Here is a 51,842-nt window from a genome sequence, read left to right on the forward strand (position 1 = left end):
GAACGCCTGAAATCGATGGGAAGAATGAAAACAACTTGAAATACATATTTCCAGATATCATGCATGAGAATTTTTCCAGCCTAGATAGAGAGGTCAACATTCAAATGAAGGAAATGTGGATAACCCCAGTAAGATACCCTACAAGAAGGTCATTGTCAAGACACAAAATCATGGGATTCTCCAAGGTCAAAATGAAAGCAAAAAATGTGTTAAAGGCAGTTGGAGTGAAAGGCCTGGCCACCTCTAAAAGATGACCATCAGACAAACAACAAACCTTTCAGCTGAAATCCTACAACTCAAAGAGACTAGGGGCCAATATTCAACATTCTTTAAAAAAAGAATTCCAAACAAGAATTATCAGGGGAACCAGCCCCCAATATTTCAACATAGGTTCTTTTCTATTTTCCATAAGTGTCGACTGGTCTGAGAAATAGAGAGGAAGAGTAAAAAAATAAAGGGATGTTTTACAGCTGGGCCTCTCGGAGTGACATCACATGTCAGCAGGTTCTGTGATGACCACCTGAGCCACAAAACCAGCAAGTTTTTATTAGGGATCTCAAAAAGGGAGGGGTGTATGAATAGGGAGTGGGTCAGAGAGTTCACATGCTTCATAGGGCAATAAAAGATCACAAGGCAAGGGGGCAGAGCAAGATCACAAGGTGAAGGTGAAATTAGAATTACTGATGAAGGTCCATGTCCCACTGGGCATGCACTGTCATTGATAAACATCTTAACAGGAAACAGGGCTTGAGAACAGACAATGGATCTGACTAGAATTTGCCAGGCTGGAATTTCTGAATCCCAGCAAGCCTGAGGGCACTGCAGGAGACCAGGCTGTATTTCATCCCTTATCTTCAACCGCATAAGACAGACACTCCTAGAGAGGCCATGCTAGAGACCTCCCCCTGGGAATGCCGTTTTTCCCAGGGCTACTCTTGCTGAGAAAAGAATTCAGAGACATTTCTCCTATTCACTTCCTGCGAGAAGAGAAATATGACTCTGTTCTGCCTGGCCCCGTAGGCAGTCAGACGTCATGGTTATCTCCCTTGTTCCCTGAACATCGCTGTTATCCTGTTCTTTTTCTGGGTGCCCAGATGTCATATTGTTCAAACATACATACTTTACAAACAATTTGTGCAGATAACGCAATCATCACAGGGTCCTGAGGTGACATACATCCTCAGCTTATGAAGATGAAAGATTAAGAGGTTAAAGTAAAGACAGCCATAGGAAATTATCAGAGTATTGATTGAGGAAGTGATAAATGTCCATGAAATCTTCCCAATTTATGTTCAGAGATTGCAATAAAGACAGGCATAGGAAATTATAAAAGTATTCATTTGGAGAACTGACAAATGCCCATGAAATCTTCACAATTTATGTTCTTCTGCCATGGCTCCAGCAGGTCCCTTCATTCAGAGTCCCTGACTTCTCACAACAAGAATTCTATATCTTACCAATGTAAGCTATGGAAGTAAAAATAAATATGATCCTATTCAGATAAGCCAACACTGAGGAACTTGATTACCACAAGACCGGCCTTACAAGAACTTCTGAAGAAAGCATTAAATAAGAGACTATTACAAGTCACTACAAAAACAACAGCAACAACAGCAACAAATCCACAAAAGTATATAAACAGCTGGCACTATAAAGCAACTACATAAATGTGCAAAAGTGCCAGCTAAGATCACAGGGACAGAATCAAATCCACACATAAAAATGCTAACTTTAAATGTAAATGGGCTAAATATCCCAATTAAAAAACAGAGTGGAAAAATGAATGCAGAGTTAATATCTAATGGTATGCTGTAATTGAGACACCAATCTAAAATAAGATAAAAATAAATGGAAAAAGAAAAATCTACCAAGCAAATAGAAAACAGAAAAAAAGCAGCCGTTGCAATTATAGTTTCTAGCAAAACAGATTTTAATTCAACATAGATTTTTTAAAAAGACAAAAAAGAACATTATGTAAGAGTAAAGTGCTATATATGCACCCAAAACAGAAACATCGAGATTGTAAACCAAGTTCTTAGAGACCTTCCAAGATGTCAAATAAATGGTCTTCATCAGTCATTACCCTTATATTGCATTTGTTCAGTATTAAATGTCTGATGTTGAACACAATATGAGGACTTGTTAAAGGCTTTTCCACAATTTTAACACTTGTGGACTTTCTCTCTAGTATGAATTTTCTTATGTCTAATGAGGTGTGAGAATGAGCTCAATGCTTGGCCACATTTTTCACATTTGTAGGGTTTCTCTCCAGTTTGAATTCTCTTATGATTAGTAAGGTCTGAGAAGCACTTAAAGGCATTGCCACATTCCATGCATTTTTAGGATGTGTCTCCAGCATGATTTCTGTTGTGTTTAATAAAGGTTTAGGAGCAGGTGAAGGTTTGCCACATTCTTTATATTTGTAAGATTTCTCTCCAGTATAAACTTTCTCATGTTCAGTAAGGCTTGATAACTTTTTAAAGGCTTTGCCACATTCTTCACCTTTGTGGCATCTCTCTGCAATATGAATTCCCTTTTTTATAGTAAAATCTGCGAACAATGTACAGTCTTTGCCACATTCTTCACATTTGTAGCATTTCTCCCACTAACTTTTTTTTTTTATGTTCACTGAAGTTTGAGCACAACTCAAAAGCTTTGTCACATTTGTTTTACTATGTGTAGAGGACAAACATTGAGGAAAGCCATTAAAACTGCTTTTCTGCCCTTGCAATAACCTGCACTTTGGTAGCGTTTCTTTAAAAGTAAGTTATTAAAGTCACAGCTTTCATATTTTATCAGAGTCACTTTTTGGAATGAATCATTTATGTTGTGCTCCATCAATATCTCTGTAGTAAAATGAAAACAACCAGCTGAAATAAATGAACAAAAAAAGACAAAATTTCTCCCTCATTAGACTCAGGTGAATACACTTTACAAATGTGTAATTATACAAGGCACATTAACAAGGTGACAATAAAATACCACAGGGCCTAATTCTTTTATAAACATATAAATTTAACATAATGTACTTACCAAAATGCCTTTGTGAGAAGTCCAAGAATCAGTTAAGCATTTGCAGCACCAAGTGAACCAAATGCCAAGAACCACATAGAAGTGTAACAGAAGTATTTCATATTTACCCACTACACACATTTTTTATCCTATGAAAAGTGTAGAGACTGACAACTCCTGTCTTACCCCTTCAAAAATAAATAAAACAGTGACATGTCCATGCTTCTGGCTTTTTGAGTTTTTACCAAAGGCAAATTCCTATATTCCTAGACAGTGTTGAAAGGAAAGATGGTATACGTTGACTGAGACTAAAGACAAATGACTGTTACAAAAAAAGAAAGACTTCAGTATCATAGGCAGACTACAGGTATCCAGCTGACTGCAGGATCTCAATGAGAAATATGTGGAATGGCTCGGAGTATTGGAGAACACATGTAATTCTAGCTATTTGGGAGGCTGAGATGGGTGGATCACCTGAGGTAAGAAGTTCAAGACCAGCCAGGTCAACATGGTGAAACCCTGTCTCTACTGAAAATACAAAAGTTAGCCATGCTCTTAGGTAAGCAGAGGCAGGAGGATTGTTTGAACCCAGGAGTTGGAGGTTGCAGTCAGCCAAGATCATGCCATTGCACTCCAGCCTGGGCAATAAGAGTGAAACTCCAACTCAAATAAATAAATAAATAAATAAATAAATGAATAATAAAAAGGAAAAAAAAAAAACATGGGGAATCTTTTTTAACTAAAAAACACACAAGATCAGAAAAAACATCCAAAGAACAGGCTTGAGAGACTCCAAGAATCTCTAGCCTAAGAAATTGGTATCATATTCCCCCAAAGCCACTGAATAGAGATTTTGAAATGTTGCTTTTTATTATGCAAATTGCAACCTAATATTACAACATATACAAAACATCAAGATGATATGGCTCAATCAAGATAAAAATGAATATCCAGAAATCAGTTATAAAAGAATGGAGATATAAAAATTACCAGAGGCAATTTGGGTTAGTTTAGATCTATTTTAAAAAAATGCTAAAAAATTAAAATCACCATCTCAATGATGCTTAATCAGTAAAATGGAAATAAGGAAAAAAAGTAAATAAGTGAAACCAACAAAAAGATAAAAATCACAAAAGGGAATGAAAATTGTGCAGTAGAAGTCCAAAAAAAGACTAATATGTACTTCAACATTAGTAAAAAATTTTAAGAAAATCAAGACGCTCAGACAGTTTCAACTAAGGTTAACACAAAGAGATTTCTAACAAGACAAAACATACACAATGTTTTGAAAGTCACAGAAAAGAAGAAAATCTGTAATTCAGAAAGAAAAATAGATGTGTTATTCATATGTATGCTTCTGCAAGATTACCAGTAAATTTATGAATGTCAATCTTTTGGGCATGAAGGGAATAAGATGACATAGTTAAAACACTGAAATAAAAAGCCTAAGAAAGAATGCTACAGCCTGCAAAATTATCCTTCCAAATGAAAAAAAAAATGTGGCTATATTGTAGTCTATATCAGGATGTAACTATGCCATGTCTTTAAGAGACTCATTTCAGATCTACTAAAAATTAGACTGAAAATGGCAGTATAAAAATAGATTCCATGCAAGTGTTAATCAAATGAGAGAAGAGGTAACAATGCATTAAGTTGAAAACTGTTATATTTATATAATTTATTTTACGTCAGAATTCACAAAGGACAATGTAGGACATTAAAATATAGTAAGAGGGTTCATTCACTGAGAACCTACAAGTGCAGGAGAGTTATTCCAAACATATAAATCAAACATTGACAGAATTGAATCAAAAATAGGCAGCAATCAGATAATGGAAGTATACATCAATACCCCACTTTCAGTAATAAATAAAGCAAGACAGAATATCAATAAGGAAACAAAAACTTGAATGTACTGTACAATAATTACACCTAAGAAATATATAGAGACAACAGAATAGACATCCTTTTCAATAGCACATAAAATATTTTCCTAGATGGACCACATGTGACACCACAAAAGAAGTCTTAATTATTTTTTAGTTGAAATTTTACGGAAAATTGTTTATAGCCCAGGTGGAATGGAACTAGAATTTAGTAACAAAAGAAAAACAGAAAAACTCCAAAAATATAAAAATTAAGCAACACAGATTTCTTTTTTTCTTTTGAGATGGACTATCACTCTGGAGCTAGGTTGGAGTCCAGTGATGGAATCTCAGCTCCACTGCAATCACCACCTCCTTTGTTCAAGTGATTCCACCGACTTGGACTCCACAGTAGCTGTGAATACATTCATGCACCACCAAACCCAGCTATTTTTTTGTATCTTAGTAGAGACGGGCTTTCATTATGTTGGCCAGGAGTGTCTGTATCTCTTGACTTCTCTGTGCACCCTACTCAGCCTCCAAAAGTGCTGGGATTAGAGGTATGTGTCACCATGCCCAGACAAGAACGTACTTTTAAGCATGCTGTTTTTCAAGGGTTGGGAGATAAAATATTATGAAGATGTCCATAATGCTTAAAGTGACCCACACCTGCAACACAGTCCTTTTCAATTTTTAATTTTACTTTTCCAAAAACAGAAAAAACTCCACAAAATTACTTAAGATTCCAATAAACCATGAAAAGCCTGACAATCTTAAATATATATATGGTATATGTAATGCTTCCTATACATATAGGATTACACATAACAATTTCCAAACACAAAGCAAACCTACATTAATCAAAGGATTTGCTACCGGTATGATAGTAGAACACCAAAGTCATGAAACAAAATTCAGCATAGGTATAAACTCTTGAATAGACAGGAGAGACATCACCTAGGTTTTGCATTCAGCCATATGTCACAATTCCTTCAATAAGCAAGACCCAGGCAAGAGAGCAGAGTTACATTTCAATAAGCAAGACCCAGGAAGGAGAGCAGAGTGATATTTCAAAATGTCCTCTGGGTGGGGGACACAGGCTGGAGAGACACATCACCTAGCTGAAAAGACCAGAAATATGTAATAATATCCCCTATTGACAGGGCCCAGACAGAAGAGTCACGTTATTATGATTCTGTCCCATTGATAAGTAACAATAAAACCATGGAAAGGAATATGAGCCAAAAAGTCACAACACCTGGATACTATGCCCAGTCATATGACACAATCTCCTCATCTTTGAGAGTGACAGGTTTAACTTTTACCTGAATGTGTATATTAGCGTCACAATCTCACATGTGTGTTACACCAATACATAACACTCTCTACAAGAGCTGAGGGTTTTTTAAACCTGCATAAGAATTGCAAAGCTCTCTGAGGCCTACTTGCTCCTATGGACTCACAAACTTACATACAGCCCTAAACTCAGGTTTGATAGTCATCACCTCCCCTATAGGCAGGGTTGAGAAGGAAGACCCATTATTATGCCCGTGGGCTGGGTCCAGAAACGAGTCACCATCCCAACTTTTGTCAGATTAACATAAAAAAGTCAAAACTCCATCTTTGAGCTGTATTCAATTGTTAGACTCAGGACCTCAAACTTAGGCATTGTAAATGTTGGATGATGACAACTTTTGATTTCACCTGGGTGTGTAACCATGAGTCTCAATCTGAACTTTTTGTTGGGCCCTGTTATGAAACATTCTACTACCAAAGAGTTTGAAAAAATATAACTCAGTGTTGTAAGTTTCTGTGACCTTGGTAGAAATATGTAACCCAGGAACTTACCTATTGCCCTAAGCCTAATGATGAGAGGTAAAATGTCTCCCATTGGCTAAATCCCAAAATAAGTTTGATCATCATGCCTGTGAACTAAAGGAAGATATATGTCATAATCCCATATGTGGCCGAATAAGTATGCAGGCGGAAACATCACTTATATGGTGTGCCAGGCAATATGTTAAAATTCCTTCTCTAGGCAGGGTATAGGATATTAGGTCATAATAACTGGGTGCTGGAGCCAGCAAGACGACAACATCTCACATGTGGAAAATACCCAGCCAAGTTAGGAGAGCCAAAACATCTACATTATGGGCTGAAGATACGTCAAAATACCTTCAGTGGCTCCAACATCATAAGGATGTTGGGCCGGAGAGTCACATCATAAGGATGCTGGGCTTATCAATATGCAATATGCCATAATTTCTTCTTTCTGCAAAACCCAGGCAGATGAGTAACATCATTGGGATGCTGGGCCCTGCAATAGGTCCAAATTCTTTTTTTGTGGGCATGGTTCGGGAAGAAGAGGAGAGTCACATATTCTGAGTGCTGGGATCAACAATGTGCCAAAATCCTCTTAATGTGAAGCCCCAGGCAGAAAAATAGAGTCACATTTTTAGATCATGGGCTCAGAAATATGTCCAAATGTTTCCAGCAGGCAGGGCTCATTGAGATGAGGAAAGTCTTATCACCTTGTGGCTTTCCTTCAAATATGCAGAATGTAACATGTAAGCAGAAACAAGGTAGAGGAGCCACATCTGTTTGGTGCTGGGTCCTGAGATATGTCACAAGGCTGTCTTAGGATATCATCCAGCAAAGGGAGTTACATAAACGAGGTGCAAATTCTCTGCTTATTCCACAATGCTCCATGTGAGTAGATCCCAGAGAGGGAGTCAATTCAACCAGGTGATAGCTGAAGAGACATGCCACAATGTCCTCTACAAAGCATAGCCCTGGCAAAAGAGTACCCTCACCTGTGTGCCTGGCCTAGAAATAAGTCACTCTCCAGGTTGGCAGGGCCCAAACCAGAGAGCCACATAACTTAGGTGACAGGCCTAGAGGTATGTGACAATGCCCTACTTTCAGCATGGCTCTGGCAAAAGTATACCCTCACCTGTGTGATTGGCATTGCGATATGTCACTATCCTTCCTTTGGGCAGGGCCCATTCCAAAGATGAGAGTTACATCACCTATGAGGTGGACACCGGATTATTTCACAGTAATTTTTGTGGACATGGCACAGGCAAGAATGTAAGATCACCTGGCTGCTAGATCCAGTGATCTGTCACAACACTTACTGAGAGAAGAGCCTAGGCATGAGAGTCACATCCCCTCGAGGTTGACCCAGGCAGAAGTCACAATTTCATATGTAAACTGGGACCATTATGGAAAGTCAAACCACACAAGTGCTTGGCAAATACTTATATCACAATCACACTTTCAGAAAATGTCAAAGGTGAGATTTATGATATCACATATATCCTATTTTTATGTGTGACAGTTGGCCAAAACCATGTAAGATGATGACAGTTATTTCTGTCAGCTGGGTTTGCATACAAGACTCACAATTTCACCTGTGTGATGAGTGCTACATTGGTTCTACTTGTATAACCCAAGCACATCATAACTATGTGTGAATGTTGTAATCTTTTGTGACCTTTGTACAAGAATGTGATCCATAATATCACACGTGTCCCTACACCTAATTATAAGAGCCTAAATATTGTCTATTTGCTGAGTTCACACCTAAGAGTCATCATCTTTCCTGTGAGTCTTGTCTAGGTATATGTTACAATTCCATGAGTGGTTATGAAGCAGGCAGAACAGCCTCATCACCTAAATTCTGGGCCTGAAATATTTCAATATTATCTTTGTAGACAGAGTCCTGTCAGAAATGCCACATGACTTGTGTGCTGGGTCCAGCTCTGTGGCACAATGTTCCTTGTGGGCAGTGTCCAGGAAGAAGTGGAGGGTAATATCACCTAAATAATAGGTCCCAAAATATGTCAAAATGCCTCCTGTTGACAGGACCCAGTAAAGAGAGTTGTATCATTTAGATGCAGTGTTTAGAAATGCTACAATTACCAAATTAAGCAGGGTACAGGCAGGAGAGGAGAATCATGTAACCTAGATGATGTGTTCAGAAATATGATACAATCCCTCCTGAGGCCACTGTTAAAATAGCACAGTAAAATCATCAAGTTACTTGGCCAGGTATTTGTCAAAATTTCATTTGTGGGCTATACCTAGGGAGAATTATTAAATCTCCCTGGAGCTGGGCAAAGGTATGTTTCACAATTTCACTTGTGGAAAGATTTAAGAATTAGAGTCACCATCCTGCACATGTCCTGGCTCCAAACATATGGGTTGCTGTTAGGCTTTTGTTTTGGTCTCATGTATATGACACAATATCACCTGTGGCCAGAAAGAAGGCAAGAAACTCACATCACCTACATGGGTGCAGGTCCAGTGAGATGTTGCAGTCCACCTGGTGGACAAAACCCTTGCAGAAGTGTCAGATCACTTGGATGCTGGTTTCAGTGATATATTAAAAAAACCCTCTGTGGGAAGGACTTTGGCATGAGAGAAGACTCATTTCATGTAGGAAATTGGCCTAGATTATGTCACAATGACCATTAACTGCAGTAACAAGGCTAAAGAGTAAGCTCACCTTGGTGCTGTGCCCAGGAACATGTCCCAAGCTCCCTGTGGTCAGGACACAATGAAAAGTGAAGAAACAACACCTTGGTGCTGAGCCAAGTGATATGTTACTATGTTGGCAGAACCTCCCAAAAAATCTCATCTCCTGGGTGCAGTAGCCTGTGATGTGTCACAATGCTCTGTAACTGCAGGGCCAAGACAGTAGAAGGGAGTCACATCACTTACGTGATGGACCTAAATATAAGACACAATTCTCTTTTTAGGCAGTTTTCAGGCAGGTAAATCACATCACCTGGGTGATGGTCCCAGTGATATATAAAAGTGCCCTTTGTAAGCAGAGACAAAGATGGTGTTATATATTGATTAGGGGCTTGTTGCGCATATGGCAAAATTTCATCTGTGGTCTGGGCCTAGAAATGTGCATCAAATTACCCACGTGCTGGGCAGAGTTACATGACCTAATCACACTTTCAAGAAGGTTCAGAAATAATTTTCAGTCCGCTCAGGTCCTAGCTTTGGGTATGAGAATCAACACATTCTATGAGTTGGGTCATAGTACAGGAGTCACAATCTCAGCAACGGGAAGATCCATATGTAAGAGCCGCAATCCCACTTGAAGACTGTGTTCTAATAAGAGAGATACAGCACCACGCTTCTGCTTAATCTTGGTTCAAACATCATGAAACACCTGTGGATCAGATTCATGTATAAGTGTAATCGTTTCAAGAGTCAATGGCTTATGTGTGTGAGATTTAGCACTGCATTGGTAGGCTCTGTTCATGGGTGGGAATAACAATTGTGTTAGCTTGGTGTGCATCCAAGAGTCACAATACCACCTGCTTTCGGGTGCCTGTTATGAAACACTTTGTACCACTCAGGCTTTATATGACACACCTGAGTGGGATACTTTTCTGTGTATTCTTACAGGTGGGTGATATAGAACTTTACCCATGGCCATAGAGTTATTATTGTGCATATGAGCTGAATCCAGGCATATGTCCCAATTTCACCTTTGGACAGAGACAAGACAGAAGAAGAGTCTCATCATCTGGATTCTGATCCAGGGATACATATTAATCTGCAGTGTATGCAGGACCCAGTCAGAAGAGTCATATCACCTGGGTACAGTCTCAAGTAATTTGTCATCATGCCTACTGAATACAGGGTTTAAAAAAAGTGGATAGTCAAATCTCTTGGGACTGGGCTCAGCACATCTTCTGGGACTCTCTTGGCAGAGTCCAGGACAAAGAGGAGAGTCACATCACCTAGGTTTTTCACTCAGTGGTGTGTCACAATTTCTTCAGTGGGCAGGATTCTGCAGGAGAGTAGATTAGTATTACCTAGATGCTTTATCTAGTGATACATCACAGTGTCCTTTGCGGGCAGGGCACTGGCAGGAGAGACACACCACTTAGCTGATAGGCCTAAAGACATGTGATAATATCCCCTGTTGTCAGGGTCCAAGCAGAGTGTTAAAGTATTATGATTCTATCCCAGGGATGTTTTACAATGCAACCATGGAAAAGAATTTAAGCCTAAAATTCTCAACACCTAGAGGTACTAGGCCTAGTGATATGGCACAATCTCTTCATCTATTAGGGTGACAACTTTGACTGTTTGTTTGGTGAGTATATAAGAGTCACAATCTCATGTGTATTCTGGTTGATCCCATGACACACTCTACAACATACAAAGGCTTTAAGCAACATGCATGAGAGTTGCAATCCATTCTGAGGCCTACATGCTCCTATTGACTCACAACCTTACATACTGCTTTAAACTCAGTTATGATAGGCAACATCCCTCTTTATAGGCTAGGTTCAGACAGAAGACACATTATTACGCCCCTGATATGGGTCTAGAAGTGAGTTATGATTTCACCTGTAGCAAGATCCATATATGAAAGTCACAATTCCATCTTTGTACTTTATTTACTTGTTAGACTCAGGACTTCAACAGTGGGCTTTGTAAATGTGGGATGTTGACAACTTTTTCTCTTACCTGCATGTGTAATCAAGAGTCAAAACCTTAACTTTTGCTGAGCCCTGTTATAAAACTCTGTGTACCAACCAAGGAGCTTATAGATTATGTGTTACTGTTGTAAGCTTCTGTGAACTTTGTACAAATTTGCAACTCATAACCTTACCTATTTTTCTAAGTGTAGCCATGAAAGGCAAAACATCTAATATTGGTGAAATTTCAATTTCAGTTCGATCATAACGCATCTGAAATGAAGCAATGGAAATTTCATACCATTTGTAGAAAAAAAAATTTGCAGAAAGGTAGCATATTTAGGTGCTGTGCCAAGCAATATGTCACAATGCCCTCTCAATGCAGGGTCTAGAAATTGGGGTTATGATAACTGGGTGCTGGACTCAGCAATAAGACACAAACCCAAATATAGAAAATATAGGAAAAAGAAATGCATACTAATGATGAGAACAAAATTACCTACAGAATAGGCCCATGGTATGTGAAAAATGCTTTGTTATTCTGGAACAGGCAAAAGAGTTACATCATCAGGGTGGGGGTCCCAGCGGTATGCCACAATTGTCTCTTTATGCTGGACCTAGTAAGAAGAGAAACGTCATCTTCATGCTGGGACCAGCGATACATCAAAGCTCGTTTTCATGGGCATAGTTCAGGAAAAAACGAGTCATCTTACCTAAGAATTGGGCTGAACAATATGTCACATCACCCCATTCTAAAGGCTCTTGCAGAAAAAAAGATTCACATCACTTAAGACACAGGCTCAGATATACGGCCCAATGTCCCAAGTAGGCAGGACTCATGCAGAAGAGAAGAGTCAGATCACCTAGGTGTTTCCTAGGTATGTGATGCAATCTAACATGTGAGGTGAAGCCAGCGAGAAGAGTCACATCGCCTTGATGCTGGGTCCTAAGATATGTCACAAGACTTCCTTAAGACAGGACACAGGCAACAGAGTAACAAAAAATAAGTACAAAAAATATCACAATGCCCAATGTGGGCAGGGCACAAGCAGGGAGTCACATCACCTAGGGGATTGGCACAGAGATACATCACACTGTCCTCCTTGAGTCATGGCCCTGGTGAAAGAATACCATCACCCATGTGCGTAGCCTAGCAATATGTCCACTATACAGGTAAGCAGGACCCAAGCAGGAGAGCAGCATCATCTAGCTGATAGGCCCACAGATTTGTTACAATGCCTTCTTTAGGACATGGCCTTAGCAAGAAAGTACCATCACCTCTGTGCATTATGTTGTTATCCAAGTAAGCAGTACCCAAGCAGGAGCACAACATCACCTAGGTGATAGGCCAAGAGATTTGTCACAATGCCCTCTTTAGGACATTGTCCTAGCAAAAAAGTCCTGTCACCTCTGTGCCTGGCTAAGCCCTATGTCACTATCACCCACTCAGGCAAATATGTAACATGACCTGGGTGCGGGTTCTAGTGATATGTCACGATTCTTAATGACAGCAGGGCCGAGGCAGGAGCTTCACATCACCTAAAGGTTGGCCCAGGTTGATATCGCAATAACATATGTGGACTGGAACAAGTCTGGAGAATAAAATCACACAGGGGCTTGGTGAAGATTTATATCACTCACACTCGCAGAAAATTCTGAGAATGAGATTTATAATACCACACATGTCTTGTTTTCATGACTGGCAGTTGGCGTCATATATGTGAGATGGTGACAGTACTTGCTGTCAGCTGAGTGCACACAAAAGACTCACAGTTTAACCTTTCTCTTGGGTTCCATTATAAAACTCTCTGTATGGGCCAAGGCCTTTATAAAACATCTGAGGCTGTTATAATCTTCCTTGTCTTCTTTTTTAGCAGAAAGTGATTTAATCACTCATGTTTCTGAAGCAAGTTATGAGACTCAGAAGTAACCCTATTTATCAGGTCCACATATGAGAGTCATTATCATGCCTGTAAGTTGTGCCTAGGTATATATAACAATTTATTTGTGGATTATGAAATAGGCATGACAGCCAAGTACACTAAATGCTGAGCCAGAAATGTTCCAATATTCTCCTTGTAGGCATATTCCTGGCAGTAGAGTTGCATAAACTGGGGGTTAAAACCAGATATAGGGCACAATGCCCCTTGTGGGCAGTGTCCAGACAGAAGAAGAGATTCATATCACCTAAATGCTAGGCCCAGAGATATGTCACAATGTCTCATGTTGAAGGGACCAGGAAATAGATTCGTACAATTTGGATGGCATGATTAGAAATGCTATAATCCTCAGTGGAAGGAGGGTTCAGACAGCAGAGGAGAGTAAGAAAACTAGATGATGGGTCCAAAACCATGCGACAATCCTTCCTGAGGATATTCTTAAGAGAGGAGAGTCAAATTGCCAAGGTGCTCAGCTGAGCAATGTGTCCAAATCTCATTTTTGGGCAACATTTAGGCAAGACGATTAAGTCACTCAAGAGATGGGAAATAGAATATGTCACAATAACACTGGTGGAAAGTTTCAGGAATGGGAGTCACCATCTTGGATGTGACCTGGCTTCAGGTTTAAAAGTCATGATTAGTTCTCTCATTTGCTCTCAAGTATATGGCATGATATCATCTATAGACAGAGGGCAAGCCGAAATGTCACATCACTTCTGAGGGTGCTGGTCCAGTGAGATGTCACAATCTTTCTTGTGGCCAGGACCCTGGAAGAAGAGGCACAACCCCTGGAAGCTGGTTTTAGTGATATATCAAAATTTCTTCTGTCGGGCCGGGCTTAAGAAGGTGAGGAGAATCACTTTACCTGTATCTAGGCAGTTGGCCTAGATATATGTCACAATGGCCACTAGGTGCAAAACCAAAGTATGAAAATGACCTCACCTTGGAGGAGGTGGGTTTATCAATATGTCACAGTCCCCCCTGTGGTGAGGGTGAGGTAGGAGAGTAGAAACATCACCTAGGTGCTAAGCCAAGTGATACATTACAAAGCTTTCTGTTTTTAGAACCCAGAATGGAGTGTCATGATTTCTGGTTATAGTATCCAGTTATGTGTCACAACGCACCATAATTACAGGGAAAAGGCAGTAGAAGTGAGTCACATCACTTTCATGATGGACCTAGATAAAAGCCACAATGCTTTATATAGGCCGGAATCAAGCAAATAATACACATCTCCTGGGTGCTCATCCCAGTGATACATAAAAGTGCCATTTGAAGGCAGGCCCAGTCACCTTTGCTTAGGTTTTTGGTCCACGTATGTCAAAATTTCATCTCGGGTTATGGCCTGAAAAGGAGAGTCAAATTACTCAGGAGCTGGGCTAACTTTTAAGTCCTAATCACACACCAGAAGTAAGTTTCACAGTCCCACACAAGTCCTGGATTTATTTACATAAGTAAACACCTCCTGAGTGTTGGGTCGAAGCAGAGGAGACACAATCTAAACAATGGGCATAATCCATGTAGAAAATGGCCATCCCACTTGATTACTGTGTTCCAGGGGGAGAGTCCCAGCCTCACAGGTGTGCTGAACCATGCATCCCCAAACCACCTGTGAGTCAGACCCACATATGAGACGAACAATTTCAATCTTTTACTGCTCTTTTGGCGAGATTTAGTACTTTATTTGCAGGTTCTGTTCTTGTGAGAGAATGACAGTCGTGTCAGCTGGGTGTGGATCCAATAATCACAATAGCATTGGGTTGCTGTTCCCTGTTGTAACACTCATCATACTACTCACATTTTATATGATATGCTGGAGTGTCATAATACTGTGTGAACTTTATACCACTATGAGAACCATTATTTTGCTTATGTCCATAAGAATGGCTCTGAGAATCAAAATATCTCTCCGTTTTGGGTCCGGGTATGATAGTTATATTATTGCATGATATCTGAAGCTGGGTATATGACAAAATTTTACCTGTGGGCAGAAAGACAGCAGGAGAGTCTCATCACCTGGATGGTGAGCTCAGGATACATTATAATCTTAGAGAAACAGAGAAGACTCACATCAGCTAGGTGTTGGGCTCAGCAATATGTAATAATCCCCTGTTTTGGTAGACTCCAGAATAAAGAGGAGAGTTGCATTATCCAGTTTTTGCAGTCAGCGTTATGTCACAATTCTTTTAGTGGGCAGGACCTAGGAAGGAGAGAAGAGTCACATTTCCTAGATGTTATCCCCAATGATGTCACAATGTTCTTTGGTGAAAGAGCACAAGCGAAATAGATAAGTCACCCAAGAAATAGGCTCAGATACATGTGATAATATCCCTACTTGGCAGGATCAAGTAGTAAAGAGTCACATTATTGTGATTCTGACCCAACGATACATCACAACGCACACATGGGAAACAATTAAAGCAGTTTTTACCGCTGGGTAGTAGGCCCAGTGATATGACAATATCTCCTCATCTTTTAGGGTGACACCTTTAACTGCTAACTCCTATGTATGTAAGTCACATTGTCACATGTGTGCTGGGCCATTGTGTGACATCCTCTAGAACCGCTGAGAATTTTATACAACATGCATGAGACTCACAAACTACTCTGACGTGCACATGCTCATTTTGACGCTGAATATTATATGTTGCCTTAAACTCAGTTATGACAGTCAACATCTCCCATTTATGTTTAGTTCAGGAATGAGACTTATTTTTATGCCTGTGAGCTGGGTCTAAAAATGAGTGATGGTTGCACCTGTGGCAAAATCCACAAAAGAGAGTCACAATTCCATCTCTGTACTGTTTTACTTGTTAGACTCAGTATCTCAGCCATGGGCTTTCTAAATGAGGTGTGGTGACAAGCTTTACTTTCAATTGTGTGTGTAATTGAGGATCACAATCTTAACTTTTTGCTGGGCCTCTTTAGGAAACTCTCCTTACCACCCAAGGAGTTTATACAATATTAATTATTGTTCTGCGAACTTTGTACAAATATGCACCCCAGGATTTTACCTATTGCCCTAAGCCTTGGAATGAGAGGCAAAATATCTTCTATTTGCTGAATCACAATGTAAGTTTGACCATCATACCTGTAAACTGAAACAAGGTATATTTTGTAATCCCATTCGTGGGCAAAAAATTACAAAAAAGAGTAACATCACTTAGGTGCTGTAGCATGCAGCATGTCACAGTGCCATCTCTAGGTAGAATACAGAAAGTGGGGTCACATTATCTGGATGTTGGACCTAGCAATATGACACAATTTTACTTGTAAAAAAAATAATAAACTCAACCAACGGATGAAAGCCAAAACACTTACAGATTTGGCTGAAGATATGTCAAAATACTCTCTGTGGCTCTGGCGCCAGCAGGACTGAAGCATCATTAGAGTGCTGGACCTACCATTATGCAATCACTCCCTTATTATTCAGGACTGTAGCAGAAGAGTAACATCCTTTCTGAGTGCAATAGGTGAAACTTTCCCTTTGTGGGCATGATTCAGAGAAAAGGAAATAGTCACATAACCTAAATCCTGGTCTCAGAAATACATCACAATTTCAGCATTTTAAAGGCTGAGGCAGGGGAAGAGAGTCATGTCACTTAGGTCATGGGCTTAGAAACGTGTCCCAATGTCCCCAGTAGGCAGAACTCAGGCAGAAGAGGAGAGCAGTGTCTCATTGGTGCTTCTTTAGGTATATGTCTCAATCTAACACATGGGCAGAAACCAGGCAGAAGAGCCATATAACCTGGGTGCTGGGTCCTAAGGTATGCTGCAAGTCCCCATTTGTTCAGAACCAAGGTGAAAGGGTTACATCACCTTGGGGCAGGTTTCACTTTCATGTCACAATGCTCTATGTGTGTGAGGCCAAAGCATTCAGTCCCATCAACTAGTTTATTAGCCCAAGAGATAGGTCACAAAGTCCTCTGTGAAGCATAGTCTTGGCAAAGGAGTATCATCACCTGTGTGTCTGGCCTAGAAATATGTCATTTTCCAGGTTGTCAGGGCCCAAGCAGGAGAGCCGCTTAACCTAGGTGACAGGTGCAGAGGTATGTCACAATGCCCTACTTTGGGCATGGCTCTGGCAGAAAGTACCCACAGCTGTACGCCTGGCTTCACAATATGTCACCATCCTTCCTTTATGCAGGGCCCATTCCAGAGATTAGAGTTTCATCACCTATGAGGTGCACACACAAATATGTTCACAATAATTTCAGTTGGCACGGCAGAGACAAGAAGGTGAACATCAACTGGATGCTAGATCTAGTGATATGTGCAATACTTACTGAGAGAAGGGCCCAGGCAGGAGAGTCAAATATCCTCGAGGTTGGCCTAGATAGATAGCACAATCCTGTATATGGGCTGGAACAGGCCTGGAGGGTCAAATTACGCTGGTGCTTGGCAAAGATTTATATCACAATCACACTGTCAGAAAATTCAAAAGATGTGATTTACAAAACCATGCATGCCCTGTTTCCATGTGTGACAGTTGCCTTCATCCACGAGAGATGATGAGAGTCCTTACTGTCAGGCGGATGTGCATACAAGACGCACAATTTCATCTGAGTTGAACCCTGCTTTGACTCTTTCTGTATAAACCAAAGGCTCTGTAAAATATGTGTGAGTGTTGTAATCTTTTGTGACGTTTGTACAACAAAGTGATTCAGGACATCATGCATGTCCCTAAACTGAATTTTAAGAATAAAAATATTCTCTATTGGATGAGTTCACGTATAAGAGTCATTATTATTCCTGCTAGCCCTGCCCAGGTATTTGTTACAATTTGCTCTGTGGTTATGAATCAGGCCTAACAGCCACATCATATAAATTCTGGCCCAGAAATATTCCAGTATTCTTTTTGCAGGAAGAACTCTGTTCAAAATATCACTTAACTTGTGTGCTAAATCCAACTCTGTTACACAATGTTCATTTTGGGCTGTGTCTAGGCAGGAGTGGAAAGTCATATGACCTAAAAGCTGAGCTCAAGCATGTGTCAAAATGCCTCTCAACAGGAGAGTTTCTCCAAAAAAGAGAGTCATGTCATTTGAATGCAGTGTTTAGAAAAGCTACAATTACTATAGGAAGCAGGGTACAGGTCAAAGAGGAGAGTCATATACCCTAAATAATGGGTCCAGAAATATGTGGCTATTTTGCCTGAGGACACTTTTTAGATAGCACAGTCAAATCACCAAGGTGCTTGGTGCAGATATTTGTCAAACTTTCTTTTGTAGGCTATGTCTAGGCAGAATTATTAAATCACTCAGGAACTGAACTACAATATATGTCACAATTACACTTGTGGAACGGCTTAGGTATAAGATTCAACTGTGGGCTTTGTAAATGTGGGATGGTGGCAACTTTTAATTCCACCTCGGTGTGTAATCGAGAGTCCCAATTTGAACTTTTTGCTGGCCCCTGCTATGAAAATTTCTACCACAAAAGAGTTTATAAAATGTAAGTTAGTTGTGTAAGTTTCTGTGATCTTGGTACAGATATGCAACACAGGACCCTATCTATTGCCCCAAGCCTAACAATGAAAGGCAAATATTTTCTATTGGCTGAATCCAAATATAAGATTGATCATCATGGCTGTGAACTTAAACTGGGTATATGTTATAATCACATATGTGGGCAAAACACTGTGCAGAAGTGTAACATCACTCGGATGCTGTGCCCGGCAATATGTCACAATGCCTTCTGTATGCAGGGTGTAGGAAATTGGGTCACATTAACTGGGTGCTGGACCCAGAAATATGACACAATTTCATATGTGTAAAAAACCCAGCCCAGTTACGAGAGCCAAAACACCTACATAATGGGCCAAATATATGCCAAAATACATTCGGTATCAGCAGCACAGGCAGGAGCATCACATCTTAAGTGTGATGGGCCCAGCAATATGCAATATGCCATAATTTTCTCTTTATGCAGATCCCATGCAGAAGAGTAACATGATCTGCATGCTGGGCAGTAATATGTGTCAAATTTCTTTTTTCTAGGCAGGGTTAAGGAGAAAGAGGAGAGTCACATATCCTGAGTCCTGGGCTCAGTGACGTGACAAAATCCTCCTATTATGAAGGGCCAGGAAGAAAAAGAGAGTCACATCACTTAGGTCATGGTCTCAGAGATATGTCCTAATATTCCAACCAGGCAGAGCTCAGGCAGATGAGGACAGCCATATCACCTACATGCTTCCATCAAAATATGTCACAATTTAACATGTGGACAGAAACTATGCAGAAGAGCCACATCACTTGGGTGCTGGGTCCTGTGGTATGTCAAAAATTGCTCTTAGCACAGCACCTAGCCAAGAGAGATACATCATACTAGGTGAAGGTTCTCTGCTTATGATGCAATGCTTCATCTGGTTAGGACCCAGGGAGAGAGTCACTTCATTTAGGTGACAGGCCCAGAGATATGTCACAAGGTGCTGTGTGAAGCATAGCCCTGGAAAAGGGTACCATCGCCTGTGTGCCTGGCCTAGAAGAGTGTCACTTTCAAGGTTGGAAGAACCCTAGCAGGAGAGCCACATAATGTAGGCGATAGACCCAGAGATATGTCACATTGCCCTCCTCCAGGCATCCACAGGATAAGGAGGACCCTTGCCTGTGCACCGGTCCTTGCATTATGTCACTATCATTCTGTTGTGCAGTGCCCATTCCAGAGAGGAGACTCACATCAACTATGAGGTACACACAGAAATATGTCACAAAAATTTTTGTGGGTAGTGTGCAAGTAAGGATGTAACATTACCTGGGAGCTAGATCCAGTGATATGTCACAATCTTTACTGAGAGATAGAACAAGGCAGGAAAGTCATGTCACCTTGAGGTTGGCTTAGGTAGGTTTCATAACCCCACCTATGAGCTGGAACAAGTCCAGAGCATCAAATTACACAAGTGCATGGTGAAAATTTATATCATACTCACACTGTCAGAAAATTCCAAAGATGAGATTTACCATCTTACCACACATGCCCGGTTTCGTGTGTGACAGTTTCCTTTATGCATGTGAGATAATGAGTTCTTACTTTCAGCTTTAACTGGGTGTGCAAACAAGACTCACGATTTCATCTGTGTGCTGAGCCCTGCTTTGACTTTGTGTGTATAACCCAAAGACTTTGTAAAATATATATGAGTGCTGTAATATTTTGTGACCTTTGTACAAGAAGGAGATCCAGGACATCACCCATGTCCCTAAAGTGAGTTACAAGATGCAAAATATCCTCTATTGTCTGAGTCTACATATGAGAGTCATTATCATGGCTGTGAGCCATGCATAGGTATATGTTACAATTCACTCTGTGGTTAAGAAGGAGGCCTAACAGCCCTATCACATAAATGCTGGGTCAGAAATATTCCAGTATGCTTTTTGTAGTCAGGGCACTCTAAGAAATATCACATAACTTATGTGCTATGTCCAGCTCTGTGGCTCCATATCCCCTGTGGACAGTGTCTAGGCAGGAGAGGAGAGAAATATCACATAAATGATGGGCCCAAAATTTTGTCAAAATGCTTCCTGTTGACAGGTCCCATGCAAGACTGTCATATCATTTGGATGCAAGGATTATAAATACTACAATCACTAAAAGAAGCAGGGTACAGGCAGGAGAGAAGAGTCATGTAACCTAGACGAAGGATACAGAAGTATGTTACAATATCCCCTGAGGACATTTTAAGATACAACAGTCAGATCACCAAGGTGCTTGACCGACGTATCTGTCAAAATCTCATTTGCTATACCTAGGCAGAATTATTAAATCACTCAGGAGTTGAGCAAAGGTATTTGTCACAATTACACTTGTGAAAAGGCTTAAGTCTAAGAGTCACCATCCTGCACAACTCGTAGGCTCCAGTCATATGAGTTGTTACTTGGCTTTTGTTCTGGTCTCTGGTATATGGCAGAATATCACCTGTGGCCAGAGGGAACACAAGAAAGCCCCATCACCTATGTGGGTCTGGGCCACTGAGACATCACAATTCACCTTGTGGGCAGGAACATGGTGTGGGCAGGAACATGGTGGAAGAGTCACATCACCTGGATTTCAGTGACATATCAAAACCCCCTCTCTGGGCAGCACTTTGGCAAGACAGGAGGCTCACTTCACTGAGGCAATTGGCCTAGATGTATGTCACAATGTCTCCCCTGTGCAGTAATCAAATTGTAGAGTGGCCTCACATAGGTGTTGGTCCCAGGAAATATGTCACAATCTCCCTGTGGTCTGGGCCAAGGCAAAAGTGAAGAAACATCACCTAGGTACTGAGCCAAGTGACGTGTTCAATGCTTCCTGTTGGCAGAAACCAAAAAGAAAAATCACATCACCTGAATGCAGTACCCAGTTCTTAGTCACAATGCCCTGTAAGTGCATGGCCAAGGAAGTAGAAGGGAGTCACATCACTTATATGATGGACCTAGATATATAACAAAATTCCTTTTGTAGAAAGGTTTCAGGCAGATAACTCACATCATCTGGTTGATGGTCCCAGTGACATATGTAAAATTTCCCTTTGAAGGCAGAGCTGCGATGGATGTTATCTATTGCTTAGGTGCTTGCTCCACATATGGCACAATTACTTCTGTGATCTGGGCCCAGAAAATGACTCAAATTATTCATTTGCTGGACAAAGTGACTTGTCCCAATCACACTCTCATATATGTTTGGAAATAAGTTTCACATCCCACACAAGTCCTGGTTTTGTGTATGTGAGTCAATTCTTTCTATAAGTTGGGTCAAAATGGAGGAGTCAAAATCTCAACAACGGACAAGATTCATGTATAAGAGCCGCAATCCCCCCTGAGCATTGTGGTCCAGGAGGGGAGTCATGGCACCACAGGTGTGCTGAATCCTGGTTCAAATGTTAACCACTTGTGGATCAGGTCCCTGTATGTGCGTAATTATTTCAAACATACACTGCTTTTAATGTGTGAGATTTAGTACCTCATTCCTAGACCCTGCTAATATGTGAGAATTACAATCATTTCAGCTAAAAGAGTCACATTCTTACCGGGTTGCTGGTCTCTGTTATGACACTCTTTGCACCATTAATGCTTTATATGATATACCTGATTATTATAATCCTTCATGACTTTTATACAAGTGAAAAACACAGGGCTTTACCCATGGCCATGAGACTGGCTATGAGAGTCAAAATATTCCTACTGTCTCGGTCCAGGTATGAGAGTTATTTTTATCCATGCGTGCTTAATCCAGGTATAGGTCAAAATTTCACCTGTAAGCAGGGACAAGGAAAGGGAGTCAACTCAGCTAGACACTGAACCAGTGATACAGCATAATCTCATTTGTATGCTGGACCTAGTCAGAAGAGTCACTTCACCTGGTTACAGTTTCAAATAATATGCCACGAAGCCCACCTTAGAAAGGGAAGAAAAGAGAGGAGAGTCACTCCACCTATGCATGTGCTGGACTCTGCAACATGTAATAACCCTCTCTCTTGGTAGAGTCTAGAATGTGAAGGAGAGTCACAACATGTAGGTTTTTCAATCAGCGGTATGTCACAATTTGTTTGCTGAGCAAGGTTCAGGCAGGAGATGAGAGTCACACTACCTAGATGTTAAGCCAAACAATATTTCACAATGTCTTCTGGGTGCAGGACACTGTCAGAAGAGACCAATCATCTAGCTTATAGACCCATAGATATGTGATAGTATCCCCTTTTGGCAGGGTCCAGACAGTAGAGTCACATTATTATGATTCTAACACAGTGATATGTCACAATCCACCCAAGGAAAGGAATTTAAGACAAATAGTCTCAACACCTAAGCACTAGGCCTATTAATAGGCCAAATCCTCTTGTCTTTGAGAGTGACAATATAAAATCTGAGCTGGGTGTGTATATGAGAGTAACAATTTCACAAATATCCTGGGCTGTTGCATGACACTCATCAATATTCAAAAGCTTTATACATCATGCATGAGAATTTCAAACCGCTCTAAGGCCTTCATGTTTATATGGACTCATGACCTTACATATTCCCCTAAACCCAGGTGTAATAGTCGGCATCTCTTCTATAGGCTGGGTTAGAAATGAGACTCATTTTTATGCCTGTGAGCTGGATCTAGAAATAAGTCACAATCCCACTTGCGGCCAGACCTACATAACGAGGTCACAATTCCAACTTTGTAGTGCATTCAATTGTAAAACTCATGTTCTTAACAGTGGCCTTTGGACATGTAGAATGATGACAACACTTGCTTTTACCTGGGTGTGTAATCAAGAATCTCAAACTGAACTCTTCACTGGTCCCTATCAGCAAACTCTCTATACTACCAAAGAAGTTCATACATGATGAGTTAGCGTTGTAAAGCTCTGTGAGCTTGGTACAAATATGCAACTCAGATTTTATGTATTGCCTGAAGCCTAGCAATGAAAGGTAAAATATCTCCTATTGGCTGAATCTCAATATAAATTTTACCATCATGCCTGTGACCTGAAGTCATAGTCCCATTTGTGGGCAGAAAAAGAAGGCCAGAGGGTAACATCACTTAAGTGCTGTGCCAAGCAACATGCCACAATGCCCTCTCTAGGTAGTGTATAGGAATTAGAGTCATGTTAACTGAGTTCTGGACTCAGCAATATGAAGCAATCCATTATGTGGAAAAAAACCAAAAAACAAAACAAACAAACAAACAAAAACTAGCAAAAAGATGAGGCCAAAACACCTACATAATGGGCCCAGGATCTGTGAAAATACCTTCTCTGGCTCCAGCAAAGTCATGAGTTTTATATTTTCAGGGTACTGGGCCCAGCAGTATGTTATAATATTCTCTACATACAGGACCCATGTAAAAGCGTAACATTATCTGGGTGCTGGGCCCTGCAATAGGCCAAAATTTCTGTTTGTCGGCATGATTTGAGAAAAAAAAAGAGGTGAATCAAATAACCTGATTGCTAGGCGGAACAATATTTCACAATCTCTCCATTGTAAAGACCCAGCAGAAAAAGAGAGTCACTTCCCTCAGTTCATGGGCTCAGAGATATAGCCCAGTGTCCCCAGTAAACAGGGCCCAGGCAGAAAGGGAGAGTCATATCACCTAAATGCTGCCCTATTTATATGCCAAAATCTTACCTGTGGGCAGAAACCAGACTGAAAAGCCACATCACCTGGGTACAACTGCAAGTAATATGTCACCATCCACAGTGTAGACAGGTTTCTTATAAAAATAGATAATGACACCACGTGGGTGCTCTGCTCACCAATATGTAGTAATTCCCTCTCCTGACAGAGTCCAGGAAAAAAAAGGGGACTTCCATCACCTAGGCTTTGCACTTGATGGTATATAACAGTTTTTTCAGTGAGGAGGATCCAGGCAGGAGGGATGAGTCAAATTACCTAGACTCTAAATCTAGCAATGTGTCACAGTGTCTCCCCTGGGCAAGGTACTGGCAGGAGGGACATATTACATAGCCAATAGGCCTGGAGATATGGGAAAATATCCTCTGTTTGCAGGGCCCTGGAAGAAGAGTCACATTATTTTGATTCTGACCCAGTGATATGTAACAACGCCCTAATGGAATGAAATTTAAACTAAAGGTTCTCAACACCAGGTACTAGTGCAAGAAATATTACAAAATCTCCTCATCTTTAAGGGTGACACCATTAAATGTTAGCTATCTGTGTATAAGAGAGTCACAATCTCATGTGTGTGCTTGCCATTGTATGACACTCTCTATAATACCTGAGAACATTATACAATATACATGAGAGTTGCAATCCTCTCTGAGGCCTACAGGCATTTACAGAATTACGATTATACATATTGCCCTAAACCCAGGTATGACAGTCAGCATCTCTCCTATAGGCTGGTGTTAAGGAAGAGATCATTATCATGACTGAGAGCTGGCTCCAAAAATGAGTCGCCATCCCACCTGTGACCATATTCATTTATGAAAGTCACAATTCCATCTTTGTGGTGTATTCACTTGTTAGACTCAGGATCTGAACAATAGGCTTTGTAAATGTAGGATGGTAAAAAACTTACTTTCACCTGAGTGTGTAGTCAAGAATCATAATCTTAACTGTTTGCCGAGCACTGTTAAGAAACACTTTGTATCACCCAGGAAGTTTTTATTACATGAGTTAGTGTTGTAAACTACTGTGAGCTTTGTAGAAACATGCAATGAATAACCTGACTCTTTGACCTAAACCCAGTGGTGAAAGGAAAAATATCTCCTGTTGGCTGAATCCCAACATAAGCTTGATCATCATACCTTTGGACTGAAGCAAGGTATTTGTCATAATCCCATTTGTTAGCAACCTATGCAGAATGTTAACATCACTTAGGTTCTTTGTCAAGCAATATGTCATGATGCCCTCTGTAAGCAGCGCCTGGGAAAGAGGGCCACATTAACTGCAGGCTGAAGTCAGCAATATAACACAACCACACATGGAAGAAACTCAGCAAAGTGGTAAGAGCAAAAACACCTAGAAAATGGGCCAAAATATGTCAAAATACCTTCTGTGGTCCCGGCACAAGCAGGAGAGTCACATCATTAGGGTTCTAGGCCAAGAAATATGCCACAATTTCCTCTTTATGCACAACCTAGGCAGAAGAGCAACTTCATCCGGGTACTAGGCCCTGAAATACGGCAAAAGATCTGTTCATGGGCATTGTTCAGTTACAAGACGAGAGTCACATTACCTAAGTTCTGAGCTCATCAATATGTCATAATCTTACCATTGTAAAGCCCTAGACAAAAATAGAGTCACATCACTTAGGTCACAGGCTTAGAAATATGGCCCAATATCACCAGTAGGCTGGGTTCAGACAGAAGAAGAGCCATATTACCTAGATGCTTCTTTAGCTATATGTCACAATTTAATATGTGGGCAAAAACCAGGTTGAAGGGCCACATCGTGTGGTCCTCTGTACTGAGATATTCACAAGTCCCCCTAAAAAAGGACCCAGGCAAGAGGGTTACATCAACTAAGTGCAGATTCCATGCTTATATCTCAATACTTCATGTGGGCAGGACCAAGCAGGAAGTCACATCACCTTGGTGATAGGCCCAGAGATAGATGACAAAGCATTTTTGAAAGCATGGCCCTGGCAGAAGAGTTCCATCACCTTTGTGCCTGGCCTAGCAGTATGTCACTATTCAACTGGGCAAGTTTCAAGCAGAAGAGCCATATCACCTACATGATAGGTCCTGTGATATGTCAAATGCCATTTTTTGGGCATAGCCCTGACAAAAGAGCATTATCACTTGTGTGCCTGGCCTAGAAATGTGTCACTAATTTTCCCTGTGTTCAGGGCCCTTTCCAGAGAGGAGAGTGACATCTTCTAACTGATGGACACTGTAATATGTCACAATGATGTCTGCGAGCATGGCACAAGCAAGAATGTAATGTCACCTGTGTGCTGGATCCAATGATGTTATAATTCTGAGTGGAGGGCCCAGGCAAAAGAGTCACATCACTTCAAGGCTGGCTTAGGTAGATATCAAAATCCCATAGGTAGGCTGGAACCAGTCTGAAGGGTGAACTCACACAGGTGCTTGGCAAAGATTTATATCACAGTCATGATGGAATAAAATTCTAGGGCTTAGATTTACAATATCACACATGTTCTACTTTTATGTAGGACAGTTGCCTTCATCATCTGTAATGGTGAAAACCATTACTGTCAGCTGAATGTGCATATGAGAATCCCAGTTTTCTCCATGTGCTAGGCCCTGTTATGATTCTCTCTATACAACACAAGGATGCTATAAAATACGTGTGAATGTTGTAATCTTCTGTGACCTTTTTACCAGAAGGAGATGCTGGATATCACTTAACTCCCTAAGCCTAGTTGTAAGAGTCAAAATATTTCCTATTGGCTGGGTTCACATATGAGAGTCCTTATCATGCATTTTAGATGTGTCTACATATATGGCACCATCTCATCTGTGGTAGCTAAACAGGCAGAAAACCACATCACCTATATCCTAAGCCAGAAATACTCCAATTTTTTTTGTAGAGAGGGCCCTAACAGAAATGTCACAAAACTTGGGTGCTAGGCTCAGCTCTATGGCATAATGCCCTTTGTGGAGTGTGTCCAGGCAGTAGAGGAGAGTCATATCACCTAAATGATGGGACCAGAGAGATATCACAAAGCCTCCCCTTTAAAAAGCCCAGACAAGAGACTCATGTCATTTGGGTGCAGTGCTTAGAAATGCTACTCTTCAGTGGAAGCAGGGTTCATGCAGAAGAGGAGAGTCATGTAACCTAGAGAGCGGCTGCAGAGATATGTTATGGTCACTTCTGAGAACCTGTTAGGACACGAGAGTAAAATCACAAAGGATCTTGGCAAAGGTATAGGTCCACATGTCATCTGTGGGCTATAACAAGGCAGGATTATTAAATCATTCAGTAGCTGGGCAAAAGCGTATGTCACAATAGTACCTGTGAAAAGGGGCAGGGATGAGAGTAATGATCCTGCACATGTCCTGGCCATGGGGAAAAGCATCATCATTAGGCTGTTTATCTGGTCTCAGGTAAATGGAACAATATACCTGTGGGCAGAGAGAAAAAGGAAAGTTCCATCACCTTAGTGGATGCTGGTCCAGTGGAACGTCTCAATTGTCCTTATGGCTAGGACTCTGATAGAAGAGTCACATCATCTGGATGCTGTTTTCAGTGATATATAAAATCCCCCCTGTGAGCAGAACTTAGGCAGGAGAGAAGACAAACTCCACTTAGGCAATTGGCCTGAATATACATCACAACGGCCCCTATGTGTAGGATCAAGGCAGGGGAGTAAACTTGCTTTGGTGCTAGGTTCAGCAATATGTTACAGTCTCTCTGGCAGTCAGGGCACAGGCAAGAGGAAAGAAACATCACCTAGTTGCTGAGCCAAGTAATATGTTACAAAGCTTCCTATTGGCAGAAACTTCATCCCCCAAAAAAGTCACATCACCTGGGTGCAGTACCTAGTTATGTGTCACAATCCACCAGAAGTGCAGGGCCAAGACAGTAGAAGGAAGTCATATCACTTAAGTAATCAACTTAAACAAAAACCACAGTGTTCTCTGTAGGCAGGCTTCAGGCCAAGATTTCACATCAGCCAAGTGCTGGTCTCAGTGATATGTAAAAGTACCCTATGTTTCATTACCAAAAAAGATGTTACTTATTGCTTAGGTGCTTGGTGCACGTAAGTCACAATTTTAACTGTGCTCTGGGCCTGGAAAGGAGAGTCAAAACACTCAGATTCTGTGCAAAGTTATACTTCTCAATTACACACTCAAAAATGTTCAGAAATAAGTTTCACAGTCCCACACAAGTCCTGGCTTTGGGTATGAGAGTCAACACCTCCTATAAGTTGGGTTGAAGTACAGGTGTCACAATCTCAAAAATAGGAAAGATCCATATGTAAGAGCCTCAATCCCACTTGAAGATTGTGTTCCAGTAGGAAAGTCAAAGTACCACAGGTTGGCTAAATCATAGTTCAAACATCACCAAACCACCTATGGATCAGATTCATGTATGAGATTAACAATTTCAAGCTTCAACTGCTTATGTGTGTGAGATTTACTATCTCATTTGTAGGCTCTGTACATGTGTGAAAATGAAAATCGTGTCAGTTGTGTATGCATCCAAGAGTCACAATAGAACCTGGTTGCCGGTACCTGTTATGAAACTCTTGCCTGAATAGTATAATTTCCTGTGAATTATTACAGGTGGGAGATCTAGGACATTACTCATGGCCTTAAGACTGCCTGTGAAAGTCAAATATCTCCCACTGGCTAGGTCTAGGTATGAAAGTTATTATTGTGTATATGAGCTGAATCCAGGTATACATCGCAATTTCACCTTTGGACAGAGACAAGACAGAGGAGTTACATTATTTGGGTGCTGAGCAAGGGACACATTATAACTTCCTTTTCAGTCAGGACCCAGTCAGAACAGTCATATCACCTGGATACAGTCTCAGATAATATTATCATGACCACTAAACACTGGGTTGAAAAATAGAGGATTGCCACATCCCTAGGTGCTGGGCTCAGCAATATATTATTATTTCCTCATTAGCAGAGTACAAGACAAACTCATTGGCAGAGTCCAAGACAAAGAAGAGAGTCACATCACTTAGGTTTTGCACTCAGTGGTATGTCACAATTTCTTCAGTGGCCAGAATCCAGGCAGGAGTGGAGAGCCACATTACCTAGATACTATAGAGATATGTCCCAGTGTCCCCTGTGGCAGGGCACTGGCATGAGAGACACATCACCTAGCTGGTAGGTCCAGAGATACGTGATAATATCCCCTGTTGGCTGGGTCCAAGAAGAAGTTTCACATTATTAGGATTCTGACCCAGAGATAATTCACAATGCACCTATCAGCAAGAATTTAAGCCAAAATTCTCAACACTTGGTTACCAGGCCTAGTGATAAGACACACTCTTCTCATCTTTTAGGGTGACACCTTTAACTTTCAGCTAAGCTTGAATATTAGAGTCACAATCTCACATGTATGCTGGGCCAATGTATGACACTCTTTACATCCAAGGGCTTTATAAAACCTGCGTGAGTGTTGCAAACCTCTCAGCGACCTTCATGCTCATATGGATTCAAAATTTTACATATTGCCCTCAATTCAGGTTTGATAGTCAGCATCTCTTTTATAGGTAGGGTTAAAGGAGAAGACCCATTATTATCCCACCTCCAGACAGATCCACATATAAATTCACAGTTCCAAATTTGTGCCATATTCCACAGTCAGCATTGTGTATGTAGGAGGGTGATAACATTTAATTTTACCTGGGTGTGTAACCAATAGTCCAAATCTGAACATTTTATTGGGCACTGTTATGAAAGTTTTTACCACCAATGAATTTATACAATATAAGTCAGTGTTGTAATCTTCTTTGGGCTTCGTACAGATATGCAACCCAGCACTTACCTGTTGCCCTAAATCCAAGGATGAGAGGCATAATATATCCTATTTTCTGAATTCCAGTATAAACATGATCATCATGTATATGAACTGAATCGAGATACATGTCACAATCCCATTTGTATATAATAATAATAATAATAATAATAATAATAAACAGAAAGGTAACACCAGTTAGATGTTGTGCCAAGCAATATGTCTCCGTGCCTTCTCTAAGCAGGGTATAGAAAATTGGGTCAAATTAACTGGGTGTTAGACCCAGCAATATGACATCATTTCATGTGACAAAAAGCCAGAAAAGTTATGAGAGCCAAAACACATACATAACGGACCCAAGATATGTCAATATACCTTCAGTGTCTGCAGCACGGACAGGAGAGTCACATCATAATGGTGCTGGGCACAGCAATAGGAAATATGCCATAATTTCCTCTTTTTACAGAAACCAGGCAGAAAAGTAACAATATCTGGGTCTTGGGCCCTGTTATAGGTCAAAATTCCTTTTAAGGGGGACATGGTTTGGGAAATAGAAAAGAGTCATATATCCTGAGAGCTGAGCTCAGCAATGTGTGAAAATCATCCTATTGTGAGGCCCATGCAGAAATAGAGAGTCACATCACTTAGACCATGAGCTCAGAGATATGTCCCAATGTCCCCAGTTGGCAGAGCTCAGGCAGGTGAGGAGAATTATATCAACTAGTTGCTTTTGTAGGAATATGTCACAGTGTAATGTGTGCACAGAAACCAGACAGAAGAGCCACATCACTGGGGGCTGGGTCCTGACATATGTCACAAGGCTAACTAAGGACAGCACCCAGGTAAAAGTGTTACATCACCTAGGTGCATGTTCTCTGCTCATGCCACAATGCTCCATGTCTGTAGGGCCCAATTTGGGAGTCACCTCACTGAGGTGATAGGCACAGGGTTATGTCATAATAACCTCTAGGAAGCATAGCTCTGTCAAAGAGTAACGTCACCTATGAGTCTGTCCTAGAAATATGTCATTCTCTAGGTTGGCAGTGCCCAAGCAGAAAAGCCATATAACATAGGTGATAGGCCCAGAGATATGTCACAATGCCTTTTTTGGTGACATATTTCTGGAAAAACAGTACCCTCACCTGTGTGCCTGGCCTTGCAATAAGTAACTATCCTTCCTTTGCCCAGGGCCCATTCCATAGAGGAGATTTACATAACCTATAGTTGGACACAGAAATATGTCATAATAATTATGATGGCCATGGCACACACAAAAATGTAACATCCCCTGCGTGTTAGATCAAGTGATATTTCACAATCCTTACTGAGAGAATGGCCCAGGCACGAGAGTCACATCACCTCGAGATTGGCCTAGATAGATATCACAATCCCATAGATAGTCTGGAACAAGTCTGTAGAGTCAAATTACACAGGTGCTCGGCAAAGATCTATATCACAATCACATTGTCAGAAAATCCCACAGATGAGATTTATAATATGACACATGTCTTACCTTCATATGTGACAGCTGGTTTCATCCATGTGAGATGATGACAGCTTTACTGTCAGCTAGGTGTTCCTCCAAGACTCACAATTTCTCCTGTGTGCTGAGCCCTGCTTTCACTCTGTCTGTATAACCCAGACTTTGTAAAATATGTGTGACTGTTGTAATCATTTGTGATGTGTGCAGAAGGTGATCCAAGACATCACAAAGATCTGTAAACGTATTTATAAGGGTCAAAATATCCTCTGTGGGCTGAGTCCACATATGAGAGTCACTGTTATTTCTGTGAGCTGTGCCTAGGTATACATATATATATATATACACATATATATATCTGTTTTATATATATATACATATATATATCTGTTTTATATATATATACATATATATCTGTTTTATATATATACATATATATCTGTTTTATATATATACATATATATCTGTTTTATATATATATACACACATATATATCTGTTTTATATATATATCTGATATATATAGCTGATATATATATCATATATATATATATATATATATATATTCTCTGTTTATACCACAATACTCCATGTCTGTAGGGCCCAATTTAGGAGTCACTTCACTGAGGTGATAGGCACAGGGATATGTCATAATAACCTCTATGAAGCATAGCTCTGTCAAAGAGTAACATCATCTGTGAGTCTGTCTCAGACTTTATGTATATATGTAAAACACTCTCCGCGGTTATAAAGCAGGCAGAACAGCCACATCACCTAAATTCTTGGCCAGAAATATTCCAATATTCTCCTTGTAGGCAGGATCCTGTAGAAATGCCACATAACTTGTGTGCTAGATCCAGCTTGGTGCACAATGTCCTTTATTGGCAGCGTCCAAGCAGGAGAGGAGAGCTGCCATATCAGGTAAATGACGGAACACAAAATATATCATTATGCCTTCTCTTGACAGGGCCCAGGCAAGAGAGTCATATCATTTGGATGCAGTGTTTAGAAGTGATACAGTTACCAAAGAAAATCATGTACAGGCAGGAGAGAACAGTCATGTAACTTATGTGATGGAGCAGAAATATGTTACAATCACTCCTATGGATAGTATTAAGATGACACAGTCAAATCATGAAGATGTTTATACCAAGGATTTGTCAAAACCTCATTTTGATGCTATCCCTATGCAGAATTATTAAATCATTAAATAGCTGGGCAAAGGTATATGTCACAGGTACACTTGTATATAGCTTTAAGAATAAGAGTCACCGTTCTGCACATGTCCTGGCTCCAGATGCATGTGTTGTTATTAGGCTTTTATTATGGTCTCTTGTATAAGGCACAACATTGGCAGTGGCCAGAGAGAAGACAAGGAAATCTCATCAGCTACATGGGTGTGGATTCAGTGAGAAGTCACAGTCTACCTTGTGGACAAGACCCTGGCAGGAGAGTCAAATCACCTGGATGCTGGTATCAGTGAAATATCAAAACCTCTTCTCTGGGCAGGATTTTTGCAAGAGAGGAGACTCACTTCACCTGGGCAATTGGCCTAGCTATTTTTCATAATGCTTCTTATGTGCATTACCAAGGCTGGAGAGTGACCTCACAAGGGTCCTGGGACACAGAAATACGTCACAATCTCCCTGTGGTCAGGGCCTAGGAAAATGCAAAGAAACATCACCTACATTCTGAGCTAAGTGATATGTTACAATGTTCCTGTTGGCAGAACACAAAAAGGACAATGATCACCTGGACACAGTTTCTGCTTATGTGTCAAAAGGCACTGTAAGTGCTGGGCCAAGGCAGTAGAAGGAAGTCACATCAATTCATGGTGGATGTAGATATAAAACACAATTCTTCTTGTAGGCAGGTTTTAGGCAGATAATTCACATCACCCGGATGATGGTCCCAGTGATATATGAAAGTGCCCTTTGCAGGCAAGGCTAAAGAAGGTATTATACATTTCTTAGGTGCTTGTTCAACATATGGCACTATTTAATCTGTGTGCTGGGCCTAGAAAAGGAGTCAGATTATTCATGTGCTGGACATGGTTACCTTTCCCAATCACACTCTGAGATATGTTTGGAAATAAGTTTCACATGCCACACAACACCTGGTTTCCTGTACGAGTCAACTCTTTCTATAAGGTAGATCTTAGTAGAGGAGTCACAGTCTCAACAATGGTCAAGATTCATGTGTAGGAGCCCCAATCCCACTTGAAGATTTTGTTCCAGTAGGGAAGACATAACACCACAGGTGTGCTGAATCATGGTTCAAACTTTACCAAACCACCTGTGAATCATATCTATGTATAAGAGTAATTATTTAAAATTTGACTGTTTTTTATGTGTGAGATTAATATCTCATTCCTAGGCCCTGTTCACTTGTGAGGACGACAATCATGTCAGCTAGGTATGCATTTAAAAGTCCCATTCTCAGTTCATTTCTGGCCTCTCATGACAATCATTGTACAATTAAGACTGTATATGATATACCTGAGTGTTATAATCCTTTGTGAACTTTATACAATTGAAAAACCCAGGACATAACCCATTGTCATGAGACTGGCTATGAGAGTCAATTATCTTTACTGGCTGGGTCCAGGTATGAGAGTTATTATTCTGCATGTGTGCTTAACTCAGATATATGTCAAAACTTGATCTGAGACCAGGGACAAGAAAGGAAAGTCACATTACCTGGGTGTTCAGCCATTTATACAGTATAGTATTATTTGAAGGCTGGGCATAGTCAGAAGTGTCAGCTTTATGCTGGTCCAGTGATACAATATAATCTTGGTGATGTGACAGCCTCAAAGATTATGTCACCAAGCACACTATTGACAGGAAAAAAAGAAAAACAGGAGTGTCACTCTACTCTACCTAAGTGCTGGGCTTTGCAAACTGTAATAATCTGCTGGCTTGGCAGAGTCTAGAGTATGAAGGAAAGCCACATCACATAGATTTTGCAATCAGCAGTATGTCACAACTTCTTTGGTGAGCCGGACCCAGGTAGGAGAGTAGAGTCACATGAACTAGATGTTCAGTTAATATTTTCCAATGTCCTCTGGGGGCAGGGAACATGCAGGAGAGAAAATTCCCCTACTTATAGCTCCAGAGATATGTGATAATATCCCCTGTTGGCAGGGTCCAGACAGAAGAGTCACATTATAATGATATGAACCCAGTGATATGTCACAATGCACTCATGGGAAAGAATTTATGCCAAAATGTCTCAATAGCTGGGTACATGGCCTAGTGATGTACCAAATTTTGTTGCCTTTGAGGGTGACACCATTAACTGTGAACTGGCTGTGTATACGAACATAACAATTTCATGTGTTTCCTGGGCTTTGATTGACACTCTATGACATTTGAAGGCTTTATACAGCATGCATGGGAGTTGCAAACCACTCTGAGGCCTACATGCTTGTATGGATTCTTGATCTTACATATTACCCTAAACTCAGGTATAATAGTCAACATCTCTTCTGTAGTCTGGGTTCAAGGATGAGACACTTTATTATGCCTATAAGCTGGATCAAGAAATGAGTCACCATCCCACCTATGGCCAGATCCACATATGAAGGTCACAATTCAGATTTTGTACTGTATTCACTTGTTAGACTCAAGACCTTAACAGTGAGGTTTGGACTTATGGAATAGTGACAATGTTTGCTTTTACTTGGTTGTGTAATCGAGAGTCCCAATCTGAATTTTTGCTAGTCCCTGTCATGAAACTCTCTGTACTGCACACTTTTATACATTATGAGGTAGTATTGTAAAGGTCTTCGAGTTTGGTACAAATATGCAACCCACAACCTCACCTATTGCCTATTTCTAGTGATAAAAGGCAAAATATCTCCTTTGGCTGATTTCCAGTGTAATTTAGAACATCATGCCTGTGAACTGAAGTAAGGTATATGTCATAGTCCCATTTGTGGGCCAAAACTAGGCAGGGGTGTAACATCACTGTGCTGTGCCATGCCTCATGTCACAATGCCATCTCTAGGCAGTGTATAGGAATTAAAGTCATATTAACTGGGTACTGGACCCAGCACCATGACACAATCCCATATGTAGAAAAAGAATGGGCAAAACATCAGAGCCAAGACACCTACAGAATTAGCTCAGTATATGCCAAAATGCCTTCTGTAGCTGCAGGAAAGCATGATAGTCACATTTTTAGTGTGCTATTATTATATATTATTATATGCCATAATTCTCAGTGTATGCAAAATCCAGGCAAAAGAGTAACCTTATATGTGTGCTGAGCCGTGCAATAAGTCAAAATTTCTGTTTGTTTGTATGGTTCAAGAGAAATGGGAGTCAATAAATCTGAGTGCTGGGCTCAGCAATATGTCACAATGCCCTCATTGCAAAGATCAGGCTGAAGAAGGGAGTCGCTTCACTTAGGTCTTGGGCTCAGAGATAGATCCCACTCTCCCAGTAGGGCAGGGCATGGGCTGCTTTCCTAGTTGTATGTCACAATCTAACATGTGAGCAGAAATCAGGCTGAAGAGCCACATCACCTGGGTAGAGCCTCAAGTAACATGTCACCATGCCCGACATAGACAGATTTGATGAAAAATACAAATAAAAAAAGAATCACAACACCTGGGTGCTGGGCTCAGCAATATGTAGTAATTCCCTGTCTTAGAAGAGTCCAGGACAAATAGGAGAGTCATGTCACCTAGGTTTTGCACTCAGTTGTATGTCACAATTTATTTGGTGGGCAGGTTCCAGGCAGGAGCATTACCTAGATGCTATATCTAGTGATATATCACAATGTCCCCTGTTGGCAATGCACTGGGAGGAGAGACATATCACCTAGCCATTAGGCTTGGAGGTGTGTGAAAATATCCCCTGTTTTAAAGGCCCTGGCAGAAGAGTCCCATTATCATTATTCTGACCCAGTGATATGTGACAATTCCCTTTTGGAAAGGAATTTAAACAAAAATGTCTCAACACTGGGGTATGATTCCAAGTGATATGACACAATCTCTTCACCTTTAAGGGTGAAACAATTAATGGTTAGCTAGTTGTTTATACGACAGTCACAATCTCATGTGTGTGCTGACCCTTGTATGACATTCTCTGCAATATCTGGGAACATTATACAACACGCATGAGAACTGAAAACCTCTCTGAGGCCCACAAGCTTATATGAATTCACGATCTTACATATTGCCCTAAATCAAGGTATGACACTCAGCACCTCTCCTGTAGGCTGGCTTCAGAGATGAGACCATTTTTAAGTCTGTGACCTGGGACTAGATATGAGTCAGAATCCCACCTGTGACAAGATTAGCTTTTGAAAATCACAACTCCAACTTGGTCCTGTATTCACTTGTTAGACTCAGGACCTTAACAAGGAGATTTGTAAATATGAGAAGATAACAACTTTTACTTTCATTTGAATGTGTAGTGGAGACTCACTATCTCAACTTTTTGCTGGGATCTGTTATAAATATCTCTGTACCACACTGGAAGGTTTTATGATATGAATCAGTGTTGTAAATTTCTCTGAGCTTTATATAAATATGCAATGAAGGGACTAACTTATTGATCTAAACCTAGTGATGTGAGGCAAAATATCTCCTGTTGGCTGAATCCCAATATAAGCTTGATCATCATGCTTTTGAATGGAATCAAGGTATCTGTCATAATTCCGTTTGTGGGCAAAATCTAGGCAGAAGGTTAACATCACTTAGGTGCTGTGCCAAGCAATGTGTCACAATACTCTATCTAGGCAGGGCCTAGGAAAGAGGGTCACATTAACTGGGGGCTGGAACCAGCAATATGATACAACAACACGTGGAAGAATACCAGCAAAGTTATGGGAGCCAAAACACATACAGAAAGGGAAAAAGATATATCAAAATACCTTCTGTGGCTCTGGCTCAAGCAGGAGAGTCATATCATTAGGGAACTGGGCCAAGCAACATGCCCTAATACCCTCTTTATGCATGACCTAGGCAGAAGAGTAACATCATCCAGGTGTTGGGCCCTGAAATACAGCAAAAGTCTTGTTTGTGGGGGTTGTTCAGCAACCAGACAAGAGTTACCTTACCCAAGTGCTGGACTCATCAACCTTTCACAATCTTCTTATTGTCAAACCACAGACAGAATAAGAGAGTCACATCACATAGGTTGTGTGCTCAGAGATACGGCCAAATGTCACCAGTAGGCAGGGATCAGGCAGAAAAAGAGAATCATATCACCTAGGTGATTCTTTAGGTATATGTCACACTTTAATATGTGGGAAAAAACAAGGCTGAATACCATATCACGTGGTCCTGGGTCCTGAGATATTCATAAGCCCCCCTTAGAAAAGGACCCAGTCAAGAGAGTTACATCACATAAGTTCAGGTTCCACATGCATGTCACAATGCTCCAGGTGGACAGGGCCAAGCAGGAAGTCACATCACCTAGGTGATAGGCATACAGATATGTCACAAAGCTTTTCTTTTTTTTCTTTCTTTCTTTTTTTTTTTTTTTTTCTGAGACAGTCTCACTCTGCTGCCCAGACTGGAGTGCAGTGGCACCATCTGGGCTCACTGCAAGCTCTGACTCCTGGGTTCATGCCATTCTCCCACCTCAGCCTCCCAAGTAGCTGGGACTTCAGGCACCTGCCATGGCACCCAGCTAATTTTTTGTACTTTTAGTAGAGATGGGGTTTCACTGTATTAGCCAGGATGGTCTTGATCTCCTAACCTCGTGATCCACCTGCCTCGGCCTCCCAAAGTGGTGAGATTATAGTCAAGAGCCAACACACACAGCCACAAAGCTTTTCTTAAAGCATGTCTCTGGCAAAACAGTACCATCACCTTTGCGTCTGGCCTAGCAATATGTCACTCTTCAAGTGGGCAGATCCCAAGCAGAAGAGCCATATTACCAGCATGATAGGCCCTTTGATATGTCAAAATGCCCTCTTTTCATGGCCCTGGCAAAAAAAAAAGTATCATCACCTGTGTGCCTGGCCTATGAATATGTGACTATCCTATCCTATGTGCAGTGCCCATTCCAGAGAGGAGAGTTACATCTTTTAAATGATGGACACAGTAATATATCACAATGATGTCTGTGTCATGGTGCAGTCCAGAATATAACATTACCTGGTTACTGCATCCAGTGGTGTCAAAATTCTTACTGAGTGCAGGGCCCAGGGAGAAGAGTCAAACCACTTCAAGGTTGGTCCTGGGAGATCTCAAAATTTTATATGTAGGCTTGAACCGATCTTCAGAATGAAATCACAATGGTGCATGACAAAGATTTATATCACAGTCATGATGGAATAAAATTCTAGAAATTAGGTTTACAATACCACACATGTCCTATTTTCACGTAGAAGAGTTGCCTTCATCCATCTGTGAAAGTGAAAGTTCTTGCTGTCAGCTAGGTTTGCCTATGAGACCGACAATTTTCTGTGTGCTAGACCTTGTTATGGCATTCTTTATACAACAGAAGGGTGTAACAAAACATGTGTGAGTGTTGTAAACTTCTGTGGCATTTTTACCAAGAAGAGATCATTGACATCTCTTATGTTCCTAAACCTAGTTATAAAAGTCAAAATGTCTCCTATTGGCTGGGTTCACATATGAGAGTCACTATCATGGCTGTTAGTTGTGCCTAGGTATATGCTACCATGCCCTCTGGGTTATTAAATGGGCAGAAAAACCACATCACCTAAACCATGAGCCAAAATTGTTCCAATATTTTATTTGCAGAAAGGGCCATAACAGAAAAGCCACAAAATTTGGCCATAGGCCCAGGTCGTTGGCATAATGTCCTTGCTGGAAAGTGTCCACACAGGAGAGGAGAGCCATATAACCTAAATGGTGGGCCCAGAGAAAGGTAACAATGCCTCCTGTTGAAAGGGCCCAGGCAAGAAAGTCATGTCATTTAAATGCAGTGCTTAGAAATGCCACACTCTTCACTGGAAGCAGGGTTCAGGCAGGAGAGAAAAGTCAAATAACCTAGATGATGGGTCCAGAGATTTGTTAGGATCCCTCTGAGGACACTGTTAAGACAGGCAAGTCAAATCACCAAGGTTTTTGGCCAATGTGTATATCAAACTGTCATCTCTGGGCTATAAATAGGCAGGATTATTAAATCACTCAGCAACATGGCAAAGGTATATGCTACAACACCACCTCTGGAAAGGTTCAGAGATGAGAGTCACCATCCTGCAAATGTTCTGGCTCCAGGTACCAGAGTTGTTATTAGAATTTTTATCTTCTCTCAAGTATATGGCACAATGTCACCTGTGGGCAGGGAGAAGAAAGGAAAGTCACATCATCAGAGTCGGTGCTGGTCCAGTGAAATGTCACAATCCTTCTTGTGGGCAGGACTCTGGAAGAAGTTTCACATCACCTGGATGCTGATTTCAGTGGTATATCTAAATTCCCCCTGTGGACAAGGCATAGGAAGGAGAGGAGAAAAACTGCTTCCTAGGCAACTATCCTGGATATAGGTCACAACTCTCCCTATGGGCAGGAAAATGCAGGAGAATGACTTCACCTTTGTGCTGAATTCAGCAATATGTTACAATCTCTCTGGTGGTCAGGGCTCAGGCAAGAGAGAAAAAAAAATCACCTAGGTGCTGAGTTAAGTGATATGTTACAAATCTTTCTATTGTCAGAACTCCACCCAAAAATGAGTCACATTACCTGGGTGCAGTATCCTGTTATGGGTCACTAGGTACCATAAGTGGAGGACCAAGGCAGTAGAAGGAAGTGACATCTCTTACATGATAGAACTAGATAAAAGCCATAATGCTCTTTGTAGGTGTGTTTTAGGTCAAGATTTTACATCAGCTGGGCGCTGGTCCCAGAGATGTGTAAAAGTGCCCTCTGTCACATGGCCAGAAAGGTTTTATACATTGCTTAGGTGTTTGGTGAAAGTATGTTACAATTTCAACTGTCCTCTGGGCCTAGATAAGAGATGCAAAACCCTCATAGGCTGGGCAAAGCCATATTTCTCAATCATACACTCAAAAATGTTCAAAAGTAAATTTCACAGTCCCACACTAGTCTTGCCTTCAGGTATGAGAGTTAATATCTCCTATCAGTTTGGTCAAAGTACAGGAGTCACCATCTCAACAATGGGCAAGATCCACGTATAACAGCCCCAACTCTGGCCAGGCGCTGTGGTTCATGCCTGTAATCCCACCACTTTGGGAGGCTAAGGTGGGTGGATCACCTGAGGTCAGGAGTGGCCAACATGGTGAAACCCCACCCCTACTAAACATACAAAAATTTAGCCAGGCATGGTGGCAGGTGCCTGTAGTCTCAGGTACTCAGGAGGCTGAGGCAGAAGAATCACTTGAACCCAGGAAGTAGAGGTTGCAGTGAGCCGAGATGGCACCACTGCACACCAGTCTGGGCAATAAGAGCAAAACTCTGTCTCAAAACAACAACAACAACAACAACAACAACAAAATGTCCCAATCCCACTTGAAGATTGTGTTCCAGTAGGAGAGTCAAAGCACCACAGGTCTGCTGAGTCATGCTTCAAATGTCACCAAGCCACCTGTGGATCAGATTCATGTTTGAGAGTAACAAAAATTTCTACTGCTTGTGTGTGTGAAATTTAATATCTGATTTGTAGGCTTTGTTCATGTGTGAGAGTGACAACTGCGTCAGCTGTGTGTGTGTCCAAGATTCCCAATAGCACCTGGTCGCTGGTGCCTCTTATGACATCTTTTGTACAACTCAGACTTTATGTGATATGACAGAGTAGCATACTTTTCTATGAATTCTTACAGACGTGAGATTGAGGAATTTAACCATGGCAGAAAGACTAAGGGAATCAAAATAAATTCCCTGGCTGGGTCTAGGCATGACAGTTATTATTGTGCATATGAGCTGAATCCAGGTCTATGTCACAATTTCACCTTTGGGCAGAGATAAGAGAAGAGTCACATCATCTGCGTCCTGAATCAGGGAAACAGTATAATCTCCTTTTAGGCAGGACCCAATCATAAGTATCATATCACCTGGGTACAGTCTCAAATAATATGTCAATATGCCCACTGTATACAGGATTGAATAAATAGTGGATAGTCACATCTCCTAGGTGCTGGGCTCAATAACATGTTATAATTCCCTCTTTTGGCAGAGTCCATAACTAAGGGGAGAGTCATATCACCTAGGTTTTGCACTCAGTGTTCTGCAACAATTTCTTCAATGGGAAGGATCCAGTCAGGAGGATAGAGGCACATTACATAGATGATATATATGTAACAATGCATTCAAGAAAAGGAATTTGAGGCAAAAAGTATCAGATAGTTGTATCATAACTATGTGTGAATGTTGTAATCTTTTGTGACCTTTGTACAAGAATGTGATCCATAATATCACACGTGTCCCTACACCTAATTATAAGAGCCTAAATATTGTCTATTTGCTGAGTTCACACCTAAGAGTCATCATCTTTCCTGTGAGTCTTGTCTAGGTATATGTTACAATTCCATGAGTGGTTATGAAGCAGGCAGAACAGCCTCATCACCTAAATTCTGGGCCTGAAATATTTCAATATTATCTTTGTAGACAGAGTCCTGTCAGAAATGCCACATGACTTGTGTGCTGGGTCCAGCTCTGTGGCACAATGTTCCTTGTGGGCAGTGTCCAGGAAGAAGTGGAGGGTAATATCACCTAAATAATAGGTCCCAAAATATGTCAAAATGCCTCCTGTTGACAGGACCCAGTAAAGAGAGTTGTATCATTTAGATGCAGTGTTTAGAAATGCTACAATTACCAAATTAAGCAGGGTACAGGCAGGAGAGGAGAATCATGTAACCTAGATGATGTGTTCAGAAATATGATACAATCCCTCCTGAGGCCACTGTTAAAATAGCATAGTAAAATCATCAAGTTACTTGGCCAGGTATTTGTCAAAATTTCATTTGTGGGCTATACCTAGGGAGAATTATTAAATCTCTCTGGAGCTAGGCAAAGGTATGTTTCACAATTTCACTTGTGGAAAGATTTAAGAATTAGAGTCACCATCCTGCACATGTCCTGGCTCCAAACATATGGGTTGCTGTTAGGCTTTTGTTTTGGTCTCAGGTATATGACACAATATCACCTGTGGCCAGAAAGAAGGCAAGAAACTCACATCACCTACATGGGTGCAGGTCCAGTGAGATGTTGCAATGCACCTGGTGGACAAAACCCTTGCAGAAGTGGCAGATCACTTGGATGCTGGTTTCAGTGATATATTAAAGAAACCCTCTGTGGGAAGGACTTTGGCATGAGAGAAGACTCATTTCATCTAGGAAATTGGCCTAGATTATGTCACAATGACCATTAACTGCAGTAACAAGGCTAAAGAGTGAGCTCACCTTGGTGCTGTGCCCAGGAACATGTCCCAAGCTCCCTGTGGTCAGGACACAATGAAAAGTGAAGAAACATCACCTCAGTGCTGAGCCAAGTGATATGTTACTATGTTGGCAGAACCCCCCCAAAAAATCTCATCTCCTGGGTGCAGTAGCCTGTGATGTGTCACAATGCTCTGTAACTGCAGGGCCAAGACAGTAGAAGGGAGTCACATCACTTACGTGATGGACCTAAATATAAGACACAATTCTCTTTTTAGGCAGTTTTCAGGCAGGTAAATCACATCACCTGGGTGATGGTCCCAGTGATATATAAAAGTGCCCTTTGTAAGCAGAGACAAGGATGGTGTTATATATTGATTAGGGGCTTGTTGTGCATATGGCAAAATTTCATCTGTGGTCTGGGCCTAGAAATGTGCATCAAATTACCCACGTGCTGGGCAGAGTTACATGACCTAATCACACTTTCAAGAAGGTTCAGAAATAATTTTCAGTCCACTCAGGTCCTAGCTTTGGGTATGAGAATCAACACATTCTATGAGTTGGGTCATAGTACAGGAGTCACAATCTCAGCAATGGGAAGATCCATGTGTAAGAGCCCCAATCCCGCTTGAAGACTGTGTTCTAATAAGAGAGACACAGCACCACAGTTCTGCTTAATCTTGGTTCAAACATCATGAAACACCTGTGGATCAGATTCATGTACAAGTGTAATCGTTTCAAGAGTCAATGGCTTATGTGTGTGAGATTTAGCACTGCATTGGTAGGCTCTGTTCATGGGTGAGAATAACAATTGTGTCAGCTTGGTGTGCATCCAAGAGTCACAATACCACCTGCTTTCGGGTGCCTGTTATGACACCCTTTGTACCACTCAGGCTTTATATGATACGCCTGAGTGGGATACTTTTCTGTGTATTCTTACAGGTGGGTGATAGAGAACTTTACCCATGACCATAGAGTTATTATTGTGCATATGAGCTGAATCCAAGTATATGTCCCAATTTCCCCTTTGGACAGAGACAAGACAGAAGAAGAGGCTAATCATCTGGATTCTGATCCAGGGATACATATTAATCTGCACTGTAGGCAGGACCCAGTCAGAAGAGTCATATCACCTGGGTACAGTCTCAAGTAATTTGTCATCATGCCTACTGAATACAGGGCTTAAAAAAAGTGGATAGTCAATGTCTCTTGGGACTGGGCTCAGCACATCTTCTGGGACTCTCTTGGCGGAGTCCAGGACAAAGAGGAGAGTCACATCACCTAGGTTTTTCACTCAGTGGTATGTCACAATTTCTTCAGTGGGCAGGATTCTGCAGGAGAGTAGATTTGTATTACCTAGATGCTTTATCTAGTGATACGTCACAGTGTCCTTTGTGGGCAGGGCACTGGCAGGAGAGACACACCACTTAGCTGATAGGCCTAAAGACATGTGATAATATCCCCTGTTGTCAGGGTCCAAGCAGAGGGTTAAAGTATTATGATTCTAACCCAGGGATGTTTTACAATGCAACCATGGAAAAGAATTTAAGCCTAAAATTCTCAACACCTAGAGGTACTAGGCCTAGTGATATGGCACAATCTCTTCATCTATTAGGGTGACAACTTTGACTGTTTGTTTGGTGAGTATATAAGAGTCACAATCTCATGTGTATTCTGGGTGATCCCATGACACACTCTACAACATACAAAGGCTTTAAGCAACATGCATGAGAGTTGCAATCCATTCTGAGGTCTACATGCTCCTATTGACTCACAATCTTACATACTGCTTTAAACTCAGTTATGATAGGCAACATCCCTCTTTATAGGCTAGGTTCAGACAGAAGACACATTATTATGCCCCTGATGTGGGTCCAGAAGTGAGTTACGATTTCACCTGTAGCAAGATCCATATATGAAAGTCACAATTCCATCTTTGTACTTTATTTACTTGTTAGACTCAGGACTTCAACAGCGGGCTTTGTAAATGTGGAATGTTGACAAATTTTTCCCTTACCTGCATGTGTAATCAAGAGTCAAACCTTAACTTTTGCTGGTCCATGTTATAAAACTCTGTGTACCAACCAAGGAGCTTATAGATTATGTGTTACTGTTGTAAGCTTCTGTGAACTTTGTACAAATTTGCAACTCATAACCTTACCTATTTTTCTAAGTGTAGCCATGAAAGGCAAAACATCTAATATTGGTGAAATTTCAATTTCAGTTCGATCATAATGCATCTGAAATGAAGCAATCGAAATTTCATACCATTTGTAGAAAAAAAAAATTTTGCAGAAAGGTAGCATACTTAGGTGCTGTGCCAAGCAATATGTCACAATGCCCTCTCAATGCAGGGTCTAGAAATTGGGGTTATGATAACTGGGTGCTGGACTCAGCAATAAGACACAAACCCAAATGTAGAAAATATAGGAAAAAGAAATGCATACTAATGATGAGAACAAGATTACCTACAGAATAGGCCCATGGTATGTAAAAAAATGCTTTGTTATTCTGGAACAGGCAAAAGAGTTACATCATCAGGGTGGGGGTCCCAGCAGTATGCCACAATTGTCTCTTTATGCTGGACCTAGTAAGAAAAGAAACGTCATCTTCATGCTGGGACCAGCGATACATCAAAGCTCTTTTTCATGGGCATAGTTCAGGAAAAAAGGAGTCATCTTACCTAAGTATTGGGCTGAGCAATATGTCACATCACCCCATTCTAAAGGCTCTTGCAGAAAAAAAGATTCACATCACTTAAGACACAGGCTCAGATATATGGCCCAATGTCCCAAGTAGGCAGGACTCATGCAGAAGAGAAGAGTCATATCACCTAGGTGCTTACTAGGTATGTGACACAATCTAACATGTGAGGTGAAGCCAGGGAGAAGAGTCACATCACCTTGATGCTGGGTCCTAAGATATGTCACAAGACTTCCTTAAGACAGGACACAGGCAACAGAGTTACAAAAAATAAGTACAAAAAATATCACAATGCTCAATGTGGGCAGGGCACAAGCAGGGAGTCACATCACCTAGGGGATTGGCCCAGAGATATGTCACACTGTCCTCCTTGAGTCATGGCCCTGGTGAAAGAGTACCATCACCCATGTGCGCAGCCTAGCAATATGTCCACTATACAGGTAAGCAGGACCCAAGCAGGAGAGCAACATCATCTAGCCGATAGGCCCACAGATTTGTTACAATGCCTTCTTTAGGACATGGCCTTAGCAAGAAAGTACCATCACCTCTGTGCATTATGTTGTTATCCAGGTAAGCAGTACCCAAGCAGGAGCACAACATCACCTAGGTGATAGGCCAAGAGATTTGTCACAATGCCCTCTTTAGGACATGGTACTAGCAAAAAAGTCCTGTCACCTCTGTGCCTGGCTAAGCCCTATGTCACTATCACCCACTCAGACAAAAATGTAACATGACCTGGGTGCGGGATCTAGTGATATGTCATGATTCTTAATGACAGCAGGGTCGAGGCAGGAGCTTCACATCACCTAAAGGTTGGCCCAGGTTGATATCACAATAACATATGTGGACTGGAACAAATCTGGAGAATAAAATCACACAGGTGCTTGGTGAAGATTTATATCACTCACACTGGCAGAAAATTCTGAGAATGAGATTTATAATACCACACATGTCTTGTTTTCATGATTGGCAGTTGGCGTCATATATGTGAGATGGTGACAGTACTTGCTGTCAGCTGAGTGCACACATAAGACTCACAGTTTAACCTTTCTCTTGGGTTCCGTTATAAAACTCTCTGTATGGGCCAAGGCCTTTATAAAACATCTGAGGCTGTTATAATCTTCCTTGTCTTCTTTTTTAGGAGAAAGTGATTTAATCACTCATGTTTCTGAAGCAAGTTATGGGACTCAGAAGTAACCCTATTTATCAGGTCCACATATTAGAGTCATTATCATGCCTGTAAGTTGTGCCTAGGTATATGTAACAATTAACTTTGTGGATTATGAAATAGGCATGACAGCCAAGTACACTAAATGCTGAGCCAGAAATGTTCCAATATTCTCCTTGTAGGCATATTCCTGGCAGTAGAGTTGCATAAACTGGGGGTTACAACCAGATATAGGGCACAATGCCCCTTGTGGGCAGTGTCCAGACAGAAGAAGAGATTCATATCACCTAAATTCTAGGCCCAGAGATATGTCACAATGTCTCATGTTGAAGGGACCAGGAAATAGATTCGTACAATTTGGATGGCATGATTAGAAATGCTATAATCCTCAGTGGAAGGAGCGTTCAGACAGCAGAGGAGAGTAAGAAAACTAGATGATGGGTCCAAAACCATGCGACAATCCTTCCTGAGGATATTCTTAAGACAGGAGAGTCAAATTGCCAAGGTGCTCAGCTGAGCAATGTGTCCAAATCTCATTTGTGGGCAACATTTAGGCAAGATGATTAAGTCACTCAAGAGATGGGAAATAGAATATGTCACAATAACACTGGTGGAAAGTTTCAGGAATGGGAGTCACCATCTTGGATGTGACCTGGCTTCAGGTTTAAGAGTCATGATTAGTCATCTCATTTGCTCTCAAGTATATGGCATGATATCATCTATAGACAGAGGGCAAGCCGAAATGTCGCATCACTTGTGAGGGTGCTGGTCCAGTGAGATGTCACAATCTTTCTTATGGCCAGGACCCTGGAAGAAGAGGCACATCCCCTGGAAGCTGGTTTTAGTGATATATCAAAATTTCTTCTGTCGGGCCGGGCTTAAGAAGGTGAGGAGAATCACTTTACCTGTATCTAGGCAGTTGGCCTAGATATATGTCACAATGGCCACTAGGTGCAAAACCAAAGTATGAAAATGACCTCACCTTGGAGGAGGTGGGTTTATCAATATGTCACAATCTCTCCTGTGGTCAGGGTGAGGTAGGAGAGTAGAAACATCATCTAGGTGCTAAGCCAAGTGATACATTACAAAGCTTTCTGTTTTCAGAACCCAGAATGGAGTGTCATGATTTCTGGGTATAGTATCCAGTTATGTGTCACAATGCACCATAATTACAGGGGAAAGGCAGTAGAAGTGAGTCACATCACTTACGTGATGGACCTAGATAAAAGCCACAATGCTTTATATAGGCCGGAATCAAGCAAATAATACACATCTCCTGGGTGCTCGTCCCAGTGATACATAAAAGTGCCATTTGTAGGCAGGCCCAGTCACCTTTGCTTAGGTTTTTGGTCCACGCATGTCACAATTTCATCTTGGGTTATGGCCTGAAAAGGAGAGTCAAATTACCCAGGAGCTGGGCTAACTTTTAAGTCCTAATCACACACCAGAAGTAAGTTTCACAGTCCCACACAAGTCCTGGCTTTATTTACATAAGTAAACACCTCCTGTGAGTTGGGTCGAAGCAGAGGAGACACAATCTAAACAATGGGCATAATCCATGTAGAAGATGGCCATCCCACTTGATGGCTGTGTTCCAGGGGGAGAGTCCCAGCCTCACAGGTGTGCTGAACCATGCATCCCCAAACCACCTGTGAGTCAGACCCACATATGAGACGAACAATTTCAATCTTTTACTGCTCTTTTGGCGAGATTTAGTACTTTATTTGCAGGTTCTGTTCTTGTGAGAGAATGACAGTCGTGTCAGTTGGGTGTGGATCCAATAATCACAATAGCATTGGGTTGCTGTTCCCTGTTGTAACACTCATCATACTACTCACATTTTATACGATATGCTGGAGTGTCATAATACTGTGTGAACTTTATACCACTATGAGAACCATTACTTTGCTTATGGCCATAAGAATGGCTCTGAGAATCAAAATATCTCTCCTTTTTGGGTCCGGGTATGATAGTTATATTATTGCATGGTATCTGAAGCTGGGTATATGACAAAATTTTACCTGTGGGCAGAAAGACGGCAGGAGAGTCTCATCACCTGGATGGTGAGCTCAGGATACATTATAATCTTAGAGAAACAGAGAAGACTCACATCATCTAGGTGCTGGGCTCAGCAATATGTAATAATCCCCTGTTTTGGCAGACTCCAGAATAAAGAGGAGAGTTGCATTACCCAGTTTTTGTAGTCAGCGTTATGTCACAATTCTTTTAGTGGGCAGGACCTAGGAAGGAGAGAAGAGTCACATTTCCTAGATGATATCCCCAATGATGTCACAATGTTCTTTGGTGAAAGAGCACAAGCAAAATAGACAAGTCACCCAAGAAATAGGCTCAGATATATGTGATAATATCCCTACTTGGCAGGATCAAGTAGTAAAGAGTCACATTATTATGATTCTGACCCAACGATACATCACAACGCACACATGGGAAACAATTAAAGCAGTTTTTACTGCTGGGTAGTAGGCCCAGTGATATGACAATATCTCCTCATCTTTTAGGGTGACACCTTTAACTGCTAACTCCTATGTATGTAAGTCACATTGTCACATGTGTGCTGGGCCATTGTATGACATCCTCTAGAACAGCTGGGAATTTTATGCAACATGCATGAGACTCACAAACTACTCTGAGGTGCACATGCTCATTTTGACTCTGAATATTATATGTTGCCTTAAACTCAGATATGACAGTCAACATCTCCCATTTATGTTTAGTTCAGGAATGAGACTTATTTTTATGCCTGTGAGCTGGGTCTAAAAATGAGTGATGGTTGCACCTGTGGCAAAATCCACAAAAGAGAGTCACAATTCCATCTCTGTACTGTTTTACTTGTTAGACTCAGTATCTCAGCAATGGGCTTTCTAAATGAGGGGTGGTGACAAATTTTACTTTCAATTGTGTGTGTAATTGAGAATCACAATCTTAACTTTTTGCTGGGCCGTTTTAGGAAACTCTCCGTACCACCCAAGGAGTTTATACAATATTAATTATTGTTCTGTGAGCTTTGTACAAATATGCAACCCAGGATTTTACCTATTGCCCTAAGCCTTGGAATGAGAGGCAAAATATCTTCTATTTGCTGAATCACAATGTAAGTTTGACCATCATACCCGTAAACTGAAACAAGGTATATTTTATAATCCCATTAGTGGGCAAAAAATTACAAAAAAGAGTAGCATCACTTAGGTGCTGTAGCACACAGCATGTCACAGTGCCATCTCCAGGCAGAATACAGAAAGTGGGGTCACATTATCTGGATGTTGGACCTAGCAACATGACACAATTTTACTTGTAAAAAAAATAATAAACTCAACCAACGGATGAAAGCCAAAACACTTACACATTTGGCTGAAGATATGTCAAAATACTCTCTGTGGCTCTGGCGCCGGCAGGACTGAAGCATCATTAGAGTGCCGGACCTACCATTATGCAATCACTCCCTCATTTTTCAGGACTGTAGTAGAAGAGTAACATCCATTCTGAGTGCAGTAGGTGAAACTTTCCCTTGGTGGGCATGATTCAGAAAAAAGGAAATAGTCACATAACCTAAATCCTGGTCTCAGAAATACATCACAATTTCAGCATTTTAAAGGCTGAGGCAGGGGAAGAGAGTCATGTCACTTAGGTCATGGGCTTAGGAACATGTCCCAATGTCCCCAGTAGGCAGAACTCAGGCAGAAGAGGAGAGCAGTGTCTCATCGGTGCTTCTTTAGGTATATATCTCAATCTAACACATGGGCAGAAACCAGGCAGAAGAGCCATATAACCTGGGTGCTGGGTCCTAAGGTATGCTGCAAGTCCCCATTTGTTCAGAACAAAGGTGAAAGGGTTACATCACCTTGGAGCAGGTTTCACTTTCATGTCACAACGCTCTATGTGTGTGAGGCCAAAGCATTCAGTCCCATCAACTAGTTTATTAGCCCAAGAGATAGGTCACAAAGTCCTCTGTGAAGCATAGTCTTGGCAAAGGAGTATCATCACCTGTGTGTCTGGCCTAGAAATATGTCATTTTCCAGGTTGTCAGGGCCCAAGCAGGAGAGCCGCTTAACCTAGGTGACAGGTGCAGAGATATGTCACAATGCCCTACTTTGGGCATGGCACTGGCCGAAAGTAACCACAGCTGTATGCCTGGCTTCACAATATGTCACCATCCTTCCTTTATGCAGGGCCCATTCCAGAGATTAGAGTTTCATCACCTATGAGGTGCACGCAAAAACATGTTCACAATAATTTCGGTTGGCACGGCAGAGACAAGAAGGTGAACATCAACTGGATGCTAGATCTAGTGATATGTGCAATACTTACTGAGAGAAGGGCCCAGGCAGGAGAGTCACATATCCTCGAGGTTGGCCTAGGTAGATAGCACAATCCCGTATATGGGCTGGAACAGGCCTGGAGGGTCAAATTACACTGGTGCTTGGCAAAGATTTATATCACAATCACACTGTCAGAAAATTCAAAAGATGTGATTTACAAAACCATGCATGTCCTGCTTCCATGTGTGACAGTTGCCTTCATCCATGAGAGATGATGACAGTCCTTACTGACAGGTGGATGTGCATACAAGATGCACAATGTCATCTGAGTTGAACCCTGCTTTGACTCTTTCTGTATAAACCAAAGGCTCTGTAAAATATGTGTGAGTGTTGTAATCTTTTGTGATGTTTGTACAAGAAAGTGATTCAGGACATCATGCATGTCCCTAAACTGAATTTTAAGAGTAAAAATATCCTCTATTGGATGAGTTCACATATAAGAGTCATTATTATTCCTGCTAGCCCTCCCTAGGTATTTGTTACAATTTGCTCTGTGGTTATGAATCAGGCCTAACAGCCACATCACCTAAATGCTGGCCCAGAAATATTCCAGTATTCTTTTTGCAGGAAGAGTCCTGTCCAAAATATCACATAACTTGTGTGCTAAATCCAACTCTGTTACACAATGTTCATTTTGGGCTGTGTCTAGGCAGGAGAGGAAAGTCATCTGACCTAAAAGCTGGGCTCAAGCAT

General features: G+C 41.2%; 1 pseudogene; it reads right to left on the bottom strand.

The window, feature by feature from the left end:
• Positions 1-21,838: 21,838 nt before the first annotated feature.
• LOC129025712 (testis-specific basic protein Y 2-like) lies at positions 21,839-30,680 on the bottom strand (annotated as a pseudogene).
• Positions 30,681-51,842: the final 21,162 nt, after the last annotated feature.

The sequence above is a fragment of the Pongo pygmaeus genome, chromosome Y (genome assembly GCF_028885625.2).
Source record: "Pongo pygmaeus isolate AG05252 chromosome Y, NHGRI_mPonPyg2-v2.0_pri, whole genome shotgun sequence".
In the NCBI taxonomy this organism is placed as follows: Eukaryota; Metazoa; Chordata; class Mammalia; order Primates; family Hominidae; genus Pongo; species Pongo pygmaeus.